General features: G+C 37.6%; 2 protein-coding genes and 1 pseudogene across 2 annotated transcripts; 2 read left to right on the top strand and 1 right to left on the bottom strand.

Annotated features, from left to right (window-relative positions):
* Positions 1 to 911: 911 nt before the first annotated feature.
* Positions 912 to 4,022, bottom strand: WEE1 (WEE1-like kinase). The gene is made up of 10 exons (XM_078971632.1): positions 3,596 to 4,022; positions 3,182 to 3,242; positions 3,024 to 3,093; positions 2,692 to 2,907; positions 2,424 to 2,491; positions 2,215 to 2,324; positions 2,068 to 2,108; positions 1,823 to 1,974; positions 1,391 to 1,744; positions 912 to 1,283 (listed from the first exon to the last, which is right to left on the bottom strand). Exons 1-10 carry the CDS (start codon positions 3,895 to 3,897, stop codon positions 1,161 to 1,163), a joined length of 1,497 nt encoding a protein of 498 aa, XP_078827758.1. The 5' UTR covers positions 3,898 to 4,022; the 3' UTR covers positions 912 to 1,160.
* A 19,454-nt stretch (positions 4,023 to 23,476) lies between these two features.
* LOC145012262 (UDP-glucosyltransferase 29 pseudogene) lies at positions 23,477 to 24,933 on the top strand (annotated as a pseudogene).
* A 4,755-nt stretch (positions 24,934 to 29,688) lies between these two features.
* LOC145011824 (autophagy-related protein 18a-like) lies at positions 29,689 to 31,614 on the top strand. The gene is made up of 4 exons (XM_078970558.1): positions 29,689 to 30,682; positions 30,814 to 30,976; positions 31,092 to 31,218; positions 31,306 to 31,614. Exons 1-4 carry the CDS (start codon positions 29,711 to 29,713, stop codon positions 31,394 to 31,396), a joined length of 1,353 nt encoding a protein of 450 aa, XP_078826684.1. The 5' UTR covers positions 29,689 to 29,710; the 3' UTR covers positions 31,397 to 31,614.
* The last annotated feature ends 19,371 nt before the right edge of the window (positions 31,615 to 50,985 follow it).

Raw genomic sequence — 50,985 nt, 5'->3', positions numbered from 1 at the left:
TTAAACAAAATGTACTATAAAAATGGGTCAAAATATCAATTATATACCCGTAAACACAAAAATTGAATTTAAGTAATATTAATCATGGTTGTCAAAATCACAATCCTAATTGTAAGATCATACGATCCTATGTATAAAAAACATGTCAAATCATAAACAAATCGTAAAATATGACTAAATTTTATTTCTTTTACTCTTGACAAATTACCGTTTATCATTATGTTCTAACATATGACTAAAATTTGAAGGTGTTATAACTTTTAAACGAAAAATTGAATGTTTGAAATATTTTTCGTATTTTAAAATTATAAATTAAAATTATGTTTTATTGTGGGGTTTTAGGTCGTATTTTCAAAACCCTATATATAACGTGGAGATTCGGTGGTAGTAGAACCTTTATATTATTATAGATTATGGTTTAATATCCACAAAAAATACATCTTGGACTATGTAGGATTTTAGGGTGGTTGAACTCAGTCGAAAATGTGATTTCTTTGAGCGAATCGACTTTGAACTTAAGATACAGTGGTACAAAGTGCTTCTCTTTCAGACCCTTTCGAAGGTGAGTGTAAGCAAAGTTCTAACTAAAATCAATATGGTTAGTTGGTTACATAACAAAAGATCATTACTATTAAAAGAAGGTATAAAAAATAACTAACTGAACTGAATCAATAAGATTGGAAAAAAGCATATAGAAAGGACAACAAATCTTAAAAAAAGGAGTAGGCCCCAACTTACAAAAAACTCCAAGAATACATTTAACTTTTATTAAAGAGTTGATAAGCTATGTAAACTTTCTTTAAAAAAAAATCAGTTTAAAAATCAAGCAAACATCTGTTAGTTTTAATAACGACAAAAAATTACATCAGTAATAATAAATAAATAATGCAAAATGCAGAGATTAAACAAAGTTATGTGGAAAAGTAACAAAACATTGATATACATAATAACAATGATAGCACAAGATTTCTTTTTACAAAAAGATGGGAAGCAAAAGCACCATTGAAATGCAAAATTTGGTGCAAAGTAGTTGAGATGAGAGGGAACTACTTTAGAAAACTAGCTTTACACTTTTTTGTTCTTCGTGTTCTAACTTCCGATTAGATGGATTGAAAACAGAACAACATTTCATATTTTCAACATCAATATTAAATATTTGATCAGATTGAAATTAGGTTTTCCTTGGTTTTCAATGTTCTGTTGGGCCTGGGCCTATTGAAAATTGGATTGGCTACTAGCTCTTTAGCAGATGGTCTCTTAACAGGATCCGGGTCCAACATCGCCTGAACCAGATTTTAAAAAAAAAAAAAAAAAAAACATTGAATCATTAATCAGAAACACCATAACAAAAATGTAATCAATAAGAATTACAATGAATGAGTAATAATACCTTGAGTGTGTTCTGAAATTGCACAGAATGTCCAGGAAGAAGAGGGAGTTTCCCTTCCCTAAGATTTTGAAAATAAGGTCCAGAATCTGGCAATGTTGAACCCCTTATGAGTTCATAAATAGTGGCTCCAAGTGAGAAGATATCAACTTTGTCTAAATGATCATAATTATCATTCAAGATTTCTTGTGGCATGTATCTTGCATCCCCTTCATCAATGGGTAAGCTTCCATCTAAAAGACTTGAGCAACCAAAATCACCAAGCTTGTAAACACCATTCTTCACATATATGTTTTCTGGCTTCACATCTAAATGCACTATCCCTTTCTCATGTATATATTGCAATGCTTTGGCAATCTGTAATATAATATATAATAAATCAGCATTTAGTGATAATATAAAGAAATAAATAAATATCATAGAAGATGATAAAACCTGGTGCATTGCTTCCAACACTTCACCCTCTTGACATAGTCTAGTGGAGTAGTTGATCATGGAAAGGCTGTGATCACAGAGTTCCATTTGGATGTAGAGTTTCTCATCTTCAAACCAGGAAGTATTATATCCAACAATGTTATCATGATATCCTGCAAGTTTATTACACAATTTCTATAAATCTAGAAAATGTTTTTCAATATTTTGCTCTAGGGAACTATGAAGAGAAAGCTCAAGTTACTCACCTAATGCAGCTAAAGCCTGAACTTCCATTAAAGCTTTTTGCCTGTAAATTTTGTCACTTATAAGTCATTTAGAATCAAAAGAATATACGTTCATATGTCTATACATATATATCCATGTTGAAATTTAACATGGGAATAGAGGAATACCTCTCATTGTCAAGATATAATTTCCTAGTGCTGCATTTCACAGCATACATGCAACCATCAATTCTCTTCAACACTTTGAATACACAGCTGAAGTTTCCAGTACCAATTTGCTGGAAAAATAAAAAATTTGTTCCAAAATCAATAGGCATCATGCTTTTTTTAAAAGAACATTGATAGAACTATATGTTTTATTTCAACAGTCATTATACCTCTATTTCATGAAAATCTGTTCGATAGCGTGAAAGGCCATCACCACCAAATGCAGCAGGGAGGAAAACTGTGGATTAAATGAATGGTTTAAGGTTAGAAGAGAGATGAACTAGACATTTAAAACCCTTACTTGTTCAATAAAAGCATACATATCATTCAAGAGTAAATAGTTAAGTTTACGAAACACTTATGAGTTATGAAGAGTAAACAACTATATGAGCAATATCCACAATACACGCATAAATACAAAAGCTAATAGCTATATACCTGCACATTTTGATCTTCGGTCGCCGAATGGATCAATATCATTATCTGAAGCATCCTTTAAGTAAGGATTCTTCATACAAGGAGGAGGCATTACCCTACAACGTAATGCCACAGCTGATTGGGAAACATACCCCTGCTTGCTTACATGAGGTTCTGTTACTGGTTGATTGTCTGTTTCAGTTTCTTCTGTTAGATCATCTTCCAGCTCCAGAAAGGCTGTTCCAGTGCAAAATGGTTAGATTTTAGTTTACAAACAGAAAATGAAAGTTGATGCAAGAGAGATGAGAATTCAAATGCCACATTGAAAAGTTCATGTCAGACAACAAACCAACCTTCTCTCTGCCTTTTGCTTCTAACAGACTTTAACTTCTCTGGCGATTTTGGGCAAGGCATCTCTTCCAGCTAATAGAAAATGGAAAAGCAAATCAATTGCAATATCAAAAAACTCTGAATTGATAAATAGATTGTATGCGTCCTCTTTAAAATTTACCTTATTGCATCCTACAGTGACTGGCAGCGGTGGGGCTTCTGGAGTAATGTAATCAGGTGTGCTGCGCCCAAAAATATCATCAATATATTCAGATCAACAAAAGATCACATATTTATCTAAGTGTCAAATCTGATAGTTTCCAAATGAAAATGAATCGAAAAACATATATCTTGTAGCGAATGTAACAGCAATAATCAGGTATTTATCCTCGTGAACTTTAATAAGGTTAACCAAACGTTTCCATTATAATCTGTATCAGTTCTGAAGTGATGAGCGATCCATTTGCTAATCGAAATGAGAATAAGTGTAATTTTTTTTTAAAATGAAGGAAGGATAACTGTAGCCAATTTTACAAACCCTAGATAATGTAGAAATAGCTAAAAAACTAAAATCGAATTAGGAACTGAAATTTACCAGAAGAAATCCTGACTGAGGATGAAATCTTTCTCGTCCACATTAACATCGGCATCGAAATCTAGAACCGTGGCTGACGGAAACGACGATGTAGACGGCGTGGATTCCGATTTACCGTGAGCCTCCTTATCGAGCAGATTTTGAAACCGCGAAGGATTATTATTGTTCTGGGGAAGCGGCGGCTTGAAAGAGATTTGACCTAGCTGAACAGATAAGTGTGTAGCCAATGAACCTTTCATCCTCATCTGTGTTTCTTTTTTGCTACTACCGCTCCTCTTCCTCTTCAAAATCGTACTCTTCATCAGTTGATCGCCGACCGTGCTCACCGTCGCCGCAGCTGCTGCTACCACCGATTTCACTATCTCCCCGTCTCTCTGTATGGATTAGATGAGAGACCCAACACGAATATATTGTGTTTGTTGGGGCTGGTGAGTTGGGAGATATAAAAAGTGAAAATAAATTCAAACTTTGCGCGGGTGAATTGCTTTTTCGAGGCGCGTGTGATGCAGATTTCTCTTTTTGATGTGCTTTCTCTTTTCAGTCAATCGAGATCGTCCGTGTGTTCCCTATACTTTTTAATCTTAGATGGAGCCCACCATGTAAGAGATAGTGTCTCGTGTAAGCTTAGGCCATGGGTAAGGTGACAATGTGTTTAGCGCCAGATCACCCCACCACATCATGTTAACCACATATTTATTAGTTTTGAAAATGATATTTATTAGTTTTTAAAATGGTTATCACTGGATAATATTATATATATATATATATATATATATATATATATTTAGATTAAAATAAAAAAAACTAAATTAATAACATAATTAGATATTTCACGTTATATGAAAAACATAAAACATAAAATTTCAAATCTAGATTCCGAATAACCATAAAAAATAAAACTTAAAACCTAAATAACTAAAAAACATAGAAATTAAACATAAATATTAAAAACGTTAAAACCTAAAATCCATGCTTTTCACAAACTTCTTTTTGGATTTTCAGAAACACGGCTAAATTTTCCGAATCGATATCTGGTTGCAGTTTCATGTTTAAAATTTGAAGATCGGTGAATGTTTGTTTCCGGCGCCGAGCATTCTCCTTTGACTCGTATTTTTGTTGTAAAAAACTTAGAGTTTTGTCAATTTTGTCCGCAAGCACGTCTTCGTTAATCGCTTTTTCGCTTGAAGACGCCGCTTTTTTCCCTTTATCACTTCCCGGTGGCCGACGAAGTTGGACTTCTGGTGGACCCTCCCTTCGGTCCCATCGAAATCGTCATTGAGGTCGACACCAAAACCCACATCAGATTCCGAAGTTCTTAACCTTTTGTTGGAGTCGATGGTCGATTCCGAATGCGAAGTCTCCGGGTTAAGGACCCATTTTGGACCCTTACGACAAATTTCTCACGCTTTTTGATGGCCGAACACTTTACCGCCAGTGGTAACTTTGAATTGTTGGCATGCGGTTGATAAAATATTGAAATCGTTGCTACCACTTTTATGCATATTTTTCAGATTTTCAAATATGTCGTTAAACTTGGTGCACACCGCTCGTAGTTCATGCCATTTTTCGTTGATCGCGTCGTACGTTCCACCCGTTTGCCTTCCCTAGAGCGAGTGAAAGTGATCTAAAACACACGAAGCCAAAAACTGGTTCCTCGTTTGCGCGTTGTCCGTCCTCGAGTCACACGATATAGCAATCCAAGCTTTAGCTAAAGCTTCATCCTCTTCCTCTTCTATTTGTAGTTTTTCCTTTTGATTTCCTATGCCTAGATGGTTTTGTTTCTTCGACCGGGTTGTCCTCGCCATTGTCCAGGGGATTGAGAACAAAGGACTTGAGATGGTTGTGTTTGGAATTGTTGAGATGGTTATGTGTTGGAATTGTTGGGGTCGAAATTGTTGAAAACCTTGGAATTGGGATTGTGGTAATTGTTGTTGGAAGTAGTTTGGTTGAACTGGAATGTTGGTAAATAGAGGTTGATGTTGAATTGGGGATGTTAGCATTTGAATGTAACCTTGATATTGATCATTTGGAGTGGTTGGGGTTGTTGGGGTGTGTGGAGTGGTAGAGGTATTTTGATTTTGCTTCATATTTTTTAGAGATAATGAGATAGTAGAGAGATATTATTTGTAAAGAGAGATGTGTTTTGTGTGTTTATGTGTTTGTGTATATATAGTAAAGGAAATATATTGATTTTTTTTTGTTTAATTCACCCAATAGTCAAAAAAGAACGGTCAAAAAGCTTTGGCCAATAAGAAGCCGCGTAACCGTCCGTAATACCCATCAATCTGCGTCACATTCACCAGTAGGGGGGGTGTTCATGCGTGAATGCCCCCTTACACGTCACCTCTTACGCGTAAAAAAGTACCCCATACCCTCTAGCCTTATACTAGGGTGTTCATTTGGATTGATTGGTTCGATCTCATCCAATCAAATAAATCAAAATTGATTTCAGTTTTTAAAACATAGGTTCAAAAATTTTAAACTAAATTCAAATTCGATCTGATCCAACCATATTACAATTCAATTGAATCGGTTTTTATAATTCAGTTTTTAGAAAAACAAAACATTTTAAAACCACATATAATCACTCAGAGAGCTTGAAGTTATGATGTGAAAGGGAGGGAAGGGGCACACTTCCTCCTAACCCTATACAAACCTCGTCCATATATATAATTAAAGTATTAGCCAACTTTATAGAAAAACCAAAAACATATTATTTAGGTGGGTTTAAATTTTATAAACAAGTACTAAATAAATATATTATAGTTTAATATTTTATAAATAACAAACTTTTGAGATAAAATATATATTAAAGTCTTTTATTAGGTGGAAGTTTTTAAATTACTTGGAAGAATAAATTAATACATTAATCAATATATATGTAGCGTCCTATTTTTACAAATAAAATTTTCATTTTTAATTAGAGTAAAACATCATTTTCATAAAATTCAAGTTAAGAAAACTCATTTTTTTCCAAAGTAATGCAATTGTTTGAAAAAATCATAGTAATGTAATAAATGCAAAATCTCCAATACTACTGATGAGTGTGTACAGTCACATCTTCGTCTTCCCACGATCATCAATGGTACTTGAAAAATATTTAATCCACAACTGTAAGCCAAAGTTTAGTGAATTTCCCCAAAATACCAAACACCACAATCACACATGGACCTCTAGTTTGTTTGACCTGCCACGCAAGGCCTACAACATGCCTAAACCGCTCTCCTGAGCCTACAATATGACTGAACCGCCTCACAAGGGCTACAATTGTAACAATGTAAATTTTCAAGTAATTTTTTTCATTTTCAAAATCACATAATTCCAATTATCACGTTTCAAAATCCACAATTGTTTAAATTATCACAGAAACACAATCAATAATTGTTTGATAGTAATCCAGAATCCTCTAAGGCATAAACTCCATCTCGTGTGTACAATCAAGCCGACGTCTTCCCGTGATCCTAAGAGGTACCTGAAACACATACCACATAACATGGTAAACACAAAGCTTAGTGAGTTCCCCAAAATACCGCACACATATCGTTAGCCTCTCATGGCTATATCTCTATAAAGACTCACCGGTCAATGTGTCTCAATGGAGACCCTCCGGTCCTAACTCAATAAAGCTCAGAATAATAAAGAGCCCCTCCTAACCCTATACAAACTCCATCCATGGATATAATTAAAATATTAGCCAACTTTATAGAAAACCCAAAAACAAATTATTTAGGTGGGTGTAAAATTTATAAACAAGTACTAAATAAATATATTATAGTTTAATATTTTATTAAAAAAACTTTGAGATGAAATATATATATTAATGTCTTTTATTAGTTGAAACTTTGTAAATTAGTTGGAAGACTAAATTAATACATTAATCAATATATATTTAGCGTCCTATTTTCACAAACAATTTTTTTCATTTTTAATTAGGATAAAACATCATTTTCATAAAATTCAAGTTAAGAAAACTCATTTTTTTCCAAAATAATACAATTGTTTGAAAATCATAGTAATGTAATAAATGCAAAATCTCCAATACTATTGATGAGTGTGTACAGTCACGTATTCGTCTTCCCACAATCATCAATGGTACTTTAAGATTTTTTTAATCCACAACTGTAAGTCAAAGTTTAGTGAATTCTCCCAAAATAACAAACACTGCAATACACATATAATGCATGCACACACGAGCCTCCAATTTGTTTGACCTGCCACACAAGGCCTACAACATGCCTAAACCGCTCTCCTGAACCTACAATATGACTGAATCGCCTCATAAGGACTACAGTTGTAGCACTGTAAATTTTCAAGTAATTTTTTTCATTTTCAAAATCACATAATTCCAATTATCACTTTTCAAAATCCACAATTATTTAAATTATCGCAAAAACACAATCAATAATTGTTTTATAGTAATCCAGAATCCTCTAAGGCATAAACTCCATCTCGTGTGTACAATCAAGCCGATGCCTTCCCGTGATCCTAAGAAGTACCTGAAACACATATCACATAACACGGTAAACACAAAGCTTAGTGAGTTTCCCAAAATACCGCACACATATCGTTAGCCTCTCATGGCTATATCTCTATAAAGACCCACCGGTCAATGTGTCTCAATGGAGACCCTCCGGTCCTACAACTCGGGTTGAACCCAAGGTGTCTGACCACAGGTTTGGCATGGCGTGTTCAGGAAAAAAACCCAAGGTGTCTGACCACATGTTTAGGATCCAGGAGAGTCACAGTCGTTGTGGAAAATGCGGCAAGTTGCACGATGGGGTATACAAGGCAGGGAGTTTCGGCTGCTTCAAGTGCAGCCGAACCAAGCATATGAGCAGATATTGTACTGCTACCACCACCACCATTACAACATCTGATATGATTGTTGGGTTATGAGCATTCTAACACTCCTAAGTGTACATGCAACCCTAAATACCTTGGATCTATGTTTTCTCTATTATACATGCAAATATGAACATCCAAGGTATTATCCTAATCTAGCATACAAAACTATCAATATAACAAGATAGAATACATACCTCTTTGATGTAGAATGTCTTCATGAAGCTTGAGTGCCTAGTGCCCCAAGTGTGACACCTCAAATGGTTCACACAACACCATAAGCACTTGGAATAACTTAGAGAGAAATTAGAACACTTCATGAAATCGTCTAGCCCTCATACACACACATAGTCACGATTTCTTGAGCCATGAGTTTCTTTTATATGGTGGCTATTAGGGTTACACCATGTAACTCATGACTTTACCCATTCCTTATGCTCCATGGATTTTAACCTCCATGGAGTATCCATGGGTCACCCCATGGACTTAGTCCAACATAAGGAATCTTGGATCACAAGCCCACATATATAAGAATGAATGATTTACACAATCAACCCATATATTTAATTAGTCTCCTTTTGATCACTTAATTAATTCCAAATTAATTCTTGATCAATACTAATTAAATAACCTTATTAATATATTAGAACTTATAATATATTAACAAACCTTAAGTGTTATTTCTCTCATTTTAGTCTATCCAAGTGCATGATGCCATGCAACCCAAATGGACCATGCCGGGTCGGGTCAAGTCTTACCAATTATAGTTATGGACTTAGACATTAATCCAAAAATGATTTGCTTCTAGTACAATCAGAGGGGACACAAGCGGTCCTAATGCCCGAGTTTAGCAGTTGTAGGGCAGGTGGCAGCACCTGCCCCTGCGACATTGAGGATTACGGACGGCGTCAGGGCCGAGATGAGACGCCTGTAGTAAAGACAAAGCCTTCTAGTTGACAACAGAGGAGGCTCGAGCATCTCCTGATGTTGTTACTAGTATTTATCTTCTCCGTTATCTCTTTGCATATTAGCTATGATACTGTTGGATTTAGGGGCTACCCGATCTTTTGTTTCGCTTGCACTTAGCAAACAATTTAGTATAGCTCCGGAGGAGCTGGATCGTCCACTTGATGTTAAGATAGCCGATGACAGGACCGTTAGGAATGCGATGGTTCATAAAGGATGTAGAATACGATTTTCTGATGAGCAACTTTGAGTGGATTTTTTTCCTATTCCTCTACGACAGAATAAGGTTATAGTTTGTATGGACTGGTTGAGTCCCAATGGGGCAGTGATCGACTGCGAGCAACAGCTAGTGAGGGTTCTAGGGTTTCTTCCAGACCGGCGGACTCGCCGAGTCCCAAATATGGACTTGTCGAGTCGCCTACTTACACGTGCTCGAAAACCCGTCCCTACTCGACGAGTCAGGCTACTAACTCGTCGAGTCCCTCTTAAAACTTGAAAAAATATGCATCTAAATAACATACCAGGATTGGGGCGTTATATGCATCATAAGCTCCTTCATATTCGTCGGTGCTAATTAGTATGGTGCTTTTGCTATTGGTGTCGATCCTGGTAATAAGTCTATTCGAAACTCCACTTGCCTATCAGGGGAAATCTAGGAAGATCTTCGGGAAAGATTTTTGGATAGTCACATACCACCGATATTCTTTGTATCTCCTTCTTCTCCTTCTTTTCATCGATTACAAATGCCAAGTATGATGTGCATCCTTTAGACAAACATTTTCTTTCTTTCATCAGGGAAATGATTCCAAAATTCACTCTACGTTTGTTCCCTTACACCATAAATGACCTGTCGAAGTTTTACGGTTAAACCGACACGGCACCGCGTAATGCAAAAAGTGATTTTTTGATAAATTACTTTTTAGCCTTAGCGATCTAAATGAAAGTCAATGTATATGTTAAACCGAGAGCGTACAAAAAAAGAACGTCCAAATCTAATTTCGTTTGAGGAAGTTATGATTTTTCTAAGATTTAACATAACAGTGCACAACCCGGAAATCGAATTTTAGATCGATCAATTTTTAGCCGACACAACCTAAATAAGAATTGAAGATCTCATTAATAGGAGTTCAACGATATAAAGATAGTCGAAAACAGACATCAGATTAAAAAGTTATGAATTTTTAACGGATTTTAACAGTCTAAGTTTGTTAAAATATAACTTTAAAAATAAAGTCAAAATTAATCGATGGAGTCTAAACGAAAGTTGTAGGCCCCGTCGGTACCTACGTGTGGATATAAATAACTTCAATAAGGGAGCTTGTATGCAAAAGTTACGAATTTAAGAAGATAATTGGTTTTTGGAGTAACCAGCGAGTGACACGTGGCGCGATCTGAGCCATTGCTTCCTCACCATCGCTTGGCACCATATGATGACACCTGGCCACGAACTCCCATATTTTAGCAAGGTAATTCCCCACATTTGAACATGACTCAACCTATAAATAGAGTCACAAATCACCCGAAAAACTCACACATTTCCCATTCTTTCTCTCCCAAACACCCCTCTTTGCCCCTCGCATTGCCTAACACTTACCGAGTGCTAGATACGAGTCTCGAAGTGCCAAAAGGCTCCAAAAAGAATAGCTTTCAGCTCGGAAGTTCTGCCTCCGCAGTGCCTAGTTCCTAGCCAAACCCCCGGTAAGTGATTATGCTTACCATACTCTAAGTATAGCTTACGTTTAAGTTTCTTATTGTTATTATGAACTTATAACCTATATATATATATATATATATATATATATATATATAATATAATTAGTGTTATTATAATATCTTTTAACTACTCACGGTACGGGGAATCTGGTTTGAAGGGTCGCATATGGTTGTTGGATTTCAGATGTGCTATAATGCCAAAATGTTCCTACCCTTCGATCTTTCATGTCTGGCCCCTGTCTGTACATAATGATTGAAAAGTATTGTTTAAAACTTATAAAACAATGTCGCTCATAAATAGTTGCTATAAAAATTAGACTAAAATCTAGCGGTAATGATACTAGGTTTCACCGAAGGAAAATAGAATTGTTAGAAGCGAAGCGCTGACCGAATTTGGAATCATCACTTTAACAAGTGATTACATAGTTACTTTCATCTTACACATAGATATGAAGTATTTAATATAAATTACGTGCTATGTGTGCATATTATATGTGTCATTGATATTTATGCCAGATGAACAAAATATACATGTTTTATTTGATTTAAAATCTATATGTATTTTATACCTATAAATGTATTGGGTGAAGATGGGTAGATGAATGATGAAAGATGAAAGATGATATAGATGAACATTGACAACTATGGACTTAGTGCCCTATAGATGAACCTTGGTAGATGCGCCACAACCTGTATATGCTTTTGAACTATGACGTACTCTAAAACATCCTAGCAGCTACGCCTAAAGGATAATATCGAAAATTGCGCTTAATAGAGAACATCATAATCCTAGCTGTTGTGCCTAAAGGATAATATCTGTAGCTGCGCCTAATAGAGAATATCATAATCCTTGCAGCCGCGCCTAAAGGATAATATCGGCAGTTGTGCCTAATAGAGAACATCATAATCCAGGAATTTGCGCCTATAAGATAATATTGGCAGTTGTGCCTAATAGATAACATTGGTAGCTGTGCAATTGGCAGCGATGGACTTCGTACCTATTTCTTAGGACAATCCTTAGGAATGAATGAGTGAATGATAGATGATTCTTAGGGTAGATCCTTAAGAAATAAAAAAGATAATGGGGATGGGTAATTGGGGTAATTTTTTGATTCTGAACCTTAATAACTTTATTATTGTGGGTTGAAAACCCTATATACTCACCAGATTTCCCAACCTGGCCCATTCAGTTTATTTGTATCACAGGTGTCGATACGAAGGTACATTACACTGAGAGATTAAATGAGATGTAAATCACAAGTGTAAATTAATGTAAGGCCTATTTATACTTATGATTTTGTATTGAAGATGACATCCTAAAGTTTTAATATAAACAAATTAGATTTCTTCATAATTGCTTTGAAAACATATGTATCATGTTTTTATGGGAGCAATTTCTCAATATTATTCTTTGAAAAGGAAACTCTAATTTTCAAATAAGCATAAATAAAAAATTTATAATGACCTTGAATTTGGGGATGTCACATTGGACCCTATTTAAGCACTTTTATGACCTCATGCACCCTCTTATATTCAACCCCTTCCTCATTTCGAAACCTTAAAGTGTGTGAGGGCATTGTGAAGCTTGGCGATCCCTTTTTGGTGTCATTTTGGAGCTTTTAGAGTAGAAGTAAGAAACTTGAGGTTGTAGTGTTTCACTCGAGGACTTGGATCCAAAATCTACTTCCCTTGGTGCATCTTTTGGAGGTAAAAAGGTCCAACCTTGATGTATATTTCTTTTGGATCTAGTTTTAGCTCAAAGTTGTCACCTTTTTGTCCCAAACTTGATCTTTATGAGTAGGAGATACTCCAAGACGTTTGAGTTATTCTTTAAAATGTTTTAGAGTGTGTTAAGTAATGAAAATGTGTTATTGGTCATTAGTTTCCTTCCATGTATGAGCTAGATTATCTTAATGGGTAAAGAAGCTAGAGTTTTTGGAGCTAGATTATCTTAAATGTGTTCTTGGTCATTAGTTTCCTTCCATCGAAAGGGAAGGGTCCGACGTGATGGAACAACATCCTCCCCTCATGATTTACAAATTTGAAATAATTGTACTCTAATGTTTTGGATATTATGACTTGGTGTTAATTTTGAATAATTAATGAATGATTTGATAGACTTTTAAATGAAATTTTTTATTACCATTTTTTTGACGTTACAAGTTGGTATCAGAGTCTTGGTTTGAAGGATTCGGGAACACTTTCAGTTCTGTCAGAACTCAAATTGAGGAAATGATAATTTTTATTAAGAAAAATGAAGTTGAACTTCTAAAAATATTTTTACTAAGAAGAAGGGGTGCAATGCATGTAATCAATCGAGCTCTAGTAATTGGTTCCCAAATTACCCATACCTATGTATTATGAGTAGTATGCTTGATATGAGAATTGCATGGTAGATTAGGGCTAAGGATAAATTCAGGAATCATATGATATAATTGCTTGATTTGCATGATGCCTTATAGCCTAGTGGAACTTGATGTTATGTATTACCAGAAATCACATGTATAAATCATTCATCTAACACATATATCAAGAAAAAAGATAATAGGCACATATATCAAGTAATTTATGTCAAATACTTCATATATATGTGTAAGATGAAAGTAACTATGCACTCACTTGTTAAAGTGATAACTCGAAATTCGGGCAGTGCTTCGCTTCTAACAATTTTCTTTTCCGTTGATGAAACCTAGTATTATTATTGCTAAATTTTAGTCTAATATCTATTGAGGTATAGATTCATCATTAACTCAAAGTCTACTTTCATGATCTATCAAGTAATGAAAAACCAACTAGGATCATATCGGAGGTAGGGTCCGTTTGGTATACAAAGTATACTGTTTGGAAAGCCCACTTTAAACACCTCACTAAATCACGGCCTAGACATCATCCTTGTAAGTAGATCAATCAGTATAACGACTTTGAATCACTGATAAATCTTGTTTATAGGTTCATAATAACGATAATGAACTTAAACATAAGTTATACTTAAAGTCGGGTAAACATAACTCGCTTACAAGGGGGTTTAGTGAGGAACCGGGCTCTGCGCGGGTAGAACTTTTGAGCCAAAATCTATTTTTATCAAGGCTTTCCGACGCTCAGAGGCTTGCTTCTAACACCTAGGAGGTGCTAGGTAAAGGCTTAGATGGTTTGAGGGTGTTTGGGAGAGAATGGGTGAGAAAGGTGTGAAAAGTGGAGTGATTTGCGCCATCTATTTATATGCTGTGAATATGCCGAACACGGGGCATTCCCTAGATGAACGCTGAGAATTCGTTGGCCATGTGTCACCATCTGGTGGCAAGCCATGGTGAGGAAGCAGTGGCTTAGATCGTGCTACGTGTCACTCGATGTTTACTCCAAAAACTAGTTATATTCTAAAATCCGTAACTTCCACATACAAGCTCTGTTTTTGACATTCTTTATATCCACGCATAGGTATCGATGGGATCTACCACTTTCGTTTAGACTCTGTCGTCTAATTTTGATTTTTACTATTTTTAGTTATATTTTAACAAGATTATACAGTTAAAGTCCGTTAAAAAAATTCATAACTTTGTCAGCCGACGTCCGTTTTCAATTGTCTTTATATTGTTGAGCTCCTATTAATGAGATATTTAATTCTCATTTAGGTTGTGTCGGCTAAAAATCGATCGGTCTAAAATTCGATTTTCGGGTTGTGCATTGTTATGCTAAATATTAGAAAAATCATAGTTTCCTCAAACAAAGTTAGATTTTGATGTTCTTTTTATGTACATTATTGGTTTAATGTATAATACGACTTTTATTTGGATATCTAAGGCTAAAAAGTAGTTTATCAAAAATTACTTTTTATGATACACGGTGCCGTGTCGGTTTAGTCATAAAACTTCAACGAGTGATAACTTCTTCGTTATAAGTCGAATTTCAATGTTCCTTATATCTCCGGAATCCTTGTTACGACTACTTAAACTTTATTCATAGAAATTGAGTCTATTTATCAATTTTTTATGCATATTTATTATTATTATTTTATTCTATCGTTATAAGCATATAAGTTGTATATAAATAACATAAATCACATAATACTCAGATAATTCTTCTTCATTGCTTCAAAATGGGTTACAATTGCTGACCCTAACTATTACATCATCATAATAAGGCTTCTCCAGAAATGCGGGCGTTACAGAGATCCTGTATCACACAGGGAAGCCCAACGTTGGTGGTTGATACTTTCAGTTGCTAGGTGGTTGTGGATCCAATCATGGATTTATGTTTGAGGATGACATTGATCACCCCATTAGTAGAGCAAATCCGAGAGGCTCATATTGAGGCTATGAAGGAAGAGCAGCGGAAGAGTGAGCACATTGTGGGATAGGTGACTTCCTTCGATTATGATAACCAGGGGTTATTGATCCTTAATCGGAGGGTGTGGGTTTTGTATTGGGGTGGTGTGTCGCATATTTTGATGGAAGAGGCGCACAATTCGAGATTCTTTATTCACCCCATAGCGACAAAGATGTATAGAGATCTCTAGCCTACTTATTGGTGGCCATGTATGAAGTGAGATTTAGCATGGTATGTGGAGAGGTGCTTGACTTGCAGGAAAGTCAAGACCAAGCATCAGCGACCCCACAAAAAAAATGGAGCCATTAGATATTCCTATTTGGAAATGGAAAAAATTTACGATGGATTTTATCACCAAATTGCATCGGACAGCGCATGAAGTGGATTCGATATGGGTCATCATGGATTGATTGACCAAGAGCGTGCATTTTATCCTGGTCAATGAGAGTATCTCTATGGAAAAGTTGGCAGACATCTACATTTAGGAGGTTGTGGCATGCTATGGGGTGTCGGTTTATGTGGTCTTGGATAGGGATGTTCAGTTCACTTCTAGATTCTGGAAGAAATTCCACTAGGAGTTGGGTACCCTTCTGCACTTCAGCACGACATTTCACCTGCATACGAATGGTCAGAGTGAGTGAACCATCCAGACATTGGGAGGAAGTGTAGTACGCCGATATTTTAGGGTGAGGTCATTCATTGGGTCATAGGGTGTACAGAGGTGGTACACAAGACAACCGAGATGATTCAAAAGGTTCATGGTAGGCTTCAGAAAACGCAAAGTCGGCAGAAAAGCTACGCAAACAGACACCAGTTAGACTTGGAGTTCTATGTCGGGGATATGATACTCCTGAAGGTGTCACCTTAGAAAGGTGTCATCCGATTATGGAACCAGGGCAAGCTAGGCCCCAAATATATTGGTCCTTTAAGGGTTTTATCCCCGTTGGGTAGGATGGCGTATCGTTTGGATCTTCCAGATGAATTCAGTCAGATTCACAGTACTTTCCACGTATCTCAACTGCATAATTGCTTGGTTGATGATTCCACAGTGGTTCCTGTCACACCCCTAAACCGGAATGACGAAAACGTTCAGGGGCAGAGGACATCATGTAGATTATCACAACAATTGCATCATAGCAATCAAAGTAAACACAACCATTATATTGAATAAATTAAGTATTTACATATGTTCGATACATAATTTGTATGACAACAAAATGTATAGCAAAAGTATAAAAGACGCGACTCTAAAAGCTCCGTCTTCTCAAAACCTGTGGGTGTACCTGTCTACCGATTCCTTGAGAATACAAGTGGTTTTGAAAATGCATCAACATTTAAGTTGGTGAGTTCATAACAATGATTTTGTAATGAAAACCTGTCTTTGAACCCGTGAAAATGTTTGTATATTTCTCAAGAAAATCCAATATTTTCTTTAGTAGCGTAAAGTAGTCTTAAACCCTAACACCAAAGGTATGTTTGTTGTTGCATGCTGTAATTGTATATGAAAGTATCAGTATGTATGCCTGGTTACCACTAGTTGTATTGTATCGTGTTGTTTTATATGAAAACCTTTGTACGAATTCCCTGGTTACTTCTAGTAATGTGTAGTAGTGTATAGTATTGTTCTGTATGTAAATCCTTGGCTACCATCAGTAAAGTATAGTTTGTTCTATATGAAAACCATGTCTACCACTAGTAATGTATAGTATGTTCTGTATGAAAACCATGGCTACCACCAGTAATGTATAGTAGTTTTGTTACTTAAAATAAAATTATTTGAAGAATTAAAATCTCGTAAACAAATTATTAGTTTATGTTGTTGTGACCTCTACGACGTTCTTCAGGCGTCGAAACGGTATGATATTTGTCACCCTAGCCATGCCTGCCTAACTGTAGCTAGCAATTTAGGTGTAGAATTATCAGTCCCATATAGATCGATACACAAATCTCAAACTCTATCCAGGAGACTCTGGTTATACTATGGTAGGATTTAGTTTTTCACCCGAAGGGTACAATTGAAGTAGTGCCTCACAACCCTGTATTAACTAGTTTACGTGTAGCGTTGTAGTGTTCTCTTGTACTTGAAACTGTATGTATAACTTGTAGAGTAAAAATAATTATACTTAAATAATTTTTTTGATATTGTACTCTTGTATTTGGAAAATAGTATTGTATATAATAAATTATATTTACCATGGTTTATATGTGTTCGTTTCTGTATAATGTTCTCGAAATAGTAAAACAATATATTGTATCTGAAACTATACCTATTTTAGTTTGTATGTATGTTCTCGTTTCGTGTAATAAATTTTGTAATGTTCCCAAATTATATCAACTATAGTTTGATTGTATGTTATGTATTGTACTAAAAACCTTTCAATTATGGTTGTATGTTGAAAACTACCCTTATGCTCAGCATGTTACAAAAGGGATAAAAATATCTGAATATTTTTTATAAAAATGTAGTGATTTCTCGGTTTGTATCAATTGCAAAAGTTTTTAATCTGATTGAAATTGTTTGCATAAAAACACAAATATCCTTGTGTTTTACTTGTATTCCCCCTGAAAACATTAAAAACAGTGAAAATGTATGGGTATGAATTCACTGTTGTTTGTGCACGTGTTGGATAGCGAGACTGGAAAAATGATCCTCGAGTTGATATACGCGGGATTAATGGTATCCTAATGATAATTAAACACATAATTATATTTAAATTAGCGAAACCATTAATTTAAGTGTTAGAAAACACTTGTTTCTGTGTTAGGAAATGTTACCGAGAATTGATTGAAGTGAATGGGAGGGTTCCCAGTCAAGGTTCAATTCTTGGTCCAGATGGGTTTTTGGTTAGAACTAGTTTTCAGCCAAACACAGATTTTCTGCCGAAATCAGGTTCCCGGTTCTGTTGTTGTTTTCGGCCACTTGAGGATATGAAGGCTGTTCTTGGTGTTCTTGAGGAAAAATATGAAGATTTGAAGGTTTCCTCTTGAGGATATTAGTGTTGTTGTATGATCCTTAGGAGCAAAATGTGAGATTTTTTGGGTGAAATGAGTGAGAAATGATCGAGTTTCCGAGGAAAACCCTTTATACCGGTTGGATTCTCGGTTGGAGATGGGTTCTTGGCCAAGATCTATTTTAGGTCCGTGGGTTTTTGGCCGAAAACGGATAGCTGAACGAGTTTTGATGTTTTCGAGGATAAATCTTGGGTTTTTTCGAGTGTTTTTGGTTCCGAAAACTTATATAATCTTTATTTCTATATTTAGATTATTTTCTAACCTATATGAACTTAATAGAATAAATAAAACTCAAAATTTATTTATCAGTTTTGACTTTTGATGACTGGGAAAGTATCGGGTTGTCATAGTTTCGTTGGAGGATATTCAGGTGGATGACCGCATGAAGTGCATTGAGAGACTGGTAGCGATCCTTGACCGCAAGACGAAAACCTCGAGGAAGAAGGTTGTGGGATTAGTGAAGGTGCAGTGGCAATACTAGAAGGGTTCTGAATAGACGTGAGAGTCTGAAGAAGAGATGATGGAGCATTACCCATGTTATTTGCGACAACGGACTTCCAGGATGAAGGCTGATTCAAGTGGGGGTGAATTGTAATGTCCGAATTGCCAGGAAAAACCCTTTTTGCAATTATTCAAATTATTCTTGAGCTAGACCCGAGTACGCTGGGCGTACACAAGGTACGCACGACGTACTCTTATGTATGCATAAGGAGGGGAGTCCCCCTGGTACGCTCATGCATATGAATTATAATGTCCGAATCGAACTTCCAGGACGAAGTCTGATTCAAGTGGGGGTGAATTGCAATGTCTGAATCGCCAGGAAAAACCCTTTTTGCAATTATTCAAATTATTCTTGAGCTAGACCCGAGTACGCTGGGCGTACACAAGGTACGCACGACGTACTCTTCTGTATGCATAAGGAGGGGAGTCCCCCTGGTACGCTCATGCGTATGCAGGGCATATGTAAGATAAGGATTAACCCAAATTTTTAGTGTTTGAACCATATTTAAACACATTAAGTCCTTGACCTCTTTCATCTTATCAGCCTCCTTTTCTTCTTGAGCCATATATCGAAACCCTAGTCTATTTTCCAAAGAGATTGAGCTTGTGTGTGTGTGTGTGTTTTGTGTATGTGTGGTGTTTAGTGAAGAAGAAGATATGTGGAGAAACATTGGACAAGAAAGAGTTTGTAGATTCAGAGGTTACTCACCATTTCTAGCTTATTGGAGGTAAAAAGCTCCTACCTTGATGACTCCATGTATTAGTTATTGTTTAGGGCTTATATTCTTCATTTTGGTCCTTAAGGTGGTTCTTGAGAGTATAAGCTACTCCATAAGAAAATAATATTAGATCCTAGTGTCTCTGATGCCCCTTGAGCATAAAAATGGTATATTGATGGATTAAGTTCAACCATGCAAAGGTTGAAGGTTGTTTCATGAAGTCAGTGTGATAAAGTCCAAGATTTGACCTTTATAAGTCATGCAAAAGAATAAACTTGGCAACTTTATGGCTTACTACGCTTTAAGGAACCTATATCCGAAGTTGGACATTAGGTCTTAACTAATTAAGACCTCAAAATGGGAAATTGGCCATCTGGGCTTTTGCACTTGGGGACTCGTCGATGCGAAGCTTTTGAGTATGTCGGGCGTACTGATGGCACACTTAGCGTACTCATTAAAGGGGACTTTGGGGTTTATCTCGGGCTATTTTCGGGACTTAAGGACTTTAGGCCCTTTTTGGGCCCTAAGCTTTTTTGTGATGGGCCTTTAGACTTGGACCCATTTTGGACATGGTATATCTTTTGGGTTTTGGTACTAATTGTATTTAGGCCTTAGTGGATTAGGCCCAATAAGGCAATGATTAACAAGCCTTTTTCCGTTAAAGCTAGGGTTTATGGTTTGGACTCTCGGGGTGGATTTTTGACCTAATTTCTAATTAGGGTTTTATTACATGTGATTTAGAGTGAGAGGATTTCGTAATTCAACAGCTTGAGTGTGATTTGATATCTTCAGTTTGAGGTGGGTTTCCTTCACTATAGCCGTGGGTCGAAGGCACTAATGTCGACCCACTAGATTATGTTTGTAGTATGACGATTGTCTTCGTGATAATTACCTGTTGTGCCTGTATCTGCTTGATGTCTTTGTGACTCTTATTGTTATGATTATATGTGTAGTGGGTAAGGGATAAAATAGGCTCGATACCTGTTGAAAGATACCAAAGTGGTGAAATAGATCTAATACCGGTTGAAATATACCAAAGGGGGGGGGGGGTGAAATAGACCTAATACCGGTTGAAAGATACCGAAGTGGGTGAAATAGACCCGATACCGATTGAAAGATATTGAAGGGGGGTGAAATAGACCCAATATGTTTTGTCTATATATATATATATATATATATATATATATATATATATATATATATATATATATATATATATATATGATATGTATTATTTTTGGGGAGTTCACTAAACTTTGTGCTTACGGTTTTCAGTTTATGTTTTAGGTACTTCCAGCTCGAAAGAGAAAGTCCTGACCTGATCGCACTGCATCCACCTATGTTTTCCCGCATTACGTGATTTTGGGATTTTGTACTCTGATAATATTTTACTATGATATACTCTGAATTGTTTTGTGCTTACGGTTTTCAGTTTATGTTTTAGGTACTTCCAGCTCGAAAGAGAAGGTCCTGACCTGATCGAACTGCATCCACCTATGTTTTTCCATATTACGTGATTTTGGGATTTCGTACTCTGATAATATTTTACTATGATATACTCTCAATTGTTTTGATATGATTATCGTATGATTGGAATGAATTTAAAAATAAAAATTTTCTTTGAATTTTTGGGATGTTACATATATTGTTATGAAAAGCGGCTACCTAATTTTTTTGTTACAAAATATATGGCTACGGAATTTGCTAAGGAACATATAACTATGGAACCCTTAGCTACGGAACTTGCTACGAAACCTTTAATTACGGAATTTGCTACGAAAGTTACTGCAGAACACATTATTATGGAATATACATCGTAGCAATGATCATATCAAAATTGTAACAAAACTATCCTTCCGTAGTAAAACATTTTACTACAAGAAATATACTTATGTAATCCCATTGACAAATTTTGTTGCGAATTCCGTAGCTATTTAGGTTTGTCTACGTAATTTCAGCTTTTTTGCTATGAAAATTTTCCGTAGCTATATCAAAATTTTCTTGTAGCAGTTGAACCACAATTGTCCCTAGTTCGCAGTATGATCGATCGATTCAAACCAATTTTTATGATATTATTTAATTTAACTTAGCTTTGGGCAAAACCTACCGAGTCTAGTTAGTAAACAAAACCTCTTTTTAATCTTACTTGCATATATACATTTTATCTAATAAAAACAAGTTATAGTTATTTTGTTTCAAGACTACAAACAAACATGTCTAATAAAAGCAAGTTATAAAAACATGATGCTTCTCTTTCCGGTTTGTTTTTTTGGTGGGTTTGCTCGTGCAATCAGCGATGGAACCAGAAATTTTGATATAGGGGTACAAACATTGTCAATATATATTATTTGTATTTATCCAATATCGAGCATTAAAAAACATGTTATAATCTCTTTAGTTGGGGTACAATAACATGAAAAATGTTTATAAATATTATATATATATATATATATATATATATATATATATATATATATATATATATATATATATATATATATATATATATATATGTAAAATAATTTTTGGGGGGTACTTTAGTACGCCAACACTCCATCTAACTCCGCCAATACGTACAATTGTATTTATTCATAATTTCATATAGTTCTTTGTAGATTGGGGGTTGTTTTGTATTGTTTTTCTCTTTTCTTTCGTTCTTTTACAAAAGTCTTTTGCATTTTTTGTTATATTTGGTAGACTAGCTGAAAAGCTAGTTGATGGCTGAAAAACTAGCTGTTAAATAAAAAGCTAGTTAATAGCTGAAAAACTAACTGATAAAAAATAACGTTTTGTAAAACTAGTTGAAAAGCTAGCTGAAATATATAAATTTACATAAAAGGACATGTAAGAATATGTGTTTCTATGATTAATTAAGGAGTGTATTTGGAAAATTTTAAAAAAACTCCTAAAAAGCTAGTCTAAGTAGCTTTTCAAAAGGTTAGCTTATAAGCTACTTTTTAGCTTACCAAACATGACAACATAAAAAAACTCGAAAAATAAGCTAGCTGTGACGCGCCAAATACAGCCTTTGTATTGTCTATCTTCCCGCTAACTTTTTAATTTCTTTTATTTTATATTTCATTGCCATTATAAAGAAAATGCCTACGATGAATATAGTCTAATTGTATCATCGTGGTGGCGGTCATGAGTTCCATATCATTGCACTTGCTTGGACGATGCTAGAGTTGCAATGGAAAAAGGTCCCGTGTACTTGATATAAGACCAAAACATGTTATAATGTTTTTGATACTTGGTTAATGATTCAGTGACATTTAAAATTGAAAACCGAACATCAAAACAATGATTATACTTTCATGAAACAAGACAACTATGGTCTCATTTAATGAGTCAATTTATCTTCAAAAGTCAAAATCATTGTTATGTATCAAAGGTTAAGAATAAATTATTCACAAGATCAAAAATATTGTAAGAAAATATCAATTAACTTAAAATATTTTCCATAATTAAATCAAATCCTCTAAAACCATTACAGATTACAATATACCAAATAACTTAATTAAGATATTTTCCATAACTAAATCAAAGGCAAATAACATGTATATATTCTTTAGTACAGATTTTATTACCAAAAAATATCAATCAAAATATATAGATATGTGAATAATGCACGATAAATAAAGATTGCATTTAACTTTTTAAACGGATTTACTTCGTACTTATTTTAAGCACTATCCATAACCATAATAACCCTTTAATTTGTCTACATAACGCCACCTTCTTCTCCCAAGTCAAGCTACAAAACAACCACCTTATAGAAATCAGGGTTTCAGATCACAAAATGACGATGAACATGCAAGGAAAAAAGAAAAAGGTTTTGATGTTCCCATGGTTAGGCCATGGTCATATTTCTCCTTTCCTAGAACTAGCCAAGAAACTCAACAACACAAACCTCTTTGACATCTACCTTTGCTAAACTCCGGCTAACATCAGTTCGATCAAGCAACCGTTAGCAAACGAACATGGTTCACCCGCAGTTCAGTTCATAGAGCTTCACCTCCGGAAACTACCGGCTCTACCACCACACCTTCACACCACCAATGGTCTCCCTCTTCATCTTATGCCCCCTCTTAAAAAAGCTTTCGACAAGGCAAAGCCTAAGTTTTCAACAATCTTGAAAAAGTTACAACCCGATTTGCTCATTTACGATCTTATTCAACACTGGGCTCCGTTGGCGGCTTCTAAACTTGAAATCCCTTCGGTTGTGTTCATCACCACAAGTGTTACCATGGCTTCCAACATGTTTCATCTTTACTTGAACAGCTCCACTGGCATTCCATTTCCATTCTCGACGATTTACTATCGTTGCTATGAGTCTGGTCACATGTCTGAGATTCTTGAAAGCTCCGCAAATGGTCGTAAAGATAAAGATCGTGTAATGGAGTGTGTCAATCGGTCTTCAAGCATCGTTCTTGTTAAATCTTTCAAGGAGATCGAAGGTAAGTACAGTGATTACCTTTCTGTTCTTACTGGTAAAAAGATTGTGCCTGTAGGTCCACTCGTTGCAGACCCGTCTCCCGTAGAGGACAGGAATCAAAAGCTGGTGATGCAGTGGCTTGACACAAATTAAAAGCCATTGGATCCACTGTTTTCGTTTCTTTCGGGAGCGAATATTTTCTTTCTAATGATGATTTGACAGAAATTGCATATGGTTTGGAATTGAGCAATGTGAATTTCATTTGGGTTTTCAGGTTTCCAAAAGTGGAAAGAAAACTTAGCGTTTCAGAAGCTTTTCCATTAGGGTTTCTTGAAAGGGTTAAGGATACGGGTTTAGTGATAGAAGGGTGGGCTCCACAAGCAAAAATATTAGGGCACGAAAATATTGGTGGATTTGTGAGTCGTTGTGGATGGAGTTCGTCGATGGAAGCTATGAAATTTGGTGTTCCAATAATAGCCATGCCAATGCACCTTGACCAGCCGGTTAATGCTCGGTTGATGGAGGAGGTTGGGATTGGGATGGAGGTGGTGAGGGACAATGATGGGCGGCTAAGGCGGGAGAATATGGCGGTAGTTGTCCGGCAAGTGGTCGTGAGTGAGTTGGGGAAGGCGGTGAGAGAAAAGGCCAAGAAAATAAGTACCGACTTGAGGCTGAAAGGGGAGGAGGAGATTGATGCAGTGGCGGTGGAGCTACTGCAATTATGCCTCCTAAGTGGTGGTCGTGGGAGGAGATTTGCAAGAGGAAAAGGCTACCCTCTTTTGTGTTAGCCTAGCTAATATCATGTTCAATATTATTAATGTTTTAGATCATGGGCAGTAAGAATAGTCAATTTATTTGTAATTACAAGTTTTTGCTTGCCTCTTCGTTAATTGTTGTTCGAAAAAACAGTTAATTTATGATGTGTGTGCGACAATAGTTAAAAAGACTTTTTTACCCCTTTGATGGCTTTCATCTTAATTCTGTTAATATTTTATTCTATTAAAATCAGAATCAAATAAATATAAGATTATGAACGAAGTATATATTAAATTTTAATCAAATTTCTCATTGCACATAATGTTGAACATTTACCATTTAATCTGCCTTAGGATCATTTATATGCTAGAGAAGCATGAAAACGAGCTACTGATATGTTGCAAATTAAAATTTGTACAAGTAGCATCATCGACTATGGTGCTGTTTGTTTTTTGGAAAAAACCTCTTCAAACCTCTTACTGCTGCGCGGCGCAGCACACGCGCAACACTTTTAATCTCGCAGCTGTTTGTTTTTTAGAAGCCTTCTGGGTCAAAAACTTCTGCGTGCTCTGTTTGGCGCAGCACTTGTACTGCCTCTTCCAACCTCTTCTTCTTATTTTATTGCTGAAATTTTGATTATATATTATTAAAATTTTATTTCATATTTTTTTCCCTTTTTTTTTCATTTATTCTTATTGAATTTATTTTTCATTTTTTTTATATTCAATAATAATAATTTCTTGATGAAATATCATTATTTTTTACTGAAAATATCTTTATTTTTTGTTGAAATATCATTCTTTTTTACTGAAATATCATTAATTTTTACCGAAATGTTATACATTATTAAATTTTACGTATTAAAAAGCTATTTTCGGTTTATAAAATTAGTTTATTTTAATTTTTTAATATCTGCAGTAGTATGCAGCTGTTAAAAAAACAAACACGCTTTTAATTATAGTCTGCAGCCGTTTGGTCCACCTCTTCTACTGCAGAGGGTTGCAGAGGTGGTCCGCAGACTTCATGAATTTTTGCTTCAGAAAATCAAACAACACCTATGTGTAGAGGCTAATCAGGCTATCTTCTCCTCAAGGTAATTGACATAAGATAAAATATATTAAAAAAAATAGATAATATATTTTTCTTGGTCATTTTACATAAACACACTAAAAACAATTTATTAGTTTATTATATTTTGATACCATCTAAAATTAATAATACAAATTATCTTTTAAAAAACTTAATTTAAATACCAATCAAATTAAATAACATTTAAAGATAACATATACTTTTTTTAAAGGGATAATGACTTGAAAGGGTAACGAATTTTCGACTTTTGTCACATTTAGTCACTAAACTTTTTTTCGTTATCTATTTGCCATTGAACTATTGAAACTGTTCACATTTTACCCTTATGACCGGCTGTTACCGGTCATAAGGGTAAAATGTGAACAGTTTCAATAGTTCAATGGCAAATAGATAACGAAAAAAAGTTTAGTGACTAAATGTGAACAAAATCGAAAGTTCGTTTCCCTCTAAAAAGTTCAATAACTAAATGTGAACAAACTTCCTATTGTATTATGTTTTAGCAAAATTATTTATTTTTGTTTAATTGTAGCAACATTTGTTGATGAATAAATCTATGAAATAAAAATACAAAATGTAACATCCGGATTTCCATGTATCATCATTTAAGTATTTTTCTTTTGAGTTAAGAAGAGAGACTCGACGAGTTGACGCCTCAACTCGTCGAGTAAGGTCGCGACTGGTGATTCAGATTAATGAATAGACTCAACGAGTCAGGTGAGGCGACTCGACGAGTCCGCACTGTTGGCAGAAACCCTAAATCTTTGGGCTCGAGCTATATTTAAAGGCACTTATGGCCTTCAATTGCGACTAACTTTCCCATAAGTGCGAACCCTAGCGAGCTTAAGTGTGTAGAGTGAGAGGAAGAGATATCTTGAGCTTTTTGGTGTGATAGATCTGGACCCTTCTAGGTTCAGAGAGCCGAGAATATGAAGCTTTAGTAGAGTAAACCTTGGGGGTTCAAAGTTAGGAAGCATTTATGGTATATATATAGTTACTTTCATCTTACATATAGATATGAAGTATTTTATATAAATTACGTACTATGTGTGCATATTATTTGAATACTTGTTATCTATGCTGGATGAACGATTTTATACATGTTTTAGAAGATTTAAACGGTATATTTATTTTATATCTACAAATATGTTGCGGATGAAACATGGGTAGATGAAATAGTTGGTGTGTGATGAAATAAAATGATGAGAGATATGTAATGATAGAAAGGTGGTGATAATTAGGTAAATAGATGATGATGAATATGTGATGTAGGATGAAAGGAGATACCATAACCTTAACCAACAATATGTCGATGTAGTCATCTACCAGAGTATAGATGGCGACGACGGACTATTCTAGACAACCCAGTGGAAACACCAGCAAGCCCATAACCTGTAGGTGATGAATTACGAGTTCAGGCGATGTTGTAACTACGTATTCATGTGATGATACTCTAACTCCTTACTATGAATTACGAGTTCTGACGATGTTGTAACTACATATTCATGGGATGTCACAAATTTCGCATGCCAAACCAATGGTTATAATTCACATCAGTGAGAATGGTTCATTTTTTTGTAAAACCAAAATCAGATTAGAGATTTTGATTTTTTATTTTGGGGAATGTCAAACCCTTGGTTTTTTATTTCGGTTTTGGTTTTTTGTTTTTTTTAAATATATTTTCAGGGTTTTGTTTGTTTTTTTTGTTTTTTTTTATTTCATAGATTTCTTCATCAACAAATGTTGCTACAATTTAACAAAAATAAATAACTTGGAAGCAGGGGTTATTGCGTTATTGGGATTCTTTATTTAAAAAAGGGATAATGACTTGAAAGGGTAACGAACTTTCGACTTTTGTCATATTTAGTCACTAAATTTTTTTTCGTTATCTATTTGTCATTGAACTATTGAAACTGTTCACATTTTACCCTTATGACCGGCGCCGGTCATAAGGGTAAAATGTGAACAGTTTCAATAGTTCAATGACAAATAGATAACGAAAAAAAATTTAGTGACTAAATATGACAAAAGTCGAAAGTTCGTTACCCTTTCAAGTCATTATCCCTTTTTTAAATAAAGAATCCAATAATGCAATAACCCTGGTTCCATTTAAATTAAGACGTCCTAAAAAAAAATACAAAAAACATGGTACAAGCCCGAGATGGAACGAATTGACGTTATATTTTCGATATCCCATTGCGTGGGAGCAAAGCAAATGACACCTCAATATTTTACGTGTCAATCCCGTTACCCAAGGGTTACTATTATAACCGGTAAAGTGCAACTTGCCCTCTATACTTTTTCGGGTTTACATGTTACATCCCTATACTCTAATTTGTTGGCATATAAACTTTTAAACTACAAGTAGAATGGCAGAATAAATGATTATGAAATGCATAACGTTAACATACCCCATTCAATCTCAAGAAACATTGAAATTCATTTTTAGCACATTTTTTTAATAAAAACTTAAAAACTTAATTAAATATTATAATTATTGTCTTTTAAATATAGATAAAAATACATCAAATTCAAATAACTATAGCTTTTATACTCTTAGTTATGAGGGAAACCCATTCACCAAAAATGTATCCACAGTAGGCAATATTTATCCATCATTTAGTGCCAAAAATTCGATAGGATTTATATTTCTAAAATAAAAGCCAATTTAATCAAACATGGTACCAAAACGATCTATGTAATATTTTACACATGATTTTCAATTTTAATATTTCTTTAAACATGCTAAAATGGTAATATCTTTTTTTTGAAAACCAACTCAATATATCACTAAAAAAACTAAATGGTAAGTTTTTTTTTTTTTTTTTTTTTTTTTTTTTTTTTTTTTTTTTTGGGTAAAAAAACTCAATATATCACTAAAACTATTTAACACTCAAATGTTTTAAGATAAATAACTATTCAACGAAATAATATTTTCATCAAACATTTATTATTTTTATAAGAATTTTATATATAACCTTATTAAACATAATAATATCATATTTATCATTCATAAACTTTCAAAATATCTTATATGTCATTTTTAAACATCAAATATCATAAATTCTATTTTTTAAATATCAGAATATTATATATATTATTTTTAAATATCAAAATCAATAATAATATCTAATATATCATCCATCTACATGATGAAATAAGCAACAACAAAAACCAAACAATAATTACATACATGCTATGGAAAGAAATGCAGACAAAGTGTATTTACACATATAGTTCTACTATGTTGCAAGTAGTGATACCGACAACACTTGGTTTTTTTGGACACAGTGCAAAAATTTTGATTTTTTTTTTCTATTATAAAATGTGCTACCGACCGACAATACTTACTGCGGAATCATGTGTCTACCCCAATATTTGTTTCTTAAGATGATAACATTCCAACAATTTAGAAATAAATGTTCAATTATTATAGATATAGAGATTATATGGTTAATTTTTTTTTAATTATTATAATTATTCTAATATATAAAAAATAATTATAAACTATTAAAAATACAATGTTTTTTTTTTTTTTTTTTTTTTTTTTTTTGAGTAAATAAAGGGCATCATTTTCTTTTGTTTGATGTTTGTATCGGTGCAGCATCATCAAATCGAAAACAAGAGTTACATCTTGCAACCCACCTCATTTTATACGGACTGAAGTACGCACGGTTAAATGTATAAGGTTCAATAATGTAAATATATTAATTTAAATTCTGATGAATTCTGTCGATCCAACAATATTCAGGATCATCTACAATGGCAACTGTCTCGGCCTTCTCTTCTTCGGAATGGCCAAACCCTAACCCTAGCCCTAACGCTAGTACAAGCGCCAATACACGTTCAGAAGAAGGCAAAGAACATACCAATTCACTTGCCGGCGACCTTCACAGCGGTATCTCTTCGGGGCTCCCACCGATCAGAACGAGTTCTAACCAACAACGAATTCCATATATTCAGGATGGAAAAGAAGATATTCACGCTGCAACTCAACCTAATTCTGCTCCGGCTACGGTTCCGATTCATGGACAGACCTTAATTCCAAGCTCTAACCATAAAATCCCCAATTTTCACAGCCGTGATTCTTCTCCTTCACATCTATCGCTATTTCACGTTTCATTCAACCAAGATAATGGATGTTTCGCGTGCGGTATTAATCAAGGATTTCGGATATATAATTGCGATCCTTTTCGCGAGATCTTCCGTCGGGATTTTGAAAATGGAGGCGGTATTGGGATCGTGGAGATGCTGTTTCGATGCAATATACTTGCGTTAGTCGGAGGCGGTTCTCAGCCCCAGTATCCTCTAAATAAGGTTATGATCTGGGATGATCATCAGGGCCGATGCATTGGTGAGCTATCTTTTCGATCGGAGGTTCGTGGAGTTCGGTTAAGGCGAGATCGGATAATTGTGATTTTGGAGCAGAAGATATTCGTATACAATTTCACGGATTTGAAGTTACTGCAACAGATCGAGACATTTGCGAATCCCAAGGGCCTTTGCGATGTTTCACAAGCTTCTGGTAATTTTGTGCTTGTTTGTCTCGGATTGCGGAAGGGACAAGTTAGGGTTGAGCATTACGCTTCGAAGCGAACAAAGTTTATCTTAGCTCATGATTCAAGAATTGCGTGCTTCGCTCTGTCACAGAATGGAAATATGCTTGCCACAGCCAGCAACAAGGGAACTCTTGTTCGTATCTTCAATACCCACGACGGGTCATTGTTGCACGAGGTAGGCGTTAATTTGGTTAACTTCATTTATGATTCTGGATAATTTTACACATGTCTTTGTAATTATTACAACTTTGATGATTTTAACCAAGCTCATTAATGGTGGGTTGGGATACGACTAATAACAATTAGGTAAGGAGGGGTGCAGATAGAGCTGAAATACATAGCCTTGCATTTTCTCCTACGGCTGAGTGGCTAGCAGTCTCAAGTGATAAGGGTACTATTCATGTTTTCAGCATCACATCTGTCGATAATCCAGACCTCATTACCAGTTCATCTCGTGCTCTCATTAAAGGTACACAGTACACACAGTCGCATTGGTTTTTCATTAAAAATCAACCATTGTTCTTGAATCTTTGACAAAAAGACACACTATAGTTTCATGAATATGACATTAAATTATGTTGCAGGAGTTATCCCCAAGTATTTTAGCTCTGTGTGGTCTTTGGCTCAGTTCCGATTGGTTGAAGGCTCTCAGTATATTGTTGCATTTGGTCATCAAAAGAACACAGTGGTGATTCTTGGCTTAGATGGAAGGTATTAAAGTTTCTTGACAGATTTATATTCATTCTGGAATGATGATTACTATGTTTTTGATGGATTAAAATTGTTGTAATTGTGCAGTTTCTATAGATGCCAATTTGACCCAAAAGCTGGAGGGGAGATGACTCAACTGGAATATCACAACTTTGTGAAGCCTGATGACTCTTTCTAATTTTGCTTAACAACATAAGAACATATGTCTTTTCATGGTATGTTTGTTGCTCTGTTACACTTTTGCTGATGCTTGTGAAGGAATGGGTATATATATAATTTTGTACATGCCAATGTATATGTAATGTAAAAATTGTCAACTTGCTAAATGATAACTTTTGAAGATGTTCTCAAAGAAATCAGAAACTGAAACTGTGGATCCCACATAATTAAGTCAAATTGATTTGTGTGCTTTCTAATATAACTCGTTTATTTTAGGGATATTTACCAAAATGTCATTTTTTGTAATTACTGTAACAATTTGATCACATTTATAGCAAAATAGCAAAATCACCACCTAATTCAAAACTATTTATATGTATTACAGCCCATATGTGTGTGTGTATATATATATATATATATATATATATATATATATATATATATATATATATATATATATATCTTGTATTGTTATCGGCCTTTTGTTCAAGGTAACAATAGCTAATCCCTAAATCCTTTTGTTCAAGGTAACAATAGCTAATCCCTAAATCTCTCAACCTTCTGTTTCTTTTATGTTCACCCATCGGCCGACCACCTTTTCTCGGCCTAAATCCTATCCGACTTTCTCCTATCTACTTCCACAATAACTATTGAAACGCCTAATAAGGATGCCACTGACAAGCCTTTTGACATTACCAAAATTCGACGCTACGTCGCCAACTATTATGTTTGGAGAAAGCTTTTTGAAGCATGTTGCATGAGTTTTGGTATCACCTCGACAAGGTGCCGCTTGAGAATCCAACTATCGAATAGATAAAGCTTGATACTCTAGAAAGGCATGATGGCTCATCGGATCTGGATAAAGCATGTTGCATGAGTTTCGGTATCACCTTTAACAACAATCTGCTATAAAGGGGTGACAGCTCGTTGTATCTGGAAGAGCCTTGAAAGTTTATTTTGGGACAATAAGGATGCCCGTGCAATGCAATTCCATCACAAGATTCGTTTCTTGGAAATTAGTGACTTGGCTATCAAACACTACTTTAAAAAACTCAAGGTTCTCTCTGACCTTCTCATCAACATTGATGAACCGTTTACCAGAGAAAACTCTACATGATGTACATGGTTAATGATCTTGTTGAAAAATGCAATCAATTGGTTAGCATCATACATCATCAATCCCCTTTGTCATTCTTTCTTCAAGTTAGCTCCATCTTGCTCCTAAAAGAATCTGGACTTGCTTGCTCGACCCCTCAACGATTTCACTGTAACCATCTATCCTCGTCGATGGTTTTTCGTACCAAAAATGTGACTCCATCTTGTGAACGACAACTGTACTGTAGAGACAATCGGCTAAGCAAGCGTTGGGGGAATGATTGTGACCATTGCAACAGTCACTACCCTAATGATCGACGCCTTTAAGACCAACGACAACCTTCCTCGGACTATACTATCGGCCTGCCACCATTGTGGGCTTTGTGGTCTCCTGCATTGTCACCATGGTACCCGCTGACCCAATGAATTTAGCAGATAGGCTCCCGGCCTATCCACACGTCAGCAGCTCTAGGCTTCTTGTTCGCCTTAACCTCCAGCACCATGGGCTCTTCGCGTAATAGGCTTATCTGCCCTCTCGGAAGACTCGCAAGCCCAACAACCTTATTTTCTTCATGGTCAACCACAGACAACACTAACTTAACACCAAACCATAGCTCTCCAATAGCGTTCCAAAAAATGAGTCTTCAAGACTCGACTAACGCTAGATGGTTCATGAACTATAATTTGTATTGTTATTAAAATCTTTGTTTATGTCCAACAATCTACCCGTGATACGAATTGTACCATCCTATTTGACTCTCGTGGTTTCTTCTTCTATGCAATAGCACGAAAGACCTTTACCTTTATAGTCTTTTGAAGTCTTTTTCCTCGACTAATGCTTTGTTCAAGCTCCACGATGTGGCATCAATTACTCGACCATCTCCCACCGAAATGTTTTGTTTGTTTTTCGATAAAATTATTCCATGTAATAAACAAGTATCAAATTTGCTTTGTAAAGCATGCTAACTTGACAAACATATGTATCTTCCTTTTTTTCTATCTAATAAAATTGTCAATGCACCATTTGATTAATTACATTGATATACCTTGTTTCTAGTTTGAGTGGTCTAAAATACTATATCATCTTTCTAGACCATTATTCACTCTACCATCGCGTATATCCTTTAAAACAAAAAGTGACATCGTATCTAAATTTGTTCATTTATGTTCTTATGTTCGCACCCATTTCAATGAAGATATCCGCATAATATGATGATGGTGGAGAATACACCCATTCTACCATTTGTTAAACTTTTGGCACCAACGGTATCCAAATTCATTTTTCGTGCTAAAAAATATCGCAACAAACTGGTCAATAACAAAGGCTATGTTTCATAAAAATCTTCATTCGTACCCTCTTATTCTAATCTCATCTTCCCCCAACCTATTGGGTTGAATCCCTCTACACGATAACTCACCTACTTAATCTTCTTTCGTCCAAGTCTATTCGTTTCCCGCTAGACATTACTAAAGGGATGTAATAGCTAGGATCAATAATTGTAACCTATTTAAAGTAATAAATAAGAATTATTTGAGTATTATGTGATTTATGTGTAATTACTTGTATTATACGTACGTGCTTATAGCAATATAATAAAATATGAATAAAATATGCATCTAAAATAGGATAATAACTAGGTAAAATATTCTTGAAGAAAGTTGAAGTAGTCGTGACAAGGATTCCTGAGATATAAGGAAAGTTTAAATCAGATTTATAACGAAGAAGTTATGACCCATTGAAGTTTCACTATTAAACCGACATGACACTACGTATCGTAAAAAGTGAGATATTGATAAATTACTTTTTAGCCTTAGTGATCTAAACGAAAATTGTAGTAGTTGTTAAACCGAGAGCGTACATATACATAATGTCTAAATGTCACTTCATTAGAGGAAGTTATGATTTTTTTCAAAAATTCAGCGTAACAGTATACAACTCAAAAATCGAATTTTAGATTAGTCGATTTTTAGCCGAAGAAATCAAAACGAGAATCGAAGATCTCGTTAATAGGAATCCGTTGATATAAAGACAATCGAAAATGGACACCAGACGAGAGAGTTATGAATTTTTAACGAACTTTAACAGATTAAGCCTGTTAAAAATATAACTTTAAAAATAAAGTCAAAGTTAACTGACGGATTCTAAATGAAAGTTGTAGATCTCGTCGATAGATACGCGTTGATAAAAAGAACGTGAAAAATAGAGTTTGTATGCGAAAATTATGAATTTTTGAAGATTGAAGTTTTACCTACGTCTTTGCTTGCTGCCTACACAAGGCTACGACGTGACAAGATGTGTCACGACGTGAGAAACCATGTCTCACGAATTGAGAGGCTCCTGAACAACCTCTAAATAGACGATTTTACCTCATTTCTTCATCACAAATCACTCCTAAACATTCCCTCTCTCTCTCTCTCTCTCTCTCTATATATATATATATATATATATATATATATATATATATATATATATATATATATATATATATATATATATATATATATATATATGGTAACGCCCGTAGATCAGGGCTAGTCAATTTAGAGACGATAAGCGTCAAAAATGGCTTTTTTTTATAGAAGATTATTTAGAATGAATAATATTAACCAAGTTGTAGTATATGTTATAAGGATTCCATACATATAAAGAACGCCGAAATTCGAGTTATAATGAAAAAGTTATGACTTGTCGAAGTTTCGCGACAGAACCGACACGACGCTGAATGACGTAAAAAGTGAATTTACGTTAGAGCAATATTTAGACTTAGTGATCTAAACTAAAGTCGTAGAATATGTTAAACCGAGAGCGTGCATAAAAAGAACAACCAAATCTAACTTCGTATGAGAAAGTTATGATTTTTCTAAGTTTCGACTTAGCGGTATGCTGCCCGAATACTCGATTTGAGATCGAGCGGTTTTTAGCCGAAACAATCTAAACGAGAATCAAAGATCTCGTTAATAGTAGTGAAACGATAAAAAGATAGACGAAAACGGACGTCGGATGAAGAAGTTATGAATTTATAACGGAGTTTTCCTGTCCCGGCCTACTAAAAATAATATATTTATAATATATTAAAAATAAAATCATAATTAGCCAACGGAGTCTAAATGAGAGTTGTAGATCATAATCTCACCTACGCGTCAATATAAAGAACGTCGAAAACGGAGTTCGTATGCTAAAGTTATGAATTTATGAAGTTCGGGGTGCGAACCCCAAAGCTGTGTCAGAGACCATGACGTGGCAACAGTGGCCACTACGTGGCATGACTTCTGATGCATTCTGGAGCCTGACAGAGCAAGTGGACGATGACGCATGCAATGACAACCAAGCCCACGGCGTGGAAAAAGGTGTCACGACGTGGCAAGTGTAAATTTTGCCCTATAAATAGATTTGAAGGGCCAGCCGATTATGGTTGCTTCATCCTTTCTCTCCCACTCCCGATACACTCTCTAAGCCCTATTTTAACCCCCGAAGCCCTGATAACATCCCGAGACCCGAAGCCCGAAGATCCCTAGAAGAAAAGAGTTTTCGAGTCGAAGCTCTGTCCGCGAGAAACCTGGTGTGTGAAGATATCCCGGTTTCACCGAAGAGTTCTACTTGAAGAACCGTAGTGCTGTCTGAGCATCGTCTAATCAAGTGAGTGTGTGATTACTTTCTTCTAACACATAAATATAAAGTATTAGCTATGAAATACGTGCTATGTGTTATGTATTATTTGTCTATTTGAGATGGGCTTGGAATTGATGTTTTTATACGGGTGTTAAATGATTCAAACTATATATGTATTTTATATCTACAAAATATGTTGGGTAGAACATGGGTAGATGAAATAGTGGCAACTATGAGACGTAGCGCCTATTGTATAAACCTTGGTGACTATGGAGTTAGCGCCTATTGTATAAACCTTGGTGACTATGGAGTTAGCGCCTATTGTATAAACCTTGGTGACTATGGAGTTAGCGCCTGTTAAAGTAAACCTTGGTGACTATGTAGTTAGCGCTTGTTGAGTGAACCTTGGTGACTATGGAGTTAGCGCCTGATAGTTATGGATTTAGTACCTGATAGATAAACTTTGGCAGCAATGGACTTCGTGCCGATTCCTTGGGTAAATCCTTAGGAACGAATGGATAAAGGATAGTTGATTCTTAGGGTAAAACCTTAAGAAATAAAGAGGATAATGGAGATGGGCTTTTGGGTTGATTGTTTGATAATTAAATATAATAAATGTATTATTGTGGGCTGAAAACCCTATATGCTCACCAGGCTCCCAAGCCTGACCCACTCAGTTTTCTTTGCATTACACGTAATGGCACAAGGGTATAAGTTGATGGACTTGACGAGAAATTTTGGATTATAGATCAGTAGTTATAAAGCACTGTTGTAAGGTCTATTTTATATTGTTTATGCTTTTGGTTTGTATTGGAACATGACATCCCAAGGTTTATTATTAAATAAAATACATTCTCTTTGAGAAATATTTTGATAAGTTATTATGATATCTTGTTTTGGGAACAAATTCCGCAACCGTTTTTTTTAAACGATTACCCTTTTTATGAAACAAAGCATAAACAAATCAGTCTTTTCTGGCCGTGAAATTGGGGATGTCACAGTTGGTATCAGAGCACTAGTTTAAGCGAACTAGGAATGTGTAGGATTTCTAGACTTAAACTTAGAATGTTAAGCGATGATTGTGAGATGAGTGTCTACCATATTTTAGACACGATGTAACAACCCAATTTTTACGTCCAAAAATTTCGTTTTTAAAACATTACTTTAGAAAACGTTAATAAATAAAAACATTGTTTGATCAAACTACATCACAACATAAACCATGGTCAAAAGTCAAGTCATACAACCAATCGAAACAACAGAGTATAAATCCCAGAGAAATCTAGTAAATGCGGAAACCAGTGTGTGTGCATGATGTGCCGCTACCGAGCCAGCTCCTTCCCCTTCGATGAAGAGGTACCTGAAACCAAAACTGTAAACTGTAAGCACAAAGCTTAGTGAGTTCCCTCATCGTACCACATACCATACAATACATTTCATACATACTGCCAGGCTATTCTGGGGTGCCTGACTACTCGGTACGGCCATTTTGGGGTGCCGACTACCCGTGCGGCCATTCTGGGGTGCCGTCCTACCCGTATCAAGCCATTCTGGGGTGCTGACCTACCCATGTCGAGCTATTCTGGGGTGCTGACTACCCTTCGGTCCTAACAACCGAACCTCGGAGACTATTTCACCCCCTACTACTACCATCACATATATCATAACACAAACGTAATATCAGACATATCTGGGGTGTCTGACTACCCTTCAGTCCTAGCAACCGAACTTTACTACTATCACATACAACATATCATGCCAACATATAACATATCAGGTAGTAGCAAACCTAGATGATATCACAAAGGCAATCATCTAACATACAACTCCTACTGGTGGGCTGGCATTGTGGCCTTAGACCCACCGCTACTAGAAGGCAACTCACCTCGGAGTAGCTGCTGATCTTCGTGGGAATAGTCTGACTGCTGCTGCTGGTGCTTCGGAAATCCTCCGGCTGTAATTCCCACCAAACACTTAGTCAAAAACTGCTAACTGACCTTTGGGTAAAATGACCATTTTACCCCTGATCATGCCCTAAGTCAAAGTCAGAGTCAACTTCCAGTTGACCCGACTCGCCGAGTTGGCTCGCCAACTCGCCGAGTCCATGTCCAAACGACTGACCTGAATTCTGTTTCTACTCGTCGAGTTAGGCGACGAATCGACGAGTTCTCCTTCCAAACTAATGTTCAAGTCCTTCATCCTACTCGCCGAGTTGTATGAACAACTCGCCGAGTTCATCTTCATCCGATGAACAAGTTATACTGTGAATCGTCGAGTTATATGAACAACTCGCCGAGACTGATCTTGATCTAAAAAGATTGCCTTGAACTCACCGAGTCTGGGCATCGACTCACTGAGTTCCACTATGGGTGAGTTTTGGCTTCCAACTCACCGAGTCCCTCCTGGACTCACCACACAACTCGACAAAGCTAAAAGGGGACAAACTCGTAGACTCGCGACTAGACTCGCCGAGTCAGATGAGCGACTCGCCGAGTCCGCTCCATGCAAGACCCATAAATGCGATTTTGCTCGAATCCAGTCCATGCCATTCGTAGATCTGGGCTCCTAGAGCATGAATAACACGTAAAGTTTCCAACTTTACGTGTAAATATCCATCTATGGGGTTTTTAGGGTTCAAAATGCAGCAAAAGAGTAGATCTAAGGTTTTCATGCAATATGGGTTCATAAAGGTAGTAGATATGAGCTCATGGAGCTCAACCATGCTTAGATCTAGAGGCCAATCAACTTATTTCGAAATATGAAGCACATACAAGCTTGGAAAATGAGTCATGAAGGACTTTAATGGGGCCATAAGCATGGAGACAAGGGGGAAAATGAGCCATACCTTAGAGATCACTCTGAAATAGCTCACAAGTGCTTGACCTCCTCTTTTTCTTCTTGATCTCCTTCCCTACTCACTCTAATCTTCAAGAGGACACACCAAATGGCTTCAAATACACAAAACAAGGCTTAGAAGGAGGTATATGGCTCTGAGGGTGAATGGGGGCTGGCTTGGGGGCGGAAAAGGGGGATTAAATAGGGTGCAAACCCTTGAAACTTAGGGTTTCATCCAACATTGGTGACTCGCCGAGTCGCCAACTTAAACGTGTCCCGGTTCCCGTCCCTACTCGGCGAGTCGGACCTATGACTCGCCGAGTCCAAGGCTTAAAATGGAAAATACTCAATTAAGATTTACATACCAGGAACCAGGTGCTACAAATCTCCCCCACTTATTTTAGACTTCGTCCTCGAAGTCTGCTGCTCAAGCCTGGAACAGCTCGGGGTAATGCTCCATCATTTCATCCACCGGCTCCCAAGTCCACTCCGAACCCTTGCGGTGCTGCCATTGCACCATCACTAACTCCACCCTTTTGTTCCTCAAATCCTTCGACTTCCCGTCGAGGATTGCGACTGGGCGCTCAATGTAATTCAGGCTGTCGTCAACCTGAATATCCTCCAACGACACTACTGCTGAATCATCCACTAAGCACTTCCGCAGCTGAGAGACATGGAAAGTTCTGTGGATCTGGCTGAGCTCGACCGGCAGATCCAATCTATACGCCACCTTGCCCACCCGGGCTACAACCCTGACCGGTCCGATAAATCTCGGGCCCAACTTGCCCCGCTTCCTGAATCGAATGACGCCTTTCCAAGGTGACACCTTCAGGAGAACCATATCCCCAGCATGGAACTCCAAGTCGGATCGACGCTTGTCGGCGCAACTTTTCTGCCGACTCTAAGCAGTCTGAAGCCTGCTCCGAACCTGCTGGATCCTCTCGGTCGTCTCGAGCACCACCTCGGTGCTCCCCATGATCTTCTGGCCAACTTCACCCCAACATATTGGGGTCCTGCACCTCTGTCACACCCCAAAACCAAGAATCGCGGAAACGTTCTGAGGCGGAGGACGTCATGTAAAGTATCACAACACAGTAAATGTAAATAAGCAGACAACATCATCCATTGCATTAAATATAAAATTTTAATACAAGCGTGTTCTGTACAGTTTTAGACACCAAAAATATAATTTAAATCAAAATAGTATGATGAGTCTTGAATGCGATCCATCTTCTCAAAAGCTAGCATCGGTACCTGACTACTGATGACCTGAGAATACAAGTTATTTTGAAAGAGTTTATCAGCATTAAGCTGGTGAATTCATAAATATTTTAGTGTCGAGGTTTGTTATCAAAACGTTTGAACCTGTTGCAAGTATGAGTTGTAAATGTATGTAAGTGTTTGTAAAAGTTTGAATCTCTCAGAAAAACCTATATTTTCTGTTAAAGTAGCCCTCTACCAAGGCTTAACTGTTTTGTATGCTCGTTTGATGTAAAAGTGTGTAATTTCCCAAGTGTAACTATCATTTAACAAAATATAGTTTGTACATTAAAGTTTAAGTGAGGTTATCACCAAAATGTAATGGGTAAATTATTGTAGTACGATAGTTTTGTTTTACATGAACTACTGCTGTACTAACTACCTTAAACCGGGTTTATATTAAGGTATCATGTGATAAATTGCACCATACTATCGACTGGTAACATCGACAACGTATAGTCGAAAAATAAGGTATGACGTTTGGCACCCGCAGACCTGTCGGTCCCACTGTAGCTAGCAGCGAGGTATAGGATAGTCAATCCAGTATAGATCTATACGCAAACTCACGCTCTCCCTCCAAGAGACTCTGGCTACAACTCGGGTCATGACAATTAAGACATGCTCCCATACAGTGGATCACAATTGTTAACGTATACGTGTATATGCAATAAAATGTTACTTGTTCTAGTATCGTTGTATATGTTCTCTTAGTAATAAGTATTGACTCCTGAATGAACTGACTCGTTGATCTAGAAATTGTAATAGTATGATCCCGTGTTACCCCGATGGTAACTTACTAATGATGTGCTGATAAGTATGAATATGGAAGTACTTTTATGTCTATACATGTATATATGATATATAACTAATATTGAAATGACCCTCGGATGGTCACCCGAAATTCCACCAGACCACATCCAAATCGAGAAAAAGGAAATAGGACAGGTGGCTTTCCTAAGCCCTTTAAACATTATTTATACATCTATACATATATGGGCATGCAAATTTATAAGTAGTAAAACAAAGTTTACAATAAAGCATTTGATAAGTAAAAGAGTTTGTAAAACATTTTGAAGTAAAACAGTTTGAACAGTGATAAAATCATTGGTTTCCTAGTTATTAATCACATGTGATTAATGCAATCACATATGATCGAAGCAATAACTATAAGTGTTTAACTTGTATCCCCCCCCTAAAGTATTTAAACATTTAAAAGCATTTCAAAGGTTGAATAAAGGGGTATGAACTCACTTGGAAGTTTGAAGATAGCGAGATCGAAAACCGGGCAGAGTTTCGTCTCGGGAAACGGATTTTTCTCGGGATTCTCGGGAATCTCGGGAGTAAAATCGACCCTCGGGACTTGAGCAAAAAGACCAGAGCCTCGGGTTTGAACGGGCACGGAAATCGAGGCAAGATCGTGAGAGAAAGAGAGAAAATGAACAAACTTTTCGGAAAGGCTCGCATCCCTTTTATAGGGGTGCTGAACCGCCTCCGAACGCGGGGCGTACGGGCGTACGCAGCGCGTACCCGTACGTCATCGCTTACGTATTTCGGATGGGGCGGGTCGGATGGGACAGCGGGTCGGGTAGCTTCGCATAGGGCGACGTGGACGATCCGAGGCTGTGCCCTCGAGTACGCGGGGCGTACGAGGGTACGCGGCGTGTACCTCGGCCCTAGGCTGACTCCTCTTCGGATAATACCGAATTTTTAATAAAAATTATATATAAATTATTTATCAAACTTCAAAAATTCATATCTCCTTCATACGAACTCCGTTTTCGACGTTCTTTATATCCCCGCGAAGGTGAGACTACGATCTACAACTTTCGTTTAGATTTCGTTGGCAAATTCCGAAATTATTTTTATTATTTATTTATTAAAATGACGTGATTAAGGAATTTCTTTAAAAATTCATAACTTCTTTATCTGACGTCGGTTTTTGCCAGACTTTTTACCGTTGAAATACCATTGTCGAGACCTTCGATTCTCGTTTAGGTCATTCCGGCCAAGTGTCGCTCGATCTCCGTTTCGAGTTTTTAGCTGTCTGTTGCTATCCGGATCTCAGATTAATCTTAGAAAAATAGTTCGCCCCTTGCAGTTGGTCAAATAGATCGTCTATGCGAGGCAGAGGGTAACGATTCTTGACCGTTAGTTTGTTGAGTTCTCTGTAGTCAATACACATACGGAATGATCCGTCTTTCTTCTTAACGAACAAGACCGGTGGTCCCCAAGGTGAGAAACTCGGTCTTATAAAGCCCTTGCTGAGTAGTTCGTTAAGTTGCCCAGAGAGTTCCTGCATCTCAGCTGGTGCTAAACGGTAGGGCGACTTGGCTACTGGGGTAGCTCCTGGGACTAAGTCGATTCTGAACTCGACCTGTCGTTGCGGAGGTAACCCGGGTAGTTCTTCTGGGAAAATGTCGGGGAAGTCGCTCACTACAGGGATGTTCTTTAGTCCTTTCGTTTCGAGGCTCGTGTCGACGACGTGAGCAAGGAATGCATGGTATTCCTTACGCAGATACTTCTGTGCTTGAATACTTGATATGATGCGAAGACTTGCACCGGGTTTTTCGCCATAGACTATAAGAGTTTCGTTAGACGGAAGGTTTAGACGGACTGCTTTCTCGTAGCACATGATGTCGGTGCAGTGAAGGCTTAACCAATCCATGCCAATGATAACGTCGAAACTTTTTATTGAGACTGGCATGAGGTCGATTGGGAATGAATGGTTATCTAGAGTTAGGGTACAACCTAAATATATGTTACTCGTGCTTTCAGTTTTTCCATTAGCCATTTCTACTGTGAATAGTTCTTTGAGTGCGTGCGGTGGTTGATTAAGCATGCGAGTAAATTTATGGTTTACAAAGCTTCGCTCCGCTCTACTATCGAATAGAATGCATGCATAGGAGTCATCGAGGAGGAACGTACCAGTCACCACTGTCGGGTCAACAACTGCTTCCCCGTGGCCTATCGCTAGTACCCTCCCTGCTCCGCCAACATTTTTCGCCTTGGGGCAGTCCCTCTTATAGTGGCCTGTTTCGCCACATCCATAGCAGGTCGGGCTCGCGCCAGAGCCGGGGACTTGGGCGATCGGTCTCGCCGGAGATTTACAGAAACGGACTGTGTGTCCTCTCCTGTGGCAGTTAGAGCACTGCATTTCATGGCAGGGGCCATTGTGGTGGTAGTTGCATTTGTTGCACTTGGGCGAATTTCCAGCACACCCACCCACCGGAGTAGTAGTAGCAGCAGCAGGGGTTATTGCGGCATGTATTTCCACAATTTGCTGCTTTTTGGAAGCCTGTTGCTTCTTCTTTTCATCCCAAAATTTCCGCTTAGTATCAGCGGGTTTGGAGGGTTCCGGGATGGCTAGGGTGGTTGTGGTTGCAGGGGTTTTGACTCCATGGTCAATGAGTCGTTGTGCCAATCGTTTGGCACTGTCGAAGGTAGCGGGGTTTGATGCTAGAACATTCCCCTGATACGGAGGCACAATCCCCCATATGTACCTTTCGATCTTTTTCCCTTCAGTGGGAACCATATTAGGGCAGAGGGCCACCAGTTCGCTGAACCTGGCGGTATAAGCAACAATATTGGTGCCCTTCATGGTCAGGCTCCAAAGCTCCTGCTCTAGTTTCTGGATCTCGCCCCTCGGGCAGTATTCCTCAATCATGAGGTCTTTCATCGTTTCCCAGCCTATGTCGTTGGCTACGACGAGAGTTATAGATTTAACGTGGCCGTTCCACCACGTCAGGGCCTTTCCTTCAAAGGTGCATGCGGCATATTTCACTTTGCTCGCAGCAGGGCATGAACATATTTCGAAGACCGTTTCAGTCTTCTCGAACCATTGCGAGAGAGCAATGACTCCGCCGGTCCCATGAAAGGAATTCGGCTTGCAGTTGGTGAAATCCTTGTAAGAGCACTCTCTCGAGCGCACAGGGGTTTCAACCGGGATTGATTCCACAGGGGTTCCACCTCTGCTGGCATCAGAAGAGTGATACTGAGCCATGGCAGTTGCCACTGCTGCAACTACGGCAGCATTTAGGGCTGTAGTATCGATGACCGGAGGCGGAGGAGGTGGTGGTGCAGGATTATTCCTGGGAGATTTGCGAGGAGGCATCTTTCAGCTATAAGTTTATAAAGGTAAGAAAAATGGTAAGAATCATTTTGTAAGCAACGTGAGAGTGATACATGGACTAACTAACCATAGCCCAACAGTTGAATGAGTGTTTGAAATCACAACAAGAAATATTAGTAGGAAAACACAAGTGTATAGATTTTCCCACAATTTAGATAGATTTCAATAATACTAGTATTACTGATGTAATATGTTCAAGGAAAAAAAATCGACCTAACAGCAGGTCTTACATCCTACCATATAGAAAAGTTTGACAGTTCTTAGATTCCTAATTAGAGTACTGAAAGTTAGGAATATTTTACAGACAAGTGTTACTGAGAGCACAGATGTTAAAGGCTAATCCTTAACCCTAAAGATAATGATGTACTAGACATCATCTAACAGCGATGAATATTCCTCGGGAGAACCCTAAGGTCTCTCATTTGACGAACCACCTCTTGAAGGTGTTGCTCATGAGCACTTTGACGAGCTCGGAGTTCCATGACTTCAGCTTGAGAGGCAACCAGATGTTGCTGTAGGGTTTCATTGGTTCTCCGGGTCCGTTCCATGTCTTCTTCAAGACGGCGGATGCGGACTGTGTTGACACCTGAGTTGGCATCAATCTCCATGACCCGGTCGATGGCTGCTCTACCTTGCTCGACATTACGAGCTATTCTGCGGATAATGACAGGCAGGGCTCGGTCAGCAGAGCCACCATTGCTGACGTTGTAAAAGCTTCGGTCCCCAAAGTATGGTAAGGGTTGACCCTGTTCATCACTCCAACGATTCAAGTTGTTTGCCCATAAGGGAGTAGGACCTGGAAAAGCTGGTCGAGGGTTGTTGTTCGGGGGTTGACCTACGAGCGGTAGGTTGTTGACTTCAGGCTCAGAGTCTGATCCATCTGAGAAGCCTTCAGCTTGATGATCATCCAACGGAATTTGGTGTTCATTGTCAGACTCTGCTTCGAGCATTCCTATGTTGCCTTCATTTGGAAAGTACGGGTCGTCGTGATGGAATCCAGCCATTTAAATCTACGCGAGAAGAGAGGTATAAAGATATAGTATGTATGTAGTTAATAGCACAAAATACACCTATAGTATTTTAAGTTTAAGTTCCACTGATCTTTTTGTGGCATTGTCGGTAAGTTTTTAGACTTGTTAACACATCACAACTATTCTAGGGCATATGCTAATCACTCCTCGGACCAGCATAGTTGATCAGGCTATGCCATTCCCAGGACTGACCATACATCCCCTAGCTTACCTATGATATTTAACAATCGTAATACTCTTGTTCTTGTCGTTGTGACACTGGTTTTAGTATGAATGCAGACTAGTATACTTAATTAACTATTTTAGTATTTAAAGTATAGACTCTTGGTCAGAGTGTTTTAATCCCAAATGGGTTTATAGTTTAGTATATCTTTTATGGGTTGATATACTTGCTTCACTATAAACAATGCTCTGATACCAATCTGTCACACCCCAAAACCAAGAATGGCGGAAACGTTCTGAGGCAGAGGACGTCATGTAAAGTATCACAACACAGTAAATGTAAATAAGCAGACAACATCATCCATTGCATTAAATATAAAATTTTAATACAAGCGTGTTGCGTACAGTTTTAGACACCAAAAATATAATTTAAATCAAAATAGTATGATGAGTCTTGAATGCGTTCCATCTTCTCAAAAGCTAGCATCGGTACCTGACTACTGATGACCTGAGAATACAAGTTATTTTGAAAGAGTTTATCAGCATTAAGCTGGTGAATTCATAAATATTTTAGTGTCGAGGTTTGTTATCAAAACGTTTGAACCTGTTGCAAGTATGAGTTGTAAATGTATGTAAGTGTTTGTAAAAGTTTGAATCTCTCAGAAAAACCTATATTTTCTGTTAAAGTAGCCATCTACCAAGGCTTAACTGTTTTGTATGCTCGTTTGATGTAAAAGTGTGTAATTTCCCAAGTGTAACTATCATTTAACAAAATATAGTTTGTACATTAAAGTTTAAGTGAGGTTATCACCAAAATGTAATGGGTAAATTATTGTAGTACGGTAGTTTTGTTTTACATGAACTACTGCTGTACTAACTACCTTAAACCGGGTTTATATTAAGGTATCATGTGATAAATTGCACCATAGTATCGACTGGTAACATCGACAACGTATAGTCGAAAAATAAGGTATGACGTTTGGCACCCGCAGACCTGTCGGTCCCACTGTAGCTAGCAGCGAGGTATAGGATAGTCAATCCAGTATAGATCTATACGCAAACTCACGCTCTCCCTCCAAGAGACTCTGGCTACAACTCGGGTCATGACAATTAAGACATGCTCCCATACAGTGGATCACAATTGTTAACGTATACGTGTATATGCAATAAAATGTTACTTGTTCTAGTATCGTTGTATATGTTCTCTTAGTAATAAGTATTGACTCCTGAATGAACTGACTCGTTGATCTAGAAATTGTAATAGTATGATCCCGTGTTACCCCGATGGTAACTTACTAATGATGTGCTGATAAGTATGAATATGGAAGTACTTTTATGTCTATACATGTATATATGATATATAACTAATATTGAAATGACCCTCGGATGGTCACCCGAAATTCCACCAGACCACATCCAAATCGAGAAAAAGGAAATAGGACAGGTGGCTTTCCTAAGCCCTTTAAACATTATTTATACATCTATACATATATGGGCATGCAAATTTATAAGTAGTAAAACAAAGTTTACAATAAAGCATTTGATAAGTAAAAGAGTTTGTAAAACATTTTGAAGTAAAACAGTTTGAACAGTGATAAAATCATTGGTTTCCTAGTTATTAATCACATGTGATTAATGCAATCACATATGATCGAAGCAATAACTATAAGTGTTTAACTTGTATCCCCCCCCCTAAAGTATTTAAAACATTTAAAAGCATTTCAAAGGTTGAATAAAGGGGTATGAACTCACTTGGAAGTTTGAAGATAGCGAGATCGAAAACCGGGCAGAGTTTCGTCTCGGGAAACGGATTTTTCTCGGGATTCTCGGGAATCTCGGGAGTAAAATCGACCCTCGGGACTTGAGCAAAAAGACCAGAGCCTCGGGTTTGAACGGGCACGGAAATCGAGGCAAGATCGTGAGAGAAAGAGAGAAAATGAACAAACTTTTCGGAAAGGCTCGCATCCCTTTTATAGGGGTGCTGAACCGCCTCCGAACGCGGGGCGTACGGGCGTACGCAGCGCGTACCCGTACGTCATCGCTTACGTATTTCGGATGGGGCGGGTCGGATGGGACAGCGGGTCGGGTAGCTTCGCATAGGGCGACGTGGACGATCCGAGGCTGTGCCCTCGAGTACGCGGGGCGTACGAGGGTACGCGGCGTGTACCTCGGCCCTAGGCTGACTCCTCTTCGGATAATACCGAATTTTTAATAAAAATTATATATAAATTATTTATCAAACTTCAAAAATTCATATCTCCTTCATACGAACTCCGTTTTCGACGTTCTTTATATCCCCGCGAAGGTGAGACTACGATCTACAACTTTCGTTTAGATTTCGTTGGCAAATTCCGAAATTATTTTTATTATTTATTTATTAAAATGACGTGATTAAGGAATTTCTTTAAAAATTCATAACTTCTTTATCTGACGTCGGTTTTTGCCAGACTTTTTACCGTTGAAATACCATTGTCGAGACCTTCGATTCTCGTTTAGGTCATTCCGGCCAAGTGTCGCTCGATCTCCGTTTCGAGTTTTTAGCTGTCTGTTGCTAAGCTGAACTTGGAAAAATCATAACTTCAATATACGAAGTCAGATTTGGGCGTTCTTTTTACGTACGATCATGGTTTAATGATATTTAAACATAGAAGAATTTAAATAGAAACTTTTTGGACATTTTATTATCAAAGTTAATTTTATTAACTCAAAAATGTTTACAATACTTGACCTATTAGGCCATTACAAACAGTTGAAATATCGGGTTGTCACAACCTCCGTCCGTACAACATCTCGAATGGGGGACGATCAATACTCGTGTGGTAGTTGTTGTTGTATGAGAACTCGTACAAGGGAAGATAGGTATCCCAGCTACCACCGAAATCTAACACACATGGCCACAACATATCCTCCAAAGTTTGGATGGTCCGCTCGTTCTGACCATCCGTTTGCGGGTGAAAGGCGGTGCTAAAATGCAAACGAGTGCCAAACTCGTCATAAAACTTGTTCCAAAATCTGGAAGTAAATCGCACATCTCGGTCTGATATCACTGACACTGGCACCCCGTGCCGCACTACTATCTCCCTGATGTAGATATCGGCCAACTTTTCGGCCGAGATGCTCATCGAGATCGGAATAAAATGGGCGCTCTTGGTCAATCGATCCACGATGACCCAAATCGAATCTACTCCACGCGCAGTCCTGGGAAGCTTTGTGATAAAATCCATCGTGATGTCTTCCCATTTCCACAACGGGATGTCCAACGACTGCATCTTCCCATGCGGTCTCTGATGTTCGGCCTTGACCTTCCTGCAGGTCAAGCACCGCTCGATGTACCATGCTACATCCCGCTTCATGCAGAGCCACCAATAATCTAGACGAAGATCCCTACACATCCTCATCGCCCCAGGATGAATAGAGAATCGGGACTTGTGCGCCCCCTCCATCAAGATCTGGCGCACGCCTCCGTGATACGGCACCCACACCCTGCGGTGTAGTGTCAATAGTCCTCGACTATCATAATCGAAGGAGGAAACTTGACCCACCACACACTCGCTCTTCCAAAGTTCCTCCTTGATAGCCTCCAGTTGAGCCTCCCGAATCTGCTCCAATAGGGGAGTCACCATAGTCATCCTCATGCAAATATCCCTGATCGGCGCCGCCTTGCGGCTAAGCGCATCGGCCACCACGTTGGCCTTTCCCGGGTGGTAAAGGATCTCACAATCATAATCTTTCACCACATCCAACCACCGACACTGCCTCAGGTTCAGATTCGGCTGATCCATGAGGTACCTCAAACTCTTGTGGTCCGTGTAAATGGTACACCGAACCCCGTAGAGGTAATGCCGCCAAATCTTGAGGGCGAAAACCACCGCCCCAACTCCAAATCATGCGTCGGGTAGTTCGCCTCGTGAGGCTTGAGCTGCCTCGAAGCGTAGGCAATGACATGCCCCCTCTGCATCAATACCGCGCCCAACCCTAAAATAGATGCGTCACAATAAGCCACAAAATCCTCTACGCCTTCTGGCAGGGCTAAGATCGGCGCCTCGCACAATCTTTGTCTCAGTGTCTCAAATGCTGCCTGCTCGGGTCCCCACCGAAAGACCACGACTTTCTTCGTCAACCGTGTCAAGGGTACAACTATCTTGGAGAAATCCTGAATGAACCTCCGATAATAGCCTGCCAATCCTAGGAATCTCAGATGGAGACTTTGGAACCTCCCATCTCATCACGGCCTCGACCTTGGCTGGATTGACCAGAATCCCATTCTGGTTGACAAGGTGTCCGAGAAATTGCACCTCGCGCAACCAAAACTCACACTTGGAGAACTTGTCATAATTTTCACGTCCAAAAATTTCGTTTTAAAAACATTACTTTAGAAAACGTTAATAAATAAAAACATTGTTTGATCAAACTACATCACAACATAAACCATGTTCAAAAGTCAAGTCATACAACCAATCGAAACAACAGAGTATAAATCCTAGAGAAATCTAGTAAATGCGGAAACCAGTGTGTGTGCATGATGTGCCGCTACCGAGCCAGCTCCTACCCCTTCGATGAAGAGGTACCTGAAACCAAAACTGTAAACTGTAAGCACAAAGCTTAGTGAGTTCCCCCATCGTACCACATACCATACAATACATTTCATACATACTGCCAGGCTATTCTGGGGTGCTTGACTACTCGGTACGGCCATTCTGGGGTGCCGACTACCCGTGCGGCCATTCTGGGGTGCCGTCCTACCCGTGTCAAGCCATTCTGGGGTGCTGACCTACCCATGTCGAGCTATTCTGGGGTGCTGACTACCCTTCGGTCCTAACAACCGAACCTCGGGGACTATTTCACCCCCTACTACTACCATCACATATATCATAACACAAACGTAATATCAGACATATCTGGGGTGTCTGACTACCCTTCAGTCCTAGCAACCGAACTCTACTACTATCACATACAACATATCATGCCAACATATAACATATCAGGTAGTAGCAACCCTAGATGATATCACAAAGGCAATCATCTAACATACAACTCCTACTGGTGGGCTGGCATTGTGGCCTTAGACCCACCGCTACTGGAAGGCAACTCACCTCGGAGTAGCTGCTGATCTTCGTGGGAATAGTCTGACTGCTGCTGCTGGTGCTCCGGAAATCCTCTGGCTGTAATTCCCACCAAACACTTAGTCAAAAACTGCTAACTGACCTTTGGGTAAAATGACCATTTTACCCCTGATCATGCCCTAAGTCAAAGTTAGAGTCAACTTCCAGTTGATCCGAGTCCAAACGACTGACCTGAATTCTGTTTCTACTCGTCGAGTTAGGCGACGACTCGACGAGTTCTCCTTCCAAACTAATGTTCAAGTCCTTCATCCTACTCGCTGAGTTGTATGAACAACTCGCCGAGTTCATCTTCATCCGATGAACAAGTTATACTGTGACTCGTCGAGTTGTATGAGCAACTCGCCGATTCTGATCTTGATCTAA

Source organism: Lactuca saligna, chromosome 8 (assembly GCF_052625555.1).
Source record: "Lactuca saligna cultivar CGN05327 chromosome 8, ASM5262555v1, whole genome shotgun sequence".
Lineage (NCBI taxonomy): Eukaryota > Viridiplantae > Streptophyta > Magnoliopsida > Asterales > Asteraceae > Lactuca > Lactuca saligna.
This window is presented reverse-complemented; position numbering and strand designations above follow the sequence as displayed.

Coding starts and splice junctions, on each gene's coding strand:
- WEE1 (XM_078971632.1), bottom strand. CDS start 3,897: ATGAAGAGTACGATTTTGAAGAGGAAGAGGAGCGGTAGTAGCAAAAAA. Junction 2,908..3,023: donor AAGCAAAAGGCAGAGAGAAG/GTTGGTTTGTTG, acceptor GCACTGGAACAG/CCTTTCTGGAGCTGGAAGAT. Junction 1,975..2,067: donor TCAGGCTTTAGCTGCATTAG/GTGAGTAACTTG, acceptor ATAAACTTGCAG/GATATCATGATAACATTGTT.
- LOC145011824 (XM_078970558.1), top strand. CDS start 29,711: ATGGCAACTGTCTCGGCCTTCTCTTCTTCGGAATGGCCAAACCCTAAC. Junction 30,683..30,813: donor ACGGGTCATTGTTGCACGAG/GTAGGCGTTAAT, acceptor AATAACAATTAG/GTAAGGAGGGGTGCAGATAG. Junction 30,977..31,091: donor ATCTCGTGCTCTCATTAAAG/GTACACAGTACA, acceptor ATTATGTTGCAG/GAGTTATCCCCAAGTATTTT.